At 36.9% G+C, this 71810-nt stretch overlaps 7 protein-coding genes across 9 annotated transcripts; 5 read left to right on the top strand and 2 right to left on the bottom strand.

Annotated features, from left to right (window-relative positions):
- The first annotated feature begins 14929 nt into the window (after positions 1 to 14929).
- Positions 14930 to 27796, top strand: LOC117788759 (tyramine/octopamine receptor). The gene is made up of 3 exons (XM_034627622.1): positions 14930 to 15454; positions 25292 to 26894; positions 27346 to 27796. The coding sequence occupies exons 2-3, from the start codon at positions 25425 to 25427 to the stop codon at positions 27730 to 27732; spliced, it is 1857 nt and encodes a 618-aa protein (XP_034483513.1). The 5' UTR covers positions 14930 to 15454; positions 25292 to 25424; the 3' UTR covers positions 27733 to 27796.
- Positions 27797 to 28905: 1109 nt separating this feature from the next.
- Positions 28906 to 35126, bottom strand: LOC117787295. Of its 3 annotated transcripts, XR_004617682.1 has the most exons (7): positions 34926 to 35126; positions 34034 to 34755; positions 32245 to 33705; positions 31623 to 32173; positions 30041 to 30179; positions 29626 to 29951; positions 28906 to 29525 (listed from the first exon to the last, which is right to left on the bottom strand). XR_004617682.1 is itself a non-coding variant. In XM_034625783.1 (6 exons), exons 2-5 carry the CDS (start codon positions 34718 to 34720, stop codon positions 30041 to 30043), a joined length of 2838 nt encoding a protein of 945 aa, XP_034481674.1. In that variant the 5' UTR covers positions 34721 to 34755; positions 34926 to 35126; the 3' UTR covers positions 28906 to 29951. The 3 variants fall into 3 exon arrangements, 2 of the variants coding, with proteins under 2 accessions (XP_034481674.1, XP_034481675.1); XM_034625783.1 differs by having other exon boundaries at positions 28906 to 29951; XM_034625784.1 differs by lacking the exons at positions 28906 to 29525; positions 29626 to 29951; positions 30041 to 30179 and adding an exon at positions 30707 to 31553 and having other exon boundaries at positions 34926 to 35125.
- LOC117787296 lies at positions 29321 to 30281 on the top strand. The gene is made up of 2 exons (XM_034625785.1): positions 29321 to 29450; positions 29511 to 30281. The coding sequence occupies exons 1-2, from the start codon at positions 29364 to 29366 to the stop codon at positions 30042 to 30044; spliced, it is 621 nt and encodes a 206-aa protein (XP_034481676.1). The 5' UTR covers positions 29321 to 29363; the 3' UTR covers positions 30045 to 30281.
- Positions 35127 to 35416: 290 nt separating the features above from the next.
- Positions 35417 to 37565, top strand: LOC117788316 (DEAD-box helicase Dbp80). The gene is made up of 2 exons (XM_034627051.1): positions 35417 to 36063; positions 36634 to 37565. Exons 1-2 carry the CDS (start codon positions 35499 to 35501, stop codon positions 37464 to 37466), a joined length of 1398 nt encoding a protein of 465 aa, XP_034482942.1. The 5' UTR covers positions 35417 to 35498; the 3' UTR covers positions 37467 to 37565.
- A 5268-nt stretch (positions 37566 to 42833) lies between these two features.
- Positions 42834 to 43491, bottom strand: LOC117788231 (dnaJ protein homolog 1). Its single transcript, XM_034626929.1, has one exon. The coding sequence runs from the start codon at positions 43288 to 43290 to the stop codon at positions 42907 to 42909; it is 384 nt and encodes a 127-aa protein (XP_034482820.1). The 5' UTR covers positions 43291 to 43491; the 3' UTR covers positions 42834 to 42906.
- Positions 43492 to 43941: 450 nt separating this feature from the next.
- Positions 43942 to 45353, top strand: LOC117786882 (60S acidic ribosomal protein P0). Its single transcript, XM_034625301.1, has 3 exons — positions 43942 to 44001; positions 44131 to 44221; positions 44288 to 45353. Exons 2-3 carry the CDS (start codon positions 44168 to 44170, stop codon positions 45188 to 45190), a joined length of 957 nt encoding a protein of 318 aa, XP_034481192.1. The 5' UTR covers positions 43942 to 44001; positions 44131 to 44167; the 3' UTR covers positions 45191 to 45353.
- A 14994-nt stretch (positions 45354 to 60347) lies between these two features.
- On the top strand, positions 60348 to 61037 carry LOC117788040 (C-type lectin 37Db-like). Its single transcript, XM_034626697.1, has 2 exons — positions 60348 to 60458; positions 60515 to 61037. Exons 1-2 carry the CDS (start codon positions 60380 to 60382, stop codon positions 60982 to 60984), a joined length of 549 nt encoding a protein of 182 aa, XP_034482588.1. The 5' UTR covers positions 60348 to 60379; the 3' UTR covers positions 60985 to 61037.
- The last annotated feature ends 10773 nt before the right edge of the window (positions 61038 to 71810 follow it).

Genomic DNA, 71810 nt, shown 5'->3' on the forward strand with positions numbered 1-71810 from the left:
TCGAACCCACTGTACCCACCAGATTGAACCACCAACAGAGAATTCATATGTAGATTCTGGATTGAGAATTGAGCTCAAAAGGACACGTAGCTAATCTACTACAAAGCGGCACCGACTTTTGGCCTATATTATCTAATTGACATATTTTCAGTCCTTTCTCATTCGGGTGCTAATATACATATTGTGAAAAAGGCGATTTCGACCTACTGACAAGGTGATATATGTACGTTTTTTAATATGACAATGCGACAGTTCCTATAATTTTCTCCTGCTTTAAAGTTTGAAAACGTTTGAGAACAACCAACATTTTTATGAAAAAGCCGGGTTTCTGATAAACAAATAGTATGAAGAGCTATAAAAAATCCAAATATGTTTCAAAATTAAAAAATCCTAAGTCTAAAATATAAGCTGATGGATCTTATGGAGATTGAAATAAATAAAAAATAACTAAACCCAGAACGAGTCATAAAAAAGTCGCTCATAAAAAAGTCATTATGTGCTGCTTTCACAAGCTACACTGTGGAAAATAGTTCCTTTAATAAACTAATATGTTCATCATGCAATCGTGATGAAATTTGTATGATATTTGAGTGCATGATATTTGCTTATCATTTTATTTCTAAAACTGGAATTTTTTATTCATATTTACAAATTAAAAAATAGAATCATAAGTATATAACAATAAAGATAAAATACATATAAAAAGAAGAAAATGAATTTTACAGCAACATATGAAAGGTACAGTAGCATAACGAATACCATTTATTAAGCAGAGCAGACAATTGAGTAAGATAAATTGAAGTGAAGACACTGCACGCAAAGCGAATGAATTATCAAATATCAGTAACTCGTGCCAAAAATAAGCAAGGTATAAGTAAATAAATAAAGAAGAAGAGAACATCCCAAATACATATAATTCTAAGTACAACACAGGCAATTAAGCACCTTAGTAAAAACATTGTTGACAGCTTTAAAGTAATTTAAAACTAGCCCCCAACTCTTTACCACTTAACACTGACACTTTTAAAACATCGCTCATTCAGTTGTTCAACCATAGAGGAGAGAGGGAAAAACAACAAAACGATACTTTCGCCATTATTTGCACGCTGCTGACACTTTTAATAACCACAAAAACCATAAATACCGTCACCAAACCGCAAACAACGCCAGCACCGGAGAAAAGAGCCCAGAAGACAAAGTCTGGGCCAAGCTGGTCGACAGCAGCTGAGCAAGCAATTTCCATGGATATCCATCAAGTGAAAAGAAAACAGAAGCAAGAAACAGAAGCCAGAACAGAGCTCAAACCTCAGCAAATCTCGAGACCAGCTAATTTCCGCAATCAGAAAGTCACTTACGGACCAGGGCGTATAAACAATGAACCAAACTACAGACAGGCAACAATAATAACAACAACAACTACAAAAGTCACAACAACATTTAAAGGGAAACCGTGTAACGCTGGCATTATAAGGACCATAGTTATAACTATCATTGCTCATGTCTCTGTGAGGGTCTCTCTGTTCTCCATTCTCTGTTTACTGTCCCAGCTTATACTCCCCGCTCACCACTCTCCGTTCTGGTTCTGATTCTGTTGTGCCATGTGTCATTTAAAAACAACACACACTCAAGTGAAAAGAACAGCACACAGGACAACAGGATACAACACCATGTTCTTATGAAGGTGGTGCTGCCCGGGTTGGGGATTTATGTTGCCCTTTTTTACGATGACGTTGCCAACATGCAAAACAAGTGACACCTTGATGGTTTATACTCGTTGGATATAATGCGACCATGGGACAGTCAACGTGTTGGCCAACATGATGTCTATTTACTAGTATAAACCAAAAGCACATGCTGCCATGTAACTCACATAGCATAATGACACCAGCTGAAAGGGCTAATAAATTTATTGTTGGATTGTCCGTTCAAATTGACAATCACTTGAGTGGTATATTCATTTTATATGTACGTCAAATAAACAATAAGCCTTTTGGTATTTTATAAATTTTTTTTTGGAAGAAATAAGAAAAATATAATAAATTCAAGAGTTACAAGTCCAAAGACTTAAAGTTGATTAAAAACATTTTTAGCTAGTGTCATTGGTAGTTAAACTAAAACGTTCCTACAATGCCTGATTAATGTTTTTATTATTATAATCAACTCAAAGTACACAAATAGAAAAGCCAATACACACCTATGATCAACATTGTTTGTGTGCCAAGTACTGATTTTTAATTGGGTTTTCGTCGCCTTCTGTTGCTTTTGTGTCTGCCCGTGACTGCCGCAGAACAATAATTGTTTGCCAGTTATTGAAGAACAATTTCCCTTTCGATTTCCTAGCATTTTTCTCGTTGCTTGTTTTTACCGGAAATTGTTGCAATTTATGATTTAATTTATGTTCATTTTTAATGTTACCGCCCGTTGGCTTCGAGAGCTGCTGCCACTTCGTGTGCTCGATGTTGCATATAAATGCGCTGATTATCGCGGTACGTTACAAAAGGCTTGGCCACGCCCACTCCGGATTGGTTAAGTGATGGGGCGTGAAAAGGATGCGCGTAGAATGCGCCCAAGATAAAACGACAATCAGTGACTGTCTATTTGTGGCAATCAACGCTTAAGTGGGCCAGAACGAAAGCAAAGGACATCCAATAAATTCTGCATGCCAAGAGAGGAATGAACATGCTTCAATGAAAGCACAAATCAGAGATAACACACGAGAATAAACATCCTACATTCGAATGCGATAGGTTTAATAGTCTTCAATAAATCAAAATAAAAATATTCTCATGACATTTATTATTTTTAAAATACATAAACTTCAAACAAAAAGCATTAAATAAAGTTAAAATTAACTATAACCAGAAGAAGAGACAGCTCATCATCAAATATAAGCGCTCGGTATATCGAATTCAGATTTTTTCTTTGTGTACTACACACCTGATTTATCTCATTTTTTATATTCGAAATATTTCTCAAGTTTCACTTAAATGTAAGCTCAGTCAAGTAATATCCAAAATCTTCTTCTCATTATTAAATAACTACGTATATGAAAGAGCACTCAACATTCCATTCCATTGCAAAGGAAGAAGCTCCATTCACATCCATTTACATTTTCTCATACTTAAGTCTAATGTCTTTACGCTTTAGCAAATTTGACAAAATTAAAATCAAACGTTTGCAAAATGTCACGCACATTTGCAGGGCTTCCTCACCTCCATCCAGAACGATTCGTTCCCTTCATTTTTTTTCGTTGGAGGTAATGCTACCAATGACAGTGATAGAATTCTCCCCAATGGCACACTACTCACTTTGATTGCAGCTTCGTGTGCGACTCATTTTAACGGAGTCATTCACACACCCCACGAGCATTTCTTGCAAATTTTTTATAGCACATTTATATACACTTTTATGAATATACATAATCGTCCGTATATATATTTTTTCTTTACTTTTTTCTCTCGGTAAAGTGACATCATATACGAAAATTGAAAAGCATCATTTTTATGCGACACACATGGAAAGGTTTTGCACTCATGTTTTTATGAGTTCAAAGGGCAAAAGTCAAAAACCAAAAATTGAAGACACCCCCACACGATCCATTCCCAAAAACAGTGCTGTCTGTCAAAATGCAGTCATGCGTGTCTACCTTCCCCCACACTCTACCAGCTTTCGCTTCATTTTCCAACACTTTAAATGCGCTGCCTGCCCAAGCAACTGCCAAATAGCGCGCATATTTGATGTCAACGGTTGGGTGACGCCGTAAAGTATGCAAAGCAATACTTTGCCTCCAAGTTAATTGCGCAAACAAACAAAGTCTTATAGTGGCAAATAGTCGACTCGTTGACTTTCCGGCTTCCTTATAGCACGACTTTCACAAATATTCATTTTATGCATAAATGCTTTTCCATGTACCTTTAAAAAATGTATCTAAATTAAGTCAGCAGCCAAAGGCAAAAAGTATTTTCAAGTGGCAGGAAGTACTTCGTGTAATTGCTAGGCAAACAAACACTCAGAGACTATTCAAGAGCCATTGAAGGAGCCCTTTTACTCGATTATATATATATATTTTGCTTACTTTCTCGTATCTTTACTTTGAGGACAGTTTTTCGTTATCTGTTTGCAAAATAATTAGTTATAAGCAAAAACGTTTTCTCAACAGTTTCGACTTATAAACGGCATGGGAATTAGCTGCAACTTCTAAAAAGATATTTAAATAGATTTATCTAAATATTTTGTGACCTTTAATCCAACTTTAAGTTAGGAAAATTCGACAATCTATAAAATTTGACTAACGCTTGATGAATTTTGGAAAATGATTTTCTGAAATATGCTCATAAGCACTTGCAACTTTTTACAAAGTTGCACAAAAGGAAAACAAAGTTATGAGCTAATGATTTCAGCGGCACATACTAACATATTTTATTTGTCTTTAAAGTTTATGGAAAGAGTGAGAATGAACATGCCTAGGTCTTATCTAAAAATAACAGCTCAGCTGCGAGCGGCAATTTGGAATTTGTAAAAAAGTTTCGCGTTCTCCATGAAAACTTTATCCGTCTACAAAATTTGCAGCGAACACTTTGGCTAACTTGTTTGGTAAGCCTATGACACACACTCACACCTTAGCAAAATTTGACATCATCATGCTTAAGTTGAGGCAATCAATTGTGTCTATATACGATATTCAGGTATATGGTCGCAGAAGGCAACAATTTTTCAAACAACCTGGCGACAGGTGAAGCTACCCAATAAATCACATGCCTTTCAGACATGCCAATTAATCAAAGTGCCTTCAACTAAATCAGCAGTAGGATTATTCCTCTGCCAAAGATTACGATCGCAACCTTAGGTTATACAGAGCCGGAATCCCATCAAACGATTAATAACAAGTAAAAAAAACATTTTATAAAATGTTGATAATTAAGCCATCAAGCTGTTGACAGCCTGACATAACTGAGCATCCAGCAAAACAGACTCTGCTGATGATAATGTTGTATTATATTTTGTACGGAACCGCCAACCCCTCAAACTCGATGAGAACATCAACATGCAGCTTATAAGCTGTCAAGTGGCCAAAAATAATGTTAAAACTCTTGAAAATCGCTTGATGAAGAAATCATTGAGCGGCAGCTGAAAAAAGCGAGTTAATGGATGGTTTATATATAAATATTTTACAACAAGCGAGTTAAAATAACCCAAAAATTCACAATATTCTTTTTAAATAAGCTCAAGCAAGTATACAAGATTATTAAGAGGTTTAATTTAAAAGAATAGCCTCAAATATTTTGATTACATAGCCTTCTAACCTTAAGTTCACAATTTTAACTTGCTTTTAATTCCCATTGTCAGTTTGATAAATGACATAAGCGTAGTGATTGATAGATTTCCCTTAATTGTTGTGTTCATGTCTTATTGCTCATCTGCTAGAATGTATTTATCATCATTAGAATAGAAATAAAATATTAAGATGTATATCAACACAAGCTGTGGGCTAAAGTGCTTTAACTGAATGACTTAAGCAGTGATCCAATCAGCCCAAAAGTTACTTTTCATAAATGCCAAACACACACACAGAGTCCCTTCAGCAACAGAGTCTCAGTGGGATTACTCATACGCCATGTTATAGAGTTTGCGGTTTACACTTGAGTGCTGTTGATGCTAGAGTTGTTTGCTATTTTTGAGTTGGCAAGTGCATAAATTAAATTTAGCAGAACATTTTTGGCATAACAAGTTTTTCGTAGAAAAGCAAAGTACGCATACGTCATGTTGGCCCAGTTGGATTTCTGCAATCCGGTTAGCCGATAAGTTTCTCTTCTGCTGCTGAAGCTGTTGCTTCTTGTTGTTTAGTCGCATAATTTTCAAGTAAATGTAATGAAAAGAAACAGCAAACAGTAAACTAGAAATTGGAACTTGGGATGTGGAAAATTCACTCGACGAATTCTGCTGTTGAAAATATTTAAGTCAACTTGCAGTTGCAGCAACTCAAACAGTTTTCACGCTCACTGAATGGCACACAGCTGACGATTAGCTTTCGAAGAACGTCGAAATGCTTGCAATGGACCCAAAAAACCAAAAAAACAACCCAACGAAAATGGCAGAAAGAAAGCCAAGTTGTTGCCATCTTTCAAACGATAAAAGATTTATGCAAAGTGCAACGGAAATTGAAATTGAAAGGCTGCAAAATGCAGACTGTCTATCAAGCCAGGCCATGATTCCTACCACACTATCTATCTCTTAATGCGAATGCTGTGGAGCCGTTAAAGCAATGCCGAGAGTACGACTCATTGACTCTCGAGTTTCTCGGCCAGCCTGGCTGCCTTTATGTGCGAAAGTTGTCCAACGCTTTTCAATTAAACTCAATTTATTAATTTCAATTATTTGCGCTTCAAGTGACCGCGACCCCGGTCAGCATAGAAAAAAAGGAGGAAAAAAAACTGTCAACTCAGCGCACTGAAGCACCGAAGCAGAAGCAGAAGCCTGTGCCGACTGCTGTGATGTCCAGATGCTGCCCAGCAATACCCTCCTGTGGTTGTTAAGTGCTGTGGAGGCATTTGATTGATGTGCCGCAGAGTGGGGCTTTCTGGAAGAGCAACTGAACAACAACATCAACTACAACAACTAGCGCAACTCTCTGCTGACAGAGCAAACGCGCTTAGACCATTAAACAAAGAAAATGAAATTCGAATAACCAATGAATCGACAATTAAATACTCTATTGAATCTTCTCTTTGAAATTGCTTTATCGATACAAAATTGAACCATCAGCTATGCTCCGGTAATCGCAAACTTTTGAATGTGACTTTATATAAATTTTTAAAATTAAAAAGCAGATTTGCCATCTATGGATATATTAAATAAAATGTGCAAGTTTGTTGCATTTACAAACTATTTAATATATGATTTGATAATTTAAAAAAAAAACAAATTAATTATCACATAAGATAAAAGAGCCTATTAAAGTCATAAATAATTATTAAAGAATTAATTAATGATATAATTGTAATTGCTCTTTTAATTTAGTTTCAGCTTATACACCTTGTTATTAACTATTAAAATTTCCGATCATTTTAGAATATACTTTAAAATTATTTATTGCTCTTTTGGGTTCTGTCATATGCATAAGTCAAACCAACTCGCAAAACAAATAGACCCGCGTCGATTACTTAATGTATTTAGAGCATACCCAAAACCAAAAAAAGGACACGAATATCAAAGCGGATGTGCGAATGTGCCTGGTACAATTAAGGACACCAAACATAAACATTCTCACATGTCAAAATCAACAAAAGCAGATGTTGTTGGTTTTGCTTTTTGTTTTCGACTCGTTTCGCCTCGACTCGACTCCGCTCGACTTTTGTTTAACGACTATTATAAGCGGTTTTTGGTAGCCTACTTTTTCAGCGGTTAAAGTCACCGTATGCCGATTTTTATGACTGACCATAAAAATGCTAGTAAATAAATGGCTAAAGCATCAGAGATCAAGTGCAGCAGAGACGGGAAACATTGAACAAATGGCCCAAAGGACAAGGCCTATTGCCCGGAAGACATAAATCACACATACAATGATGTTAATAGTGTCGTAAAAACATACGACAACGCACCTGGATAGATATCCAGTACACATATACTTGAGCATGGCCATCTATCTATCTATGTGTCTATTTTGCCAGTACCAGAAAAGTGTTATCAGTTCTAGCTGCTGACTGACGTAAATATTGACAGAAAAGACAAGATACAGGATGAACCTAGGACAAAAAGCGGCAACGCACAGACCATAACAAATTGAGATTGTGGTTGGTGGTAAGGAGAGGCGAGATGTTGGTCAAATTAAAACATTTCACCTGTCCTGCCACTCGCCTGCCTGATGTTGACAAATTAGAGGTTTTCGAGGTGTGGAACCACCTTAATGCCATGTCATGCTCCAACCACCCTTGAGAGCATTTGCGGTGCGAAATTTTACAAGCAAGCAAACGCTCCAGCAGATTATCGGTTAAATAAATAGACAAATTGATTTTAATGGAATTGGATACACCAAGGCGAGTTGGGATCTCTTCCACACGCGATGGACACAAGGCATTGACCCAACCCAGTTGGGCAAACATAATTTCGTGTAATTTTGTCTTGGCTTGTTTTCTTCTCCTTTTCTATCTCTCTCTCTCTCTCTCTCTCTCTGCCTGTCTGTCGGTATGTCTCTTTTTTTATGTGTTGGCCCAGTTGCTGTTGTTATCCTTGTTGTGTGTACTTTAAAGCAAATATATTGTGGCTGCCACATTCGGCCCAGACCGAGTCGAACCTGGACAACTTGGCCAACATGATGGCAACTTTTCGACATGGCAAATGACATATTGAAAACGTGTCTTTAGGGACACACTGAAGTTCCTAACAGGCATGTCAGCTCTAAAATCCTTAAGTTCAATGATTAGGGTCAACGGGAAAAGTGTTGACCACTTTTACATGTTCAATATTTTATTAATCTGATCTCGGTCCAACTATGCCTCTTCTGGAAAATAACATACCCTATTTCTGTTGATTAAAGAATACGTTTTTATTTACTTCCTGCTTCATTCTAATGGCTTTAAATGTTTTACATTTTAAACAGACTATTACACACCTAATTAATTCAAATTACATAGTTTAATTTTCTGCATATCGTCAATGTAGATTTCAAAGTCAAATAGTTATCAGATTAATTAAGCTGATGCTCTTTTAAGGCTAGAACTATTGGCCTTAAAACTAGCTGAAAAGAATTTGCTTTAGCATTAGTTGTGTTCAGTTTGCTGAAATTGCAACCGAGCAGACCTTACAGAGGCAAGGTGGCTTAGGGAGGGCTGAGGGGGGATTACTTTTAATGACATGATTTGTATGCGAACGCGTGTTACATGTTAGCCACATTATCAAAGGAGCAAACGACAACTTTCAGAGAGCGAACTAAACACGGCTATATGTACTTACTCGTATGTAACCTCCATCCACCTCATCTGCAGTAGGAATCCCAAACAAGTCGTAGAACATGGCTGCAATGGCAGCTTTTGCAACGTGTCCAAGTTTGGTTCTTGTGCCATCATCTTCAGCTCGTGTCATCCTTGAGCTAATACTTTTCGCTGCTTGGCACATGTTCCTCACAAGCTCACATGTCCTCACATGTCCTCACATCCTTCGAACCTCACACAACTAATACGAATTTCACTTAATTGCACTCGAAAAACTATGCATGTGAATTGCACTCAACTCGACTGACAAGTGTGGTTGGGCCCCCGAACTATAGGATTGAGATTGGGATGAGTTGAGTTTGGGTTTGGGTTTACCCATCAGTTTTCGCTTACAGTGATGCAGACAGTTTTTGACAGAACGTCGGACGCTCCGCAGTAACCAAAAACGACAACTCGAGGGTCTGAGTGGCTTAGAAAAACTTTGCGTTTGCGTTTTCGTTTTCCTATTCGTTTTTGGCTTGGTTTCAGATTAAGCCAACGCCCACAAGATCCAAACGGGGACAGACAGCCACAACTGTCGGGTGCCGTTGAAAGTTGCTCACGCATAAGCAGCACATGCACCCGGCACAATCAGGGAGGAGGGAGGAGGAAGGAGAGAGAGGACAGACATTTCCCAAGCATCCGCATGCTAATGAGTACAACTTTTTTCACCTTCCAAATTCCTTTTAATACCCTGTACCAAGAGTATAATTTCTTTGTGAGTACAGCAAATTTAAAAGGTATGTTAATGTATCCTAAATAAAAATTAAAAGAACTATAGCATACCATTCCAAACATTTAAATATTAAACACAATAGTTGATTTAGAATATTAGATTTCAATTATGCGAAAAAAAAAACTGAGTACAGGGTATTTCGTAGTCAATCACTTAGGACTAGAGCTTTCTTACTTACTTCTTGTCTAGGGTTGAACTTTCAGTGCACTTGTTTGGAGCCTTTTCGTCTGCCAGGTGCATAAAAAGAAGTCTCCGACCTGTGAGAAGCCTAACTAAAGTGAAAACTTCTTTAATGGAACAAAGCTGTATATGCAAAAAGATGCTCTCCGCAAGTAAAACTATTGTCTTTGGAATGCTGTAATAATGCCTAAATTGATTGAGTTCCCTGTTTCAAAAGTTGATAAACAATATTTAAAAAAGTGCGAGGCGGAAAATTAAATTAAATAAAACAGACTTCATGGCCGCAATTTGTATTTTGAATTAAGCTCTTCACAAAGGGAACTATATCTTTGTCTTTCAAATTGAAATTATGCCTTGATGCCAGTTTCATATTTTTTAATGTAATCAAAACTACGCTACATACCTTGTAGAATCTATTTGAAAATGGAATTGAAAGCAGATATGCATACTAAACAATGCCCAAAAAGTGAATAAAAGATTTGACTTTACACTCTCTAGTATTTCTTTTTGTTGATAGACTATTACTCAGTCTTAAATTCTCCATTAAAATAAAAATAGCTTTAAAAAAGGTGATCTCCGACGTATAATACCCCTAAAGAAATCCTACTTAAGCAGTAATCCCTTGTCTGACCTTGAGTAGTACGATAAAAGTGCAAAAGGTCTGTCATAAAATGCTGCACTACTTTTAACATCAAGGAACAAGAGAAAGAAAAAGAAAGCCTTTTTAACTGGCCGAGTTGTATCCTTTCTGCTTGAGCCTTTCACACATTCCACTGAGGACATTTTTGAGGAAAAGGGGCTAGTCAACGGGGCTGCTTTGTGAACTGGCAAAGCTTAATGTTACTTGTCAACATCTGCAAATAAATAAGGAAAAGAGCTAAAGATAAATTGAAATTTATGAAGCTAGCCAGGAAGTCAAACGCCAGCACAACTAACCGACAAAACATTTCAGCACTAAAATTCTACTAAGTAATTTATAAGGCACAAATGTATTGCATTAACCGCACAGATGATATAGCTACGTCTACATAAATATAAGTTTATATTCTGTGCAATGGGTACTTGAGGTTAAATTTAAACAGAATAACAGCAAACTGGGACGTAACGAAGTTTGGATGTACTATTAGCTAAAATCTAACTCTTACTGTAAAGCTATCTTTTTTTATTATTAAATAAAATGGAATTTAAACTTTATTGCGGTATTTTTGTTACTTTTGTTTAATTAATAAAAATATTTTATTTCAATAATTTATTTTTATGTAATTGTATTTATACATTATCATCAGATATAAAAGACACAGAATTAGCAAATACAAACGTTCCTTGTTTAAAAAGGCTCACTGAATCCTTAAAATACCGTCGCTTAAAAAATATTATTTATCCTATAATAACATTAAATTTAAGGCAAATTGCTCTAGGTAGAGGTAGAGATAATCATCCTAGGCACCGTCATAGATAGTAAGAATTTGCTATGCTCTTTTCCAGCCTATAACAGAGTTTACGACAAAGCTATTATGCCCATCTTCAAGGGTATAATAAAATTATATGGCCCAGCTCACCTGTCGAAAACTACAAAACGTGCAACAATGAGAAGCAGGCATGAAGGAAGCTTGTGTGTGTCTGTCTGCCTTGTTCCTGACAATACATATACGTAAACTTATTAAATTATACAAGCTATAGTGGTAGTAAGTAGTAGTAGGACTCGTGGGGGAAGAGTGGAGTTGGTTTTCTAACAACCTTTCTGACTGTCACAGAATGCTAAAATGTAGCATATTTAAGCTAAATATTGCAACTACACCGAAGAGAGTTGCATTTGCCACACAGCCAGAGACAGGAATTTATATACCTACAACTTATATGGCTCTAAATTGCGCCTTTGGCTACTCCTACTGCCAGACATAAGGCTAAAGCTACAACTAGAGCCTGAGTCTGAGCCACTTTCTTTGTATGCGCCGTGTTTCATTTGGTAGCAGCAGGTGATAAGTTAAGTTGGCGTTTGTTAAATTAATTCAAGGCATATAAATTATAGTTCATTGTTCTGTGTATTCACAGTAGTCAACTTTTGGGCTATATATTCTGGCCTTGCCAGCATCCAGGAAAACGACTAAACTAAAGCATTGCGTCTCACACATTTACTATTGCCTTTTCCTTTTCCTCTTTTGCTTTAATCTTATTCTATGGCTTTCAATTTTAATACTTAATATATAAAATTAAATTTAGTTACGGATACCTCATAGTTGGACACTTCAATATAGCGATCTTACGGGTTTTGCATTTGCCTAGTGCCTTTAATTTAATTTCATCGCGTATACGCCCCATTGTGTCCGCGTCAAGGCGTCAAGTACGCCCTGAAAATCAATTGGCAATGCCGCTTTCGCCTCAGTCGCTACTTCTCCCCTTAAGAGGCTTGTACTCATCGGATTTGAATTTTCCCTTTCCCTAATACATATATGCTAAGCTTCAAAATTGGTTGGCGTTTGAATTGTATCATATGCAAGTCAATTGTTGCTCACAATGAGTTGCAAATTAGGCGAAACTAATTTGCTTTGTATGTGTGCCACATCGTGTGTGGCAGATGAAATTCATTTTAAGCTGAAAATTTGGCAACATTCAAGGCTCATTGAGTCTCAAAGAAGCCAAATTAGTCAAGTTGCGGCTTAGAAAAATGAAAAGCTAACTTGTAGGCTCTCTTAAGTATGTGGATGGCAAATGAATGAGCTGAAAAGTTGTTGATTTTATGCTGATGCTGTTAAGAAACCAAGCAAACGAAAAACTTGCCACTTGTGGCTCACAAACACATATAAAGCAAGGTTGAACATGCGTATTCTGAGTATAAAAACGAACTTTGAATAAATGTCAATCTATCAAAGGGTGACATAACTTATCAATGCCAAGTCGTAATAATTAGGAAGCCAAAGGAAGTAGATTTCATAGACTTAATTATAAGGTAGTGATAAAAAGGCTTATAATCTCAAAAGAAACGAGGAATAAGCGGAAGAATTTACGCATTATACGAAGTTCCTTATTGTTGAGAGTATTAAAGATAACTTTTATTTGAACAACCTCAGAAAAAGATAAGAAAAGAAGAAAGTTATAAGACGTCATTAAAAATTACGATAATAATTTGTTTGAATAGAATTATAATGTAAGAAAAACACATGGCAAAAAGTAATACGTCTTGATTGGAAAGAAGAAAATCATCTACAAACGAATTAATTATAGCCTCTTGAGTTGTGGTATACTAAAGGAAGTATTGTCTATAATGAAATACAGTCAAATACGTCTATGGGGTTTAATGTGCTAACATCATTAAAACGGAAAAAAAAAATAGTAGGCAAATCAGGAAGCAACGCTCAAATAGTTGCCATGCTAAAAAAAATAAATATGAGTGTGTATATAAATTAACATATTATATATGTTGGAGCACCCAAAAGCAAAACTCAATATACCTAACACGCCCACACAAACAGCCGTCCCAAAAAAAAATAAATAAAAAAAAACCAGAAAACGAGCTGTTGATGACGCTCATCGTTGTTGGCAACTTTGCCAGTGGAAAGACACGCACAGCAATTGCGCCCGAGGTTGTGATTGTTGTCGCTTACGTTTGGTGTTCTTCCGGCATGTAAATAAATACCAAAGAAAAGCGAAAACGACTATGATTTATTTGGTATTTGGCACGCACATTGTCAATATTTGTGGAATTCATCAAAATAAAATATTCCTGGTAGCTTGATGATTGGGTCCAAGTACTTGAAGCAAAGACCTCACCTTCCCGCCCCCCCTCTCTGTGCACAGAAATGCGCTAATTCAACAACATCGACGGCGCAGTTCATAAAGTTGTCGACACCGTCTCACACTGGTCCAATCTCGAAAACTTATAGCTAAAAATCGAAGTAGTTATTTATGGATTTTTCGTTTCTTTTTCCCATTTAATTTTCTTCATTTCAGTTTTTTGTATTTTTTGAATTGTCGAGAAAAACGCACAGAGCAACAAAAAAAATAAAATAAAAGCAGCCGGCCCATTTAAACAACTGAGACGCAGAGAAAACATTGCGCTAAATATACAGATAGACAGTTGTTTGGGATACACAGATGTACGGTACTATACGCGACTACGCGTACTCGTATCAGCCAAATAGTAGTGCCCCCTTCCATGGTCGACAAACAGAACGGCAAGTGAAAATCACACGAAAAATATTTTTGAACATATTTATGGCTCTGCTGGCGTTCGGGATAGACGCGTGTAGCATTTCTATGAATGGGCCCTGCATCACCTACTCGAAGCAACGGCATTTTAAATGGAGACTTGGAAGACTTCTATACCCTGCATAATTTCATTATTTGTGAATTTTTGCAGTGCGTTTACAGGCCACACAAACATAAGTGCACAAGCAGCACATTTAATGGAACTGCTTGCAAACAGGGATATCTGATCTGTAATCAGAAGGCACAAGAAGACACAATATATTTGCAGAAATTCATAATCAGGGCAAACAGTAGATAATAAACACAAGAAATATGTTGTGTTAATTATCAGCGAAAGCAGCAGAGCAAACTGCTTACATTTGTTTATACCTGAGTGCAAGCAGTGCATTTGTGTATACTTACGAGTACGAGTATCTCTTAGCCGAGCACTCTCGAATTATTTGGTAACAAATTTATGGAAACATCAATTTACACAATTACAAAATTTGTTTACTTTATAGTTAATAACTAGAACAACATAACAGTATATTATTGTTTCAATTTGTTGATTAAAATAAACAAAATTTGTGCTGTCAAGTAAGTTCATATGAGGATATGAAATATATATTTTATTATATCATTGATATTATAATACTGTGTGCTTTTTTAAATTTTTTTTAACTAGACATTACATATTTATTTTTTTTAAATGATATCTCAAATGCGAGAGGTAACTCCATAAATATAAAATTAAACCCAAAAAAAAAAAATAAATTTGTACACACTACAGCTCATTTAAAAGTCGACCATGTCATGCCTATATTTGCTCACACTTGTTTCTCAATTGTTAAAAATCGAAATGTTTTTGGCCTGGTGTGTATTGTGGATTGTCTTAACAGTCTGCTTGGCACAAGCTGAATACGTACTCGTATCCGGACTAGTGCGACAACATAACAGCTGCTCGGTTGAATCAGAATCGTAATCTATACCATGAAAATAACATGCGACCCCAACACACATACAACTCGTAATATACAATACTCAATAATATTATTGCATTTGACATGCAAAGGATGAAGACAATAAACAACAATTGGTGCTGCAATGATTGTGTAATATATTTACTTGATATTTGCATTTGATGCATACAAATTGTTTGGTTTGTGAATGTATCTCGCAGATAACAAAGTATTTCAAGTGATTTGTGAGAGAACTGTAAAGTTTTGGTTCTATATGGATATATGCTAATTTTGCACTGCAGCTGTTTTGCAAAAAAAAAAAAAAAAAAAAAAATCAAAAAGAAAACTGTCATAACTAAACCGAAACCTAAGCAGATACCGTAAACCAAATCAACAATCTCTATACCCCTTTGGACCAAGTGCTAATGGTGAGTAGATGGGGCTGACTGCGCATTTCTCACGCGTCAAGTGGCTGCCAAATATGATTTATATGCCATGATGGCCAGCAAAGTAGAAAATATGGTTGTAAAAATAGTATAGATAAATGCCAGCATCGATTCGGGTGTGAGTACTTTTGCCGAACAGCGAATACGCGTAAAATTCAACGAAAGTGAAATTCTGTGAAAAATTATCTAGAATATGCATGTTTCGAATGAAATGTTCTATCTATGGGTTGACACTGGATTTAGTTTGCCAATGGGGAAATGCTAATTTCAGTTTCGGTTTTAGCACTTAATCAATTGTTAGATAGCATTGACAGGAGTCCAAGCGCAATAACTAAAACTAATACGTTAAAGCAATCAATTGTGACAGCTGTCAGATCCAAAGATATATGAGGAGTGTGACTACCAAACGGATCTGAAGGTCAACCAGACAAATTGGATTGGTTCAATAATCCACTGTAATCATTTAATAAGTAAATTGCTTCACATCATACGAACATGTATAATTAGAATATCCACATGTTTGTTTAAGTCCAAAACATATATTTTCTTCTCCCGGAAACTTATTGCTCATTTGGAAGCCTACACTTTGTAGCAATATCTTTGCCAGCAAAGTTATCTTATTGCCCCAAACTACTTTAGTATTCGTTGTAGTGAGTTATGCCACCAAATTGCAAGTTATAAATGGGAACAAGTAAATTTTCCCAAAGCCAACACAAAAAACCAACAATATTAGGAGACAACACGTAGCAAAGTATCTATTTCAGCTGATACAAAAGCTCCAGTTGCTCAGTTGCTCAGCTCGACTATCGTTTGGGGAATTATGGAGCTGACAAATACGCTCAGTGTCAAAGCTGCAGGCTGCTTCCATCTCCTATATCCCTTCTTCTCTCTGGTCTGTGCAGATGGCTTCTCATATTGATGAGCAACATCAGGCAAAGGACTGCAATGACATGCAATGAATTTAAAACGAATTTGCGCCTCTTGGCTGCATGTACTGCATTTGATTTGGCTACATTGAGTCTGAAGCAGGAAATTGTATCTTAAAAATAAATAGTTGAACGGTTCATGTTGAACGTTAATTTGTTTGGCGTTTAATGCTCGATTTGCTATAATCAAAATAAACATATAATCGACTCAACACATACAATCTAAGAAAGGTCCATAAACAGTTTGACTTTATTGTGCTTTTATTGAAGGGCGTCGTCTGTTTCGCAATTGCAATCCTGACTCACAATACTCAACACTTGGGCGCCAGACTGGCCAACTACTTGCCAATAAGTACTATTGCTGACTCTCTACTGTATTAGACCAAACGGACTGGACTGTACTCGAATTGCCCTTTTAGTTTTTACTACCAGAGTCAGTACTGTAGACGCAAAGCAATGCCTTTTCAATCAAGCTTTCAACACGTACGAATACACGGCTCAGTCACACAATTACTCATCCTGATTCAGGACATCAATTTCTCGAACTTTGGCCATAACAATGCTTATTACATTTCGCAACCAACTGAATCAAGCACAATAGGTTCTTTTTCTCCCATTTTCTTCTAATCTCAAGTGCTTTAACGCATGTCTGGTTCATGGCCCTGACCAAGGATAATTGACCATTGTTTATATAAAAATGTTTAATTAGACTTCAGCCAGTGTGCAATCCAAATGGCCTGAATATAGTTCTATAAGAGCTGAGAGTGGGTCAATAAATTACTTAAAGCAGAAGAGACAAGCTTAATAAGAGCAATTGACAAATTTATCAAGAAATCGATAACTAAACTAAAGGATTGTACTAATTTATTAAAATGTAGTTTCATTTTATATAGAAAACTTTTATATAAACTAATTTAAAAGGTAGTTTAATAAAATCAGTAAATGAATTAAATCTCTTATTATACCAACCACTTCACTAACTGAATTTTAGTTTAATAAATTTCTGTCAAATGTGCCTGAGGTTATAAGTAAAATTAAGTTGAAAATATTTTTAGTTCTGATAACATTCAGTTCTATGGTCATTAATCAAATTTGGCTTTAATTGCTCATCACAGATGTTGATTCATTTTAGTTACTTAAACTGATTGTTTTGCTGCAAAATGGTTATATTTATTATTCAGTTAGTTGCTAAATAGAACCGCACAAAAACTTTTCACGCAATCCTGCAAAGCAATTGAAATTTCGATGACCATTCAGCAAACAATTGCGAATACAGTTGCGTTGTAATTTAAAAACTTTTACATAGACACAAAAATCAGAGAAAACAAACAATCACACACACACACACAGAGAGACTCATGCTCATGACCTTGTCTGACTTTTTTTGCCAAACGTTTTTTGTTTGCGTGGCTGAAACAAAAGAGTCAAAGTGCCAAATGGCCGAGAGATGTGAATGAGGCAGGGGAATGGATAAAATGAACAGAAAAAAAGCAAATCAATCAAATCAAATCAAATCAAATCAATGAAAAGCCAAACAAACAAACAAGCACACATCAAAAATAGTGTTCGAGGCAGTTTTAGTAAAGCTACGAGTAAAAGTTCAATTGCCAAAACAATCAAAAGACCGAGAAATATAGTTGCACATGTTGTCCAGCTCAAATACCAGTGCCAATATCGGGTATTAAGTTGTAGAATTGGCAACTTGGCTTTTAGCAAATTGCGGAAACTCGGAACATACATACGCAACTACTAATTAGTTTCCGACAAATTTATTTACCTCCCCCCCACTGAGAGAGCTCCAACACCATGGGCAGCCAAATAAACAATGTGAAAACTAATAGAATTCATTTGTAAATATCGGGTAATCAGGCAAGTTTAGAGTTCAACTTTTTTAATTAATTATTTGGTATGCAAATAAATTGATTGGGATACAGAAGAAGAACAAAGAAGAAGAAAGCATCAAATTAGCAAAGGCAAATTACGCATACGCCACATTAGCCAGACAACAGCTCATTTTTGCAGCATCAGTGCCACAACTTGATGCAACCACAGAATTTAACAGTATTACAGAAAGCTCGACACCCAACAATTTACACGTTATAGTTGGGTCAACAAAAAAGAAAAAATGAACAAGAAGAAAACTCTGTCCCTGCCAGGATATGCAATTATGTATATTGCGCATACGCAGAGTTGCACACGCGTAAAGACCGTGCATGGAAAGAGAGACTGAATGTGTGCTATGTCGCATAGAAAATTTGCTTATGACGGCATCCGACAACAACAGCAAAATAAATTGATAAGAAATGTGTAGATGATACAGTGGGCCAGGCATCTGAGTGCAATTCCCATAAGAGATTTTCTTGGTGATGATTAAAAAGGGAATAGAAAATCTTTATTGGCAAAAGGATTACACGATATCAATCAATATATGAAATAAAATATGTAACAAGTGTAATTAAAGATATTTTAATACAGACTTAAATTCTCATGGCAATAAAATAATAATAATAATGCCAATATCTTAGTGTTTTATTATATTATTATTAATATTAAAAATAATTTTTTTATTAAATTCTACAAAATATCCTAATAGTAATATATATAAGCTATGTAAGAGGTAACCATCGTCAAATACTCACAATACATTTAAGGCTATCGCATTGAAACTTGACCCAACCAAATTGGATGCCTGCCAACTGCCAACTTTTGACTTTTAAGACAAATATAAACATTCTTGCCAACTGATTTAGCTTGTTGTATGGAACAATGTTCGATATGCTGAGACCAATGTAAAATTCATATCACAATCGCACAAAATGTGCATTCGAGTGCAGTTTTTGACTGACACTTGTGGGCGTGTGTGTGTGCGTGTGTGTATGTAATATGCTGTGTGTTACACACATGTGCATTCCCGTTAGTTGGCAGTTTATATGCCTGGTTTGCCATACCGATGATTTTCATGTTTATCCCTCGTTCGTAGTCATCGTCAATGTGTCAGGTGCGCACGTCTATCTCTTTTCTGAAATGGGGAGCTAACTGTCCATTTGATCTTTCTCTCCCTTTTTCATTTTTTGCTCTCGTTCGTTTCCGACAGACTGACTGACTGCTTGCCTGTCCCTGTTGCGATTGTGAGCAAGAATGCAGCAATTTTTAAAAAGCAGGGCCCGCATTAACGGCCAGTGTTCTAGCCAGGGCTTCGAACGCAATTTGCTGACATATAGAAAATGGCAAAGATATATGATTGGCAGCAGCTAAAAGGGCAAATGTGTCTGCAACTGAGTAGACATTGATTTAAAATTGCCTGTTACACTGCAATTACTTTGAATAATCATGCATTGTAATACGCATTTATGACATATTCTCGGAAATTTTTTTTTTGTGAAATCAAGTAATATAAGTGTGCAGAGCAGGAAGCTGTAAACTATTTATTCATATCCTTTTTATCACAAGTTGTGATTCACAACTATAACTTAAAGTAGTGTTTTTTTTTTTATTTAAACCCGATAAACCAATATAATCTGAAATTATTTGGCTCGAAAATAGTAGGCCAAGTTATATATTCTCTATTCTCTATATATATAGAGAAATTCACTTATACTCGACGTGTTCTGAGCATTTCATTCAACAACAAAAATATACTTTCTTTGCATTTTGAAGAAACTTATTAGAATATCAAGATGTCACTACCGGATAATATCTTTGATGAAGTGGAATTGACAGTGTGCATTTTTGTCTGTGTGGCATTGTATATACTTGGATATAATATTAAACCGTTTTATAATTCTAATTCACCGGATTTCCCGAATACTTTGATAATGGTTTATACATTGCTGAAGCTGAACAAATTGCGGGTCTCTTATCTGCCGCCTGCTCGTCAGTTTTGGATATTTCCAATAGTTATATTTCTCGGGAATGTATTGAGTCAGATTGTACTGTTCGTAATTTGGAATCCTCTTTGGAATTTGGTGGATAAGATGTACGAGTACTTGATGACTTCAAATATTGCAATTCAACTCCTCTACTCAAATCCCCGTATATACGGTTTTATCAAAGAAGATCTATTATATATTATGAAACTCGTAAGTGTTGTTACATTTACGTTTAGTACACTTCAGAACTATATTCTTTCTGAAAAACTCAACGGAATGAATAACTTGGATGGAATGAATTTAAACCGTGTCCGATTTAAGAAGCCTATTCAGGATACATTTATAGTGGACACCCGTAAAGCTCACCGGAATACACGTACACGACGTCAAGTCCGCACATCATAAATTTAAAATATTGTACCATTGCTTGACAACAATCTATAAATTTATTTTTAGCTTGCAGTTTTTTGCTTACAATATTGTAATTTTTTGTTGATATTTACTTATACTATTTGAATTCAATTCAATCCCGTAAGATTACGAAAATACTTTGAACGTTCTTCTTTTTGATATTGAAAACATTTTGGCAATTGGTGCTCTGCTGTCACATTTGTGTCATTGAAAAAAAAAATGCATAGAGAAAATTTTCGATTTGGCCATTCAAAGCACGCTCCAGAACATCAACTTGAAAACCTGATCCAAAGACGAGACACATCGGCAAACAGAAACCTAAGCGAGATGCTTTAAAGCACACACATATGGGTGTAAACATATTTGCAACTGTCTCTCTGTTGTGTATATGTATGTAGATGTATTTTTGTGTGCTTTATAATACATTTAGGTCATATCAGGACACACCAAAATCAAAACTGCACATCTGCAATCTCTATAAAGAGACTTGGGTATGCTCAGGTCATCCGGATTTCAAAGCGCATAACAATTTGTTCTTAATATTTGAAAACAATTGCAATAGAAATGACAATGAGAATGAGAATGGTAGTTGAGATTTGCGTTGTTGCCAAAATTAAAATTGTAACCAAAGCCGCGTAATAAAAGCCTATAAATTGCATGCAATATGAACGTGTCCAATAGCCCACCAACGAATGTGAATTGATGTGAATGGATTTGGCATTCAGAGCTGAAAATGAATATCTGAATGGTTGGCGAGATACATGAACAGAGAATTGTGGAACTGCGGATTGCCTGCGGACTACTGACTGCGAATTGCGAATTGCATGTCTGTATATGTGTAGATACGGTTCAAGCGTTTCGCATTTTCATCTCACTGGACACAGGTCGACTTTCATTTACTAGACCTGCATTGCCATAGTTTTTAATAGGAATCCTGCGATAAACCTGAAATGGCTGCTGTGCTGTGTCAAGCTTACAATGGCGGAACAGAATTAGAACCGTGATTAGAAGCAGGCAGAAAAGGCAGATTCTGGTCCAAACAGAAATGCTGTCAATTGGAGTTCCATCGGAAAGAGCTTTATTTTTAGAATTGCACATATGTAGATTTGCGGCTATTAAACTTTTATGACATTGCACAAAGAAAACGACAGATTAGTCACAGCTGCTCCTAGAAAATGGAAACCCAAGGACTTCAATCCAATACAAATAAAAACAAATCAGATCGCAAAATATTCTTTTTTATTATTTATTATTTTATTTTAGTACACGTACGTATAATACTTTTTAACTAAGTTTAATTTACTTATTCAGTGTTTAATTTAAAGTCGACTATGTCTTAGTGTTACTTAGGACTGCCATCATATTTCATATATTTACATCATTAAATATGCACAAGTTTGTTAGTATCTTCAAGATACAGACGCAAATTAAACCTTTATTTATAGGCCACTTTCGTTGCTAAATATAGGCCACAACAAAGTTGTTTTTCTGGTCTACTAAAATATGCCATACATTTTGTGCATAAGTATTATGTAAATAAATGAAAAGGTAAATAGATTCTACCTCAGGTGTCTTAAAAATTTTTGCTAATTGCCATTGACCATAAAATTTCTTCTCAAAATTATTTTTGGTTGCCAGCTAAAAATATGGTCGATTTTGTTGTTTGTTTGCTTGTAAGTCTGTCGGTTTTTTGCATTTTTTTCGTTATAAATGATGGCAAACAATTTACGGCTTGTTATTCGCTCTGTTAAAGGCATCAAAAAAAATTTGCTGTGTCAATTATAAGGGCATAATGTACAATGTAAATAAACAAAAATAAAAAGACCAACGAAAGAAAAAAGCATTTAAAAGTTTCGCTTTTATTAATAAGCGAGACAGGTTTACGAGTATTTTGGAATTTTTTCATAGTTGCGTTTTAATTGCGTGTAAATTTTTTTGTTTCCACATCAATTGATCTTTTGATTTGCCACAATGCTTAATGGCAGATATACGAGTGCAAATATTTGTGGAATTAATTTAGCATACTTAATTATATTTTTAATAAAACCATACACTTAACCAACATTTTTTAAAAATTGGATGCAAATTAAGATATTTTATTATTTTTGACAGAGTCTAAATTGAATTGTGCTGTCGCTGATTCAAAAGCTTAAAATCTTGCCGCTTTTCAAGCCTAATAATCTTGGTCGAGTCTATAAATTTTGCAAATTTGTTGCATCGTTTTTTTTGGAGCTTTCAACGCTTGACACATTTATCCGCTTAGCCTCTTGCCTCTTTCCTCTTGCCTGAGCCCACTGCAGTTCCAGTTGCTTCGTGCCACACTTGGCTGCTTCACTGGGAGAACATTCATCAAAATAACCCACTCATAAACTGCGCGCACGCCGTCGAAAAAAGCTTCAGGAAAAACATTTTCATTCAGGCCAAAAAATGCTTGTCTCTCCCTTTTTCTAGAATTTTTTTCGGCTTGACTGTAGAGATTTTACTGCTAATGCACCTGAAGCTAGGTTTTGATTTTTGCCGGCGAGTCAAAGCTTTTACTGGAATTGTGGGCTTGGGGGCGTGGTTGAATTTTGGCTGCATTACAAATATGGCAAAAGTTTGGCACTTATCTTTTTTCATGATCTGGTTACCTTTATTTCCAGCAGAAGGTAACTAGTTCACAGTAAATTGTATAACCTGCTAAATAAAGGTGACCGTCTGCTGTTGATAATCTGATTAGCTAAATTTTTTTAGTAAATTAAAAACTTCAGAGTCTGAAAATTTGCAATAAGCCGTATTACAAAGCTTAAAACGCGCACATGTTTACACTGCGCTCAAAAGCAGTCTATAAAAAATTTTTTTGTATGTGTGCGTCTGCAAATGAAGAGCTCTTTAGATAGTTGGCTCGAGTTTTCTTTTGTAAATGTTTTGCGTTTGCCTTTATAGTCTGACTACACTCATATGTATGGGGAAAAGTTTTTCTGAGATGACCTTGTTGCTGTGTATGATATGCCTAACACACATGCACATTCCCACACACATATACATTCAGATGAACATAGTCACACAGATGTTTCAGTTGGTTTTTGGGGTTTGCTGTCATTAGCAAAACTTTGAAAGTCCTTCTCCATTAAAATAAGATTATGTTTTTTTCTGGCAGTTTAATCATTAAAGTAAACCTAAGAGGGGTCTATATATTTTTTTTTCTAAAATGATATGCTAATCTTTCAGGATATTGTTTCAGCTATTGTTTCGATTCGTAAGCCAGGTCAATCTCCGGAATCTATACAGTTTTTAGTCTTATTTAATAAACTTATATTGGTTCAAAAAATTTTTTGTGGTTTTCCATACATTTAAAAAATTTTTAACCTTTAATCAACCAATTTAAAATTATATTCACACTGTACACTCATTAATACTAACGTATTTCAGAATACATTTTAATTATCCTTTCATTGATGAGTTTTACTTCCAAATCATAAAAGTGTTTGCACTACACAAGAATTGCTTGCGCCTCAGAAACGAGATGTCAGGGAGACTATTTTTAATTATAATAATAAATATAAAGTCTGATGGGGGTATAAGAAACTCGGTGTATTATTTTACAGCTGTCATTTAACTTTGTTTGACATTTATAATTAGTTAGCTTCCTTTATTTAAAAGCTAATGCAAAAAATTGCCACCTAAATTTTTAATGGCATTGTGACATGATCCCCCTTGGAGTGTCCATAACACACAATTTTTATCCCTATTGTTGATGCTGTTGCTGTTTCGAACAGAGTCAAATTCTTGACCTTTTGTCCATTGCTGAGTTTTGGGCACTTTGTCAAATGTCTTCTCCATATCATAGGTACTCTGCTACTTATTTGTGTCTCCCTCGAATTCAGCATGTTTACAGACAGCTTATAAATAATTTGTATGTGACATGACTTTGATTGCCATGTTTGACATTTGCAATTGGCTTTGATGGAAAACTTGAGCTTAACTTTCTCTATTGAATTGAAGTTTCCAAATTTGCATACAAACTGCCAACAATCGATACAAATCAAATAAAACAAATACACAAGTAGAAAACATGAAGTTTGCCTCACGAGTAAAAGGTCTTGGCTAAAATTTAACAAATTAAATTAGTACTTATCAGAAGTAAAGCAAAAAACTGTTAATTAAATATTTTTAATAGTCAATAGTCAATTTATTTATAAATTTTAGTATATATGACTTAAAATTACCACAGCTTAATTGTACGTTTTAATTTTTATTTTCATTTTAATTTAAATTAAATTTTTTTATGTTTTTTAATTTGATTTAAATGTATATTTACGTGTCGGCTGCATATAGCCTGACACTAAATAAATTAATAAATAAATCAAAAAATCAATGTTGATTTGTCTATTTATTGTATTTAATGCAAAAAATATAACTTATTTATTATTTTTTTTGGTAATTTCTTATTAAAATAAGGATAATTTCTTGAGTATTTTGAATTAATATACAAATATCCAAGATTTTATTATTTTAGTTTAACGCTAAAATTAATTTTAAAAAAGTAGCAGTTCTCTTACTTATCTCCAAAAATCAGCAATGCCATTAAATTTGATTTTTACCCAAGATATCTTTTCAACTTGTCATTGCAGCTCACACCTTTATTCATTCACACACACAAAATTAAAGATAAAAGGAGAGACATCGAACGCGTTTCAGTTTACATAAAGGACGAACGACGTGTGGAGAGAGAGAGAGAAAGGGAACTGGTAGCAGGATGTCAAAATGCCATCGGCAGATCAAATCTTGTTTATAAATGTCACCACAACGGTGGCCGCGGCAGCGTTGACAGCAGCAGCTGCCGTGAACAACGCGCCTGAAGCAACCACAGCAGCAGCAGCAGCGGCAAAGGTAGCAACAGTCAACGGACGCAGTGCAGCCGCCGTGGAGACAGCAGCAGCATCGACAACAACAACAGCAGCAGCAACACTGGCGGCCAATTTATCGGGCTCGTTGGTGGACAGCCTAACAACAGCAACAGCAACTGCGACGACAGCAACAATTGTCGAGTCAACGCAGGAATGTGGTGCTGTGGCCGTGGAGGAGCTGCATGGCAGCTTTCTGGGAGTAGAGCTGGCAGTGCCGGAATGGGAGGCACTGCTCACAGCACTGGTGCTATCCATCATCATAGTGCTGACCATAATTGGTAACATTCTGGTGATATTGAGTGTATTCACCTACAAACCACTGCGAATTGTTCAGAACTTTTTCATCGTTTCCCTGGCGGTGGCAGATTTGACGGTAGCCCTGTTAGTGTTGCCCTTTAATGTGGCATACTCTATATTGGGTCGCTGGGAGTTTGGCATACATCTGTGCAAGCTGTGGCTCACCTGTGACGTACTCTGCTGCACTTCATCCATACTGAATCTGTGCGCCATTGCTCTGGATCGCTACTGGGCCATCACAGATCCCATTAACTATGCCCAGAAGCGGACAGTGGGTCGTGTTCTTCTTCTGATCTCGGGAGTGTGGTTGCTATCGCTGATCATCAGCAGCCCACCTTTGATTGGCTGGAATGATTGGCCAGATGAGTTTACCAGTGCCACGCCCTGTGAGCTAACCTCACAGCGGGGCTATGTCATCTACTCCTCGCTGGGATCATTCTTTATACCACTGATCATCATGACCATTGTGTACATTGAAATATTTGTGGCCACGCGGCGACGTTTGCGGGAACGTGCCAAGGCCAACAAAATGAACACGATTGCCCTCAAGTCCACGGAAATCGAAACCATCAATGCCAGCAATATTCCCGCTGGCGGCAGCTCAACCAGCTCCAAGGCACGGGCCTTAAGCAGCTTCTGTGCCACCTGGCTATGCTGTGGCCGTGATCGGGCCAACTTTGCCACGCCCATGATACAGAACGACCAGGAGAGCATCAGCAGTGAGACACATGCCCAACAGGAGCCCATCAACGAGCAGCAGCAGCAGCAGCAACAGCAGCAGCAGCAACCGCAGTCACAGCAGCAACATGTTGTTGTGCTGGTGAAGAAATCACGTCGAGCCAAAATTAAGGATTCCATTAAGCATGGCAAGGCACGCTCTGGTCGCAGATCTCAGTCCTCCTCATCGACCTGTGAGCCGCATGGTGAGCAACAGTTGCTGCCACAAGGCAACAGCAGCAACAACACTGCCGGCAAATCCGATGCTGAAATAAGCACTGAGAGTGGCAGTGATCCCAAAGGTTGCATACAGGTGGGTACACTTCATTCTACATTTTCAAAAGAATTTAATATTTAACTGATCTGATTAGTATTAACTGGAATTAAATACTCATTGTAATCTTCTTAATTTATTAATTTTAAATTTTTATTTGGTCACGATTATTCAAGCTCTTTATGAAAGATTTTATATAACAAATATTACATTTTTTTGGAAATTAACGTATACTGCTCAAGTTGAGAAGCAGGCATTGCTAAGCTAAAATTTTAGATATTAAAGTAGAAAACGATTTGAATTCTACTAATTTTGCCTATTTTGTTGGCACTCTAAGTTCTTAAGTCTGTTATTTTATAATAATAGCTAGTCTGAATTTTAGCAAATTTCATCACATTGTGTGATTTTTACAAAATTCTATCATCTACAACATTGCACATTTTGATAAACCTTTTTTAACAATTGTTTACAATTTAATCATATTTTTCAGGTTTGTATTACTCAAGCTGAGGAGCAGACCTCGCTAAAACTAACACCTCCACAGTCATCGTCTGGCGCAACTGCTGCCACATCGTTGCAGAAGAAACCAAGCACCGTTAATCAGTTCATTGAGGAGAAACAGAAGATCTCATTGTCCAAGGAACGTAGAGCTGCTCGCACACTGGGCATCATTATGGGCGTCTTTGTCATCTGCTGGTTGCCCTTTTTCCTGATGTATGTGATTTTGCCGTTTTGCCAGAGCTGCTGTCCGACCAACAAGTTTAAGAACTTTATCACCTGGTTAGGTTATATTAATTCCGGCTTGAATCCAGTCATCTACACGATATTCAATTTGGATTATAGACGGGCATTCAAAAGACTATTGGGCATGAAGTGATATGATGAATTAAGAGTTCAGCGTAGAAGTGAAAGAGAGAGCCTTACTCAAAGTTTGTGCCAAAGATATGAATGAAGTATTTGTTGAAACACCTAAGAAAAGTAATGCTGCATACTATTATTTTAAGTTGCCTTTCAAGCTGACAAACATAAACATATGGTTTCACTCATTTGTAAAAAGATCTCGAACTTTCATTACAAATACTATATAAATAAATGTATATTTTAATTAAATAGAAAGCGAGCAATTTTTAATAAAATATATTAAATCTAGTTAATTTGCCGGTCGGTTTAGATGTTAAAACATCATCAGTTTTTCACTTTTATTGGGTGTTTCACAATGTTCACAAAGATCTAATCGATCTGGGCCACTTTGGCAAATGTAAGCTGTTAAATATATACTCATAAAAAGCGTAAGACAGATGAAAACGGGCACTTTTCTCAAAAAAGGAAAAATAAACAAAAACAAAATTAAGAAAAAACAAACCAAAAATTACAAAACAAAACTTTAAATATATATGTAATAACGTATAAATTAAATGGGAAACCCGTTTGAATTTAAATAAATGTTTAGGCACAAGATTGATGCAGACTTTCATGTTTCACTCTTCAAAGCATAAACTAAGCATATATATATACAAGAATATATTATTAAATAATAGATAAATGTGTGCGCTCAACAAAGTGAATAACTTCCAAAAACTGTTTTCTTATAGGAATTACTTTAAATAATTGTATTTAAATTTAGGTAAAATGCAAATTATAAGGTATAACGAAACCCTAATGTATATGTATGTATTATATGTATGTATACTTTCAGATACGCTTTAAATATTTGTTAAATAATTTAATTATATATATTAATTGTTTTTATGACATAGCAACAAATGTGTTGAGTGTGAAAAAGCGCAGCTAAAAGCTTAAATACTTAATAATACGAAAAGAAAATAAAATAATTTAATGTTTATTGCATTATGCAAAGTGCATTATAAATAGTTGCAAAATATATAAGCTATAAATCGATGTGTGAAACAACATAAAAGAGATCAAACTCTAATAGTACATACGGCAATTTATGAATTTCAATGGTGTACGATAATTTCACTAATTAAATTGTTTAATTAGCAAATGCAAAACGAAACCAAACAAATAAACAAAAAGACAGATTCGAATAAAAGTTACGAAAAATAATTTATTGAAATTACATTGTTTGATTTATTACAGTGGGGTAATACATTTTGAATGGGCTAATGAAAAAAGGCAGATTCAACATGAAAAATCAGAGCTTGATGTAAAAATCATTTTTAAAGCAAACAGATAAAATTCAAATCAATTTAGTGCTGTATAACTTTGTACAGTATTTTGCAGTATATTTGCTTGATGCGATATGGTCACCCTGTCGTTGACTCGAATTTCCAGTTATCGATAGCGTTTCGATAAATAACAATATATAATTTGTTTACCAGCCGACCGGTGCGGCAATAATTCCAAAACGTGCTCGTTTATTGCGTTTTCCTACCTGCATTACCAAATTTCCGCGAATCACGCGACAGCAGAGACCCAAAGGAGGCAGAGGGCGAGCAGGCAGGCAGCCCAATAATTCAAAGGCTGCGATTTTTGCTCATATTTGTAATGCTTGACGATATCTCGGCATTGCATATAAGTACAGCACGCGGGACGCACAACATGGACACAACATCGGATGCGATTGCTGATGCGGTAAATACTTTAAAGATGTGCAGCATTGAGCTACAGCTTAACAGCTCCTTTCGCCTGCAGTGCTCGCTGTCGTCGCTGGAGAGTGAAAGTGACTTATCATTGGCCCTCGAACGGGAACTGGGCGAACCGGCGGACTGTGATGAGCTGCCCGCATTTGAGATACGCGCCTACTCACCTCATGGTCGCACACCGTCTCCCATCGATGACTTGAATGTCTCGGATATTGAAACCCCAAAGCAGGAGGCACCACAACAACGCAGTCCCGGTCGTCAAAACAATCCAGATTTCGTTCCCTTGCATGAGATCAATGCACAAATCAGTGCACCCAAGGACAATGCAGATGAATCAATAGCTGGCATCAGTCGGGCCAACAGCTTGGAAACCATATTTGAAGGCGTATTTCTGCATACGCCGCCAAGGGAGACTCTCAACAAAAGCGCCAATTCCGGCTCGAATCCCAACTCCGCATCTCGCAGTACGCCCAAACGGAGTCGCGTCAATCTAATGGAATTGGTGGCCATGAATCGCCTGCACGGCGGCAGCGGCAAGGAGAATCAATCGCCATGCCAGGAGCGACAGGATGAACTTACCTAGTTTCCATATTCCGGCCAATCCTGGCCCCAACAACAAACGCCATATATGACACGTTCGTTCTGACTGCCCTCGATTTTTGTAGGCTTAAGTTTTAGATATGTAGAATAAGCATGCACTTTTGTACACATTGTGTATCTGAAAGAATAGAAAGTATCATTTTTATATATTTGTATGTTACCAATACTGAATTTATATATGATGGTAAAACATTTGTCTTTCCATGTTTCAAACATTAAACGTTGTGTTTTATTTTTATGATGGGACTTTCAATATTTTCCTCTTTCCAGGTACAAACAGTGATGGGATCATATAAAATATTTCAGATATAGCAATGTGGCTACCTGAATTAAATTCGGAACCAACTAGAATCCGCATTATAATCCAAGCAGGTGCATATCCTTCTATCTATATATTTATAGAGGGACTACAAGATGTGAACATCTGTCGTTTGACAACAAAGCTAATAAAGATCATAGTTTAATCCATTTTGTCCGAGGTACCAACTTTGACAACTTTCCCTTTACTTTATTTTCAAGATTGTCTTCATGTATATAAAACCACATTGCAAGAAATAAAATGTAATGTAATGTAATAATCATTGAATGATTAATTTTTGAAATTAGCAACATACCATTCAAATTCAGCATTTACTGAATCTGTTAAATTAAAAGGCAGTTATATTTTCACTTACTGAGCTATTTTAATAATAATTTTTGGCTTACTCATGTAATTACAGGCTTACAAATACAAGTACTTAAAAATCTTATGTTTCATATGAATATCGTATATCTTGTACATTATACAAATTCGATATACTTACATTACCTTAAAAATATCATTGGAAGTTCTTTGACTTTGTTAAAAAGAGCACCCAATAGAACTTAATTAATTGAAAACAGAGATTTCTTAATTCTAAATATATATCTCTTAATAAAAAGAGGACAAATTAAATGATCAATGCTGATAATTCTTTTGGAAAGACACTTTTGATATAGTCTTCTTAAATCGAATCTCATTGAACTTAATTAATTCAGGGGATACTTATAAGAAATATAAAACAAAATGATAGGAGGGTTTTTTCTAAAATCCACTCTCAGTTTAGCTTAATTGTAAAATGTTTCGTACAAAAATATTAAAAATAAAGAACAAAATGATACGGGGGTGCTTAGTAAAAAGTGCGGGGGAATGTTTTTTATATCTTGATGAACACACAAAATAATACGAATGTAAGTATTAATAAACTGTTAATTTTGTAAGAAATGATATACAAAAAAAAAATAAACAAGGATTTGAAATGAGGTAGCACAACAACATTTATTCTAAAAATTTGTTGTGCCTGTGTTGTTGTATGTCTTTCATATGTATATCCTAATATAGGTAAAACCCGTAACAGTCTAGATGTGATTCGGCCCTGTATTGGCACTAAGTGCGAATGATCAAAAATTTTTGGAGTGACGGGATGCCGAAAAGACTTTGACACGAAGCAAACCGGGATTAACCTCCAGCCAGCTGAAAAAGCACATGTGTTTTGCATTTAAAACGTGTTGATCTAAGTAAAATAAATAAACATTAACTTACCGTAATCGTCGTTCAGCCAGTCTGGCCTTCACCCTCTTCTTAATGGTGGATACACCATTGGCGCTATGCAGTCCTCGGCCTGTTATAATATACAAATGCTTATAGACGCGAGTGCAATTGCGCAGTACGGTGATATGGCGATCAAGGAACAAGTCCAGACAGCTAACCGCCTCCATGGTATGCAGATAGTGCAGATCTAAAAGATCTGGGTTGTTTTGCGTGTGCTTGTGCACCTCCATGATGCAATTGGCGGCACGATGATTGAACACATCATTCTTCTTCTTGTGCAGCTGTGCAATCTCCGAATAGTAGAGAGCAACGCTGCCATTTCCCTGCTGTATCGCCTGCTTGGCCTTCAGATAACACTCGGCCCTCAATTGCGAGTGATGGGCGGCCAGATTGCGTGTCTCTTCAAAGTCCCGCAATGCCGCACTCTTTGCTTCCTCATGCAACTGAGGCGACTGTGATTTGGCGATGCTCGTGGAGCGCGGACTGGATAACTTGCCGGAAGGTTGCTGCTGCTGTTCCTCCTGTTTCTCCTCTTCATTGAGCTGTAAGGAAACCAAGTTATAAATTGAAGTTATGCACATTTAAATGATTATCCATCAATTTATAAATATACCTTTTCTTTTTCGCGTAGTGCCTGCTCATAGAGCTCGGCAACGGTTAGCTCGCTTTTCAAATCAGTGCCCAGTATCTCCACGGTCTTGATGTAGTTGTTTTCTGTGGCTTCAAAGATCTCCAGCACAGTATCGTTGGGTACATCTGGGAATTTCTCGCACAGTTTCATCTTGGTCAAGTGTGTGGCAATGTCGTTGGGCTTTTCTCGCAATGCTTGCGATGCTGCCTGCTTTTCACTATTGTAAATGCTCCAAGCCAGCTCCATGTCAAGCAGTTCATTCACGTTGTCTGGCGATTCTCTATAGTCGGCGTATTTGGGATTCTTGAGCAGACGCGCAAATTGCTCATCGTCACGCAATGTTTGCTGACGTTGTTCCTCCAATTGATTGTGCTCGGCCTCCACATAGACCATGTAGAGTTGCTTGGCAAGCTGGCGCGGCACAAACACTTTGGTGGGTGAGAGCTTTGACTCGTTGGTCAACATTTCTCCCTCCCATTGAAAATTGCTGCGCAGCTGACTAATCAAACCTACGTCCAATTCCATTTCCAGCAGGGCATTATCCTCGGAATCATCGTCATCCTCATCGGCAGTGACCACTGGTGGTGGCTCAACTGGCAGCGCAGGTTGATCCAAGACTCCATTTCGTATATCACGTATTTTCCGCGTATGCTCTGAGTATTGATCATCGCCCAGGACAAAGCAGTTCTCAACATGCATCTGCAACTCCTTGTTCAAATGGCTGCCACCTGAGCTGGCTGCAACATTGCGTCTGGCACGTGGTTGTCTCTGCGGTTTAGCAGAGCATTTGCTACCGATGGGTGGAGACAAGGCGGATGGGGCTGCCGTTTCCAGGCGTAAGTTGCTTCTGTTGCAAGAGCATTGAAACTGTTCGCTCTCCTGCAGCAACAAAGCCTCATCAGCATAATCCGCAGCATCGCCATTGAGCTCGTCTTCTTTCAGCAATATATCCACTGCCCAGTCCACATCGCCGTTGCACTTAACATATAAATCCCAGAGGCCAGGCAGCTGTTTATTGGGATACATTTGACGGAGCAGCACAAAGCCATCCGCCTCGTTGGGGCAGTTGACGCTGTGTCGCTGCAAGGGCTCGCAGGTGGCATCTACGGATGATGCCGAGGCAGCCGTAGACGTCTGCTCATCACGCAGCAAATCCACCAGCGTAATCTTCCCTTGGCTAGCAGCGCTCGTTGCTGGTGTCTGAATGTTCGGTTCGATCAATTGTGCCCAGTAATTGGGCGCATTTTGCTCATAGGGTACCCAATTTTGTGCATTAGCATTCAGCTTAAAGCCATCCGCATTGGTCGACTCCCGAGCATCCACTTGGACATCCACTTGGGCATTCGTATTAACACATTCCGGTTGTATTGGTTCCAATGCTGGCAGCGGCGGCTGCAATCGCAGCTGTGGTAACGGAACTGTGTATTTGGTTTCCTTCAGAAGCTGTAAATTAAAAAACGTAGATTTAGTTTATTTAATCAATAATATAGTATATATATATTTTTTTTTAATACATGTTACGAAATACAAGTTATTATTGATTTATTAGTAACTGTTCGTGACAACAAATAATGTGTATTTATTATAGCCAAAGGTCTTAGGAAGCCAGAGCTATACACAAACTAGATTACATATTTATCTTCAATCTTGTTATATAATAAATTATAAATAAATAGTTATTTTTTCGTTTCATTTTCTTGTTCAATAATGTCTGAATGTTTTGCGTATTTAGATAGTTTAATAAATATTTGAATATAGCAAATAACAATACCTTTAACAGCATGGCAACACTGGCCTTTTCGTAGCGATCTAGCATCCGTTGAATACTCTCCTTGGGCACCTGATGTGTATTCCTTTGCGCCAATTTTCCGGCTGACTTGCACCAGTTCGTTTGAGGCTCCAACAGCTCCAGAATATATCCATGTTGTACGGCTATCTGTACATAGGGAAGCATTTCCCAGATCATCATATTTGTGTTGTCCACAATGATGGGACTCCAACCGGAGACAGCCTTTTGATTCACCCGCCGCTTGTTCCACTCGTGGGCGTCTGGCAGCAAGGTGGGATTGAACTCGTATCCACGCCGAGTTAAAAAGTAATCATCGCTGCTAAAAACAAAGTCCTGATGCGTGTACTGATCGAGAAGTCGAGATTGTTGTAGTAGTGATTTGGCCAATGTTGATTTGCCGCTACCAGGAGCGCCTCGCATGATGATCATGACTTTTTGGCCAGCTAGCACTTTTTTGCAGATTTCATTGAATTCTTTATTGTTATTGTTTACGCTGGTGGGACACATCTTTGGAGAGGCCGTTGTGGCTGGCGCAATATATTTGTTAGTGCTACTCATGTTATTATTGCTGTTATTGTTCTTTTTCCCCTCCTCTTTCAGTGATAGCTTCTCGTTAAACCAAAGCGTCATATTTTCTGATTGCTCAGCAACATTTGCCGCCGCTGACATTGTTGTTGTTGTTGCTTCGTTTGCTTTGGTTTGCCCTGTCATCAAAGTAGAAGGACATGAGCATGTAGATCATATATGTATATCAGACATTATGTATGTAATAACATATATACTATAAACAACTGCGCAGTAATCTCTTAAGTTATACACGCAAATATCGCGCCTATACAAGATCCTCACACACATGTACACAACGAATACAAACCTTAATTTAATGCATCCACCTCCAAATTGTGTCCCAAATCTTAGTTTAAATTTTGTGAAAGTCAGCCACTTGTAGACTAAGTTACTTGTAAATTACTGCTATATTGCTAATTTTGGGCGCTGAATGTTTAATAATCACTTTACTTTTCCAAAACATTGTACAATGCACACTACATAATATCGACACGTCCGATTATATTATCGATACGTCAACTTTCAGCATAGCATCAGCCGTAAAGGCTAGTATGCTGATCACACAAAGTGTAAGCATGTTTAAATAAACATTCACGCCAAATTGAAGCAAATCAAATTAAATAAATGATAATACTAAATTAGTTTCTTGATTTTGAATATGAAAATATTATTCTCGATGAAGCTTTTAAATACAAATTTTGCTTAACTCACCAGCATACTAGTATTTTTCATAAGAGCCTCGTGCAATGTGCAACACAACTATCGATATATGTATATTTCTTGTGAAGCTTTATCGATTAAGAAAAAACAGCTGCATTCGGCATTACTATACACATTCGTATAATAAAAGTTTCATTTCTTAAAAGGAAATAATTGCAAAATGACGGATTGGGTTAAAATAGCCGAGGATCAGGAGGTGCCCAAAATAAAGGTGAATCCTAATTCGGATGTACCGGCTGTGGCCACAACAGCCAGCAAGGATAACGAACCGGATGTCGTGGACCCAGCGGAAACGAGTCTTCTGATAAAGATATTGGGAAAAGGATTGGTTAACACAAAACTATCATTGGATGTTCAGCAAAAGAACCCAAATTCGCCATTGCATTCAGTGAAAACGTTCGAGGCGTTGCATCTGAAGCCGGAACTTCTCAAGGGAATTTACGCGATGGGTTTCAATACGCCATCTAAAATTCAAGAGACCGCGTTGCCAACTCTCCTTGCAGATCCGCCGCAAAATATGATTGCACAAAGTCAATCGGGAACTGGCAAAACAGCTGCGTTTGTCTTAGCCATGCTGAGTCGCGTAAATACTGCACTGGACCATCCCCAAGTTCTCTGTTTGTCGCCGACTTATGAGCTCGCAATTCAAACCGGCGAAGTTGCTGCTCGCATGGGACAATTTTGTCCTGATATCAAGCTCAGATTTGCCGTTCGGGGTGAAGAAGGTAAGTTGGAAAGCTAGTAGCCAAGGGACAATCTTACTATCAAATGTGCCGAGTCGAATGTCTGCTTATATATTTATGTATGTATCTAACTGCAGTCACGTTGTATACAAAAGTATTGGCAATTTCACGATAACTCCCTTTATGTTGTCAATGTATAAAGTTTCTTTTTCTCTTATATATGTAGCTATAAGTTCAATAAATTCAATTTACTGGAGAAATAGTACCAAATTACATTTTACTACATTTTTAAAATCAAAAAAGACGCTTTTGAAATGTATATCTACTTAAAAAAGGCAAAAATAGTTTCATAATAGACAGGTCTGATATGGACAAAACGATTTAACGAAGGGAAGCTTATAAACTACTCCCCGAAAAATTTTTAGCTTCTAATAGATTGCGATTTCATTCAAATAACTGAAAATATCAAATTACAATAAAATTTTAACTTGCAAAGTTTGGCGATATAAGACTGCTTATTATTGTAGATCAGAATACATACATAATTCAGTAACATTATTGCACTCATTGGTTATTATGTTTGTTTTTATAAAATATTTATTAAACTTGCAGTTGATCGAAACTCAAAGATTACCGAGCACATTTTGATTGGAACACCTGGAAAGATGCTGGACTGGGGTCTTAAGATGCGTCTGTTCGATATGAAAAAGGTTCGAGTTTTCGTATTAGACGAGGCAGACGTTATGATTGCAACGCAAGGACATCATGATCAATGCATTCGTATTCATAAAATGCTTAATTCACAATGCCAGATGTTATTCTTCTCGGCAACATACGACAAAGAGGTTATGGACTTTGCACGATTGATTGTATCGGAGCCAACAATAATTAGATTGATGCGCGAAGAAGAATCTCTTGATAATATTAAGCAATATTATGTTAATTGCAAAAACGAAGATGGCAAATACAATGCAATCCAGAATATTTACGGTTGCATTAGCATCGGCCAGGCAATTATATTTTGTCATACGCGCAAAACTGCTGCTTGGTTGGCAGCCAAAATGACAGCCGATGGTCATTCCGTAGCTGTACTATCTGGAGACTTGACCGTTGAGCAAAGACTTGCTGTATTGGATCGATTTAGGTCCGGCCAGGAGAAGGTTCTCATTACAACCAATGTATTGTCTCGCGGCATTGATATCGAACAGGTTACAATTGTTGTTAATTTCGATCTGCCTGTCGATCTCCGTGGCAACGCTGATTGTGAGACATATTTACATCGTATTGGACGTACTGGCCGTTTTGGAAAATCTGGCATTGCTATAAATCTAATCGATGGTGAGAAAAGTATGACTGTCTGTCGTGCTATAGAGAAGCACTTTCAAAAGGATATCATTTATTTGAATACCGACAATGCGGATGATATTGAAAAGATTGGCAACTGAACTATTATAATCATTCCCTTGTCTAGCATTAATAAGCAACAAAACATTTGTGAAATTTCTCTTGAAATAAAAAGTCTTTCAGAATTATGCATTCATACATAAAAACTGTTTTATTATTCACACCAAATAAATTATTTGTGTGTACATAATGTTGGCATCTTTTTCACAAATTACAAAATATTAGGATTCATAGTATTTATCAGCTAGTCCTTATCAAAATTAAAATAGTTTTCGAATCATTTTTAAAAATATTAATTAAAAGTAAGAATATCTATCGCAAAACATAACACATTTGCTATAGATTGTATCCCAAACTTTAAACCCTTTAATAACGGCCGTACAGAAGCATTTATAACTCGCGCAAGTGTAAACAGCAGTGGTGGTAAAATATGAAGGGTGATACGTACCACGCTATACAGTATGAAAACAGTTAATTTTAATACTTTATAAGCTAAGCTAATTGCTCGCCCCAGGAAAAGCAGCAGTGGTGGTAAAATATGAAGGGTGTAGCATGCCACACTATACAGTATGAAAACTGTTGTTTTTAAAATTGTAAAAATTAAGTACCAGAGTCCCACGCATGTTAGAAATACACCTTTCAGAAGTGTCCGAATGGGAACCGACCAAATGTATATTATAAAAATTGCAAATCCGAAAAACAAATACACAGCTATTTTCTGGTAGCTGCGATCCTTTTGGTAATAGATATAGTCCTGCTTTGGATGTTGAAAACTGCTATGGTTGCAATATTCCTGATCCTTTTGTTGATGGCTGTAGTCCTGATTTTGATGTTGATAACTGTTATGGTCGTAATATTTCTGATCCTTTTGTTGATGGCTGTAGTCCTGATTTTGATGTTGATAACTGTTATGGTCGTAATTTTTCTGATTTTTTTGGTGATGGTCGTAGTTCTGATATTGATGTTGGTTGTAATATTTCTGATCTTTTTGTTGATGGCTATAGTCCTGATTTTGATGTTGATAACTGTTATTGTCGTTATTTTTCTGATCCCGGTTGCTGCCATACTTTTCGTGATGCCTGTAGTCCTGGTTTGAATGCTTATAGCTGTTGTGGTTGTAATTGTTTTCTTGATTGAATGGTTTCTTTTTTTTTTCTTTTGGTCCGCTTTTAGTGCCTGGGCTCTGCTTATTGGTATTATTATAATTATTTTTGTAACTTTTGTTGTTATTATGATTTGACGACTGCCTAAATGGTTTCCTCTGTTGACTTTGGTTGGCTTTATAACTCTTATCATTCTGAAGGCGCAGTGTTGGGTCGGATAGCACTCCATACGATTGGTTTAACAGCTTACAAAATTCCATATCCTCCTTACTTTGGCTTGGGTTTTTATCTGGATGATATTTTAACACAAGCTTACGATATGCTTTTTTGATATCTAGGATTTCTGCATTTTGGTGAATGCCCAAAACATTATAGTGATCAACAAAACTGTTGCTCATTTTTATTTATTTATAGCGTTATTTCTTTTATGCGTAGAGATTTTAATATGAGAAGGTTATATACTATTTAAAGAACTATTTAGTGGATCGGTACAGACTTTAAAAATACTATAGTTCTTAAATTCAGTCAGCTCAGTGGCGAACGTGCCAGAAGATTTGATAAGATACGACATTTTTTATGTTATTCCCCACAATAAAAATGTACAAGCACGGTTGCATCTGCGATAACAGGTCCAAAATATAATCGATTAAGAACATAATACAAATATAAAAGTGCTTATGTATTTAAAACTTATAAATTTGATTCTGCTTTTATTAAATATATGGAAAAGATACAAAATTGAACTTAAAATAACTAAAAATTACACAGATCGCCTTTTTATGACATTGCTATCTTTAATATTTTATCGGCACAGTAGCCTATAAATGAAATAGTGCACAAGATTAACGAGGCCTTTATTAAAGGTGGCACAATTACACAAATTATTTTTACCGGTAGCATTAGACACTTAAGGAAAATCCTGACAATAAATTTGCCAATATAAAACAATATCTGGATACCATAACCGCATAGGACATAGGCACCGTAAACCAAGCACCGCTCACTGACCCCCTTAAACAGCGTCCAAGTGGAGGAGCTGTCATTGTATATTATATATCTTACACATTCGCAGCCCAGGCATATTCCACCAAAATATGTAAAATATTTCATAAAATTATTTTCCTTATCAGAATTGTAATCATCAGGTTTTCGAACATTTGGGATCAAGAAGCGATCACTATAATAGCTGTTTTTATAGCGGCGACGGTAATAGTTCCTGATCCTCTCCTGATAACTTGAAGAATTGTTTTTGATAGGTCCGCGATCATTTTTGGATTTGGCCTTTTCCTTCTGACCGTTGCTGCTTCCCTGTGATTGATTGTAGGAGCTTTTTTGTTGATTTTTATTCTCCTGATCGGTTCTCCCTTGCTCCTTGTATTTTGATTCAGTGCTACCTTTTTGCTGACGACTTGATTGGCTGTCAAGTCTTCTACGTAGGTAATCTCGATCGTACTGGGTACGCTGCGGGGAATCCGATAACACTTCGTACGCTTTAATTATCGCCTTACAATATTCCAGCTGCTGTTTACTTTGCCTTGGGCTTCTGTCCGGATGGTAGATTCTCATCAGCTCCCGATAAGATTTTTTAATTTCAGCATTGGAAGCTTTTTGATTAACACCGAGAACAGCATAATAATCGACAAAGGGCTTATTCATAGTGAATAATATGATAAGATTCAAACTGGCAATTAAAAACTTAACACAACCACTCGGTTGTGAGTGTGATTTCCCAAATTATGTTGTGTTGAACTTTATATGTATGGAATTATGTACCTATTGATATGACAAATATATATCGATAAGAAACATAGCTGAGTAAACAATCGGTTGGACCACGGTGGAATTAATACAAGGTAACGTATTTCGATAAGTGCCGCATCAATTTTTAAAACGATACATTCATAGATAGTTATAAGTTTTAACATTAATTTAACCAGGGGGAACTTATTAACAGGATGGCGTATCCTATTTTTTTTAAATTATATTTTTACCACATTGAAAGAAATTTAGTAAGTCTTACAGTTTGAACTTCTTCACTTCACGAGAACTGACAAAAATAAAATGCCATGTGTAACAATTTAACCATGTGCTGCACGACCAGTTATTAATAATGTTGCAAACAAGTAGCAACATGAATCAAAAAAAAAAAGAAGTTGAGTATATATTTTAATATATTTATTAATAAACTTTGTATGACGAATATAACAATTTCTTAAATATTTAGCCTTGGCCTGTTGCCCATTTCCAGATTTTCGCCAGAGCACCTACTGATGTGGAGACGGCAGACGAAGTAGAATCTCCGCTTTGTGTTGAAATCTTGCCTGTTGTCCATTGCCAGGCTTTCGAAATTGCACCCAGTGACGATTTGGAAATAGTGCTAATAGTCGATGATGATGTTGAATCTGCAGCTGAGGATCCAGTAGCCCACTTCCAAGCTTTTGACAATCCACTAACAGAGGAGGCGACCACAGAACCTACTGATGATGAATCCGACGACTCTGCGGCTTGTGATGACCATTTACCTACGGTCCACTGCCAAGCTGATCCCGCTGACCATTTCAGGGCTTTTGAACAGGCCCCCAGAGTGGAGCTTGAAACTGAGCTGACGGTTGAAGAAATCGATGTGGAAGATTGTCCATCTCCGTTCTGTGAAGATATCTTTCCCAAGGTCCAGTTCCAAGCTGCTCCTGCTGATCCCGCTGTCCATTTTAGGGCTTTTGAACAGGCTCCAAGGGTGGAGCTTGAAACTGAGCTGATGGTTGAAGAAATCGATGTGGAAGGTTGTCCATCTGCGTTTGATGAAGATATCATTCCCAAGGTCCAGTTCCAAGCTGCTCCTGCTGATCCCGCTGTCCATTTCAGGGCTTTTGAACAGGCCCCCAGAGTGGAGCTTGAAACTGACCTGACGGTTGAAGAAATCGATGTGGAAGATTGTCCATCTGCGTTTGATGAAGATATTATTCCCAAGGTCCAGTTCCAAGCTGCTCCTGCTGATTCCGCTGTCCATTTCAGGGCTTTTGAACAGGCTCCAAGGGTGGAGCTTGAAACTGAGCTGACGGTCGAAGAAATCGATGTGAAAGATTGTCCATCTGCGTTTGATGAAGATATCATTCCCAAGGTCCAGTTCCAAGCTGCTCCTGCTGATCCCGCTGTCCATTTCAGGGCTTTTGAACAGGCCCCCAGAGTGGAGCTTGAAACTGAGCTTACGATTGAAGAAATCGATGTGGAAGATTGTCCACCTGCGTTTGATGAAGATATCTTTCCCAAGGTCCAGTTCCAAGCTGCTCCTGCTGATCCCGCTGTCCATTTCAAAGCTTTTGAGCAGGATCCCATCGTAGAGCTTGTAAGTGAACTGACGGTTGAAGAAATTGATGTAGAAGATTCTCCATTTCCGGCTTCTGATGAAAACTTGTCTACGGTCGAATGCAACGCTGCTCTTGTGGATCCTGATGTCCACTTCCAGGCGTTTGTCAGAAAGCTAAAATCTAACGTATTAATTGGGCTTCCAGTGGGATCAACAGACGGCGTCTCTACAGTCGATGGCATACCAACAGTCTTAACTAGTTGAAATGTTTTGTATGCCGCGAAACCCAGTAAAAGGGATCCTCCAACGAAATAGACGATTCTTAAGCGGTCTGATCGAATCCATCTGGTACAATTGGTGGTGATGAGTGTGGTGTCTGATGGCTCTGCTGGCAGTTGCTCCGGATTATCCTTTCCCATACCACATATGGATAAATACGCTCCAACAATTTGCGTGAATTGCTTTTCATTTTTAAGATAGCAATCTGCCAGAAGTTCACGGTAAGCGTCGGTGATTTCATCTTTAGAGGCATTTCTCTGAACGCCAAGAATATCGTACGGGTTGTGACTGACCATGGTCAGGGCAGGTATTCCTATTTAATGTGATGTACACAATTTGAAGCCGGTTGGCGAAGAACATTTTACCGACAGCTGTTATTGTATCGAAAGGTTGAATTTAGGAAACATATCGATACTCTTTTTTTTCTTGGTATTATGCTTTGGTAACGTAACGTTTTGTGACTAACTTATTCTTAAATTTTTACGCTACTTATCTTGGGTTTTGCAATATTAAAAATTATTTTTGCAACATTTAGCAATTTGGTGTGTGCGGTAGAAATATCGACTTAATGCGATATTGATAACAACCAAGTCACCAGTTTTGCATATCAGAAGTGTGGGTACGCCGATAAGTATCGATAAGAAAGCTGTGAAAATTGAAGACGTGCCACAACAACAAAACCTTTCTTTTAATATTGAACAAAAAATAAACAAACAAATAAATTCTTTTTTAAATTTAACAATTTATTAACTTACAACATTAAAAGCGTCAAAATTCGATAAAAATTGATTATAATTAATCTGAAGACGAATCATCTTCGAGTTCCGCATCCTTTTTCTTGGTAAAGAATTGGAACGTCTTGAATGCAGCAAATGCGAATAAAACGGTTCCACCAACGGCCACCATAAACGGCATCATATCGGACGAGGCTTGCGAGTAACTCGTCTGCTCGCTTCCGTACTTGAGACCCTCCTCACCGTAGTTGTCGTAAATCTCGCGTTTCTCCTTGTTCGATAGTATCTCGAAGGCAGCGACTATCTCCTGGAAATGCTCCGCTGCTTGGGGATGGTCGTTCTTGTCTGGATGGTACTTGAGGGCCATTCGCTTATAGGCTTTTTTGATTTCCTCATCATTTGCTGTCCTGCTTAGGCCAAGGATCTGATAATAGTTCTTGCCCATTGTTAAAAATTCACGGGGTATCAATTGAATCGATTGAAATGCTGGACTATTATTATATTGCAATGTGTGGATTTATATTCGATATACCAGTCAGGTAACTAGGTACTACTTATTTATTGCACAATTAATTCGATTCGAGTTTAAGCATAGCTTATGAATTTCTCCAAATCAGATGTTTTTATAATCAATTTATTAAATCTACAACTAGGGCTACGTAACTATCGATGGCGTTATCGATGAATTGAATAATCGCGACTTGCACGGTTATAGAATTTAATTTATAATTAAAGTTGAGTAATAAATTTTTGCATAAATAAAACGAGTTTAAATTGTATGTAAATGGAGTGGTCATGTTTGTTTATAACTAAAATATCGATAGTATCGAATAGCAACAGCTGCGCATCAACAGCGCTGCCACTATGTAATAGAGTAATATTTTACAGCACTGGCACAAGATTGCTTTTCAGTAGTAATCGATATATTAAGATTTTATTATAAATTTATTAATTTTTAATATTTAAATGTATTATTTGAAAATAAAAAATAAATTAGTCCCTTTAAAAATATTAACGACCTGCAAATTGTTTTTTTACTTTGCAAAAATAGTAATCGATAATTTGTGCGACTACTAGTGTATATCGATATCGACATCGATAAAAGCTGAACTCGGTCATTTGGTCCAAGTCACCACCGCGTATAGTTTGTGTTTTGGTAAGCATACGAATTATAAATCTTGAAAAATATATGCCATCATAGCAATTTTTGCATGAAAAACAAGAAATTTGCAGAAAACCAATTGCAATGTACACAGTATTAATGAAATTAATAAATGTTTTGCAGTTCTTAAATTCAATCGAGTCCCTAAATCAACAACAAAATGGTTAGGGAGAACAAAGCAGCATGGAAGGCTCAGTACTTCATCAAAGTAGTGGTAAGTAGTCTGTTATTTGTTATACGTATCTGTTATATGTAACTAATTGAATGCGGTGTATTTCAGGAACTGTTCGACGAGTTCCCAAAGTGCTTCATTGTGGGCGCTGACAATGTGGGCTCCAAGCAGATGCAAAACATCCGCACAAGTCTGCGTGGATTGGCCGTCGTCTTGATGGGCAAGAACACGATGATGCGCAAGGCCATTCGTGGTCATTTGGAGAACAACCCGCAGCTGGAGAAGCTGTTGCCCCACATCAAGGGCAATGTTGGCTTCGTGTTCACCAAGGGAGATTTGGCTGAGGTTCGCGATAAGCTGCTGGAATCGAAGGTGCGTGCTCCTGCACGTCCCGGAGCAATTGCTCCCTTGCCCGTCATCATCCCGGCCCAGAACACCGGTCTGGGTCCAGAGAAGACCAGTTTCTTCCAGGCTCTGTCCATCCCAACCAAGATTTCCAAGGGTACAATTGAAATCATCAACGATGTGCCCATCTTGAAGCCCGGCGATAAAGTCGGTGCCTCCGAGGCCACTTTGCTCAACATGTTGAACATTTCGCCCTTCTCGTACGGTCTGCTCGTCAGCCAGGTGTACGATTCGGGTTCGATCTTCTCGCCCGAGATTCTGGACATCAAGCCCGAGGATCTGCGCGCCAAGTTCCAACAGGGCGTGGCCAACTTGGCTGCCGTCTGTTTGTCCGTGGGTTACCCAACCATTGCCTCGGCTCCTCACAGCATTGCCAATGGCTTCAAGAACCTGCTGGCCATTGCTGCCACCACAGAGGTGGAGTTCAAGGAGGCGACCACCATCAAGGAGTACATCAAGGATCCCAGCAAGTTCGCTGCTGCTGCTGCCGCTTCGGCTCCAGCTGGCGGCGCTGGTGGAGCTGCCGAGAAGAAGGAGGAGGCCAAGAAGGTCGAGTCCGAGGAAGAGGAGGAGGACGATGACATGGGCTTTGGCCTGTTCGATTAAGCGCCACAATTTCCCAAAATCTGCGCACTTTAACATTTTCAATGTTTACATCGATTTCAGTTCGGCGGACAATGCAAATTATTGTCGTGGTTTGACAAACCCAATGGCAAGTTGCATTTACGCTCAACATTCAATAACAACAATAAACATTATGTAAACTTGATATGTGCATTTGTATATTTAATTTACTATTTAGTACAGTTTCAGAAATGTTTAGCATGTGTTCAAATTAGATCTTGGCAGACAATTCAAAGTATGCATGTGTAGTTGTGTGTCTCACCTGTATCCGTCGTTGCTGGCAACATTTGCTTAGCAACATTGTTGCGATGTAATCATGTACCATCAAAATCGAATTTTTGTCGAAAATAATTAAATTTTCTAAATGAACAAAAATTGAATACAGAATGAATTAAGAGGCCAAATAATGATTAAAATGACATTTCGCTTAAAAATCGGTTCAGTTTTGATGAAGTTATCACAGTTTGAAGTTGGTCAGACGTCGGATTTAACCACTTTACAAGTCAAAATTTTTATACAATTTGTCATGATTTTTTACACAAAAATGAAAGGTCCCAGAATCAAGTTTAATGTGTTGTTTTATACTAATTACGATATAAGGAGTTGATTAAAAGTGAAAACTTGAGATTTAAAATTTTAAATTTTCAAAATTTCAAAGGGGGGACCCTTACCATTCAAATCGAATTTTGGTCGAAAATAATTAAATTTTCTAAATGAACAAAAATTGAATATAGAATGAATTTAGAGGCCAAATCATGATCAAAATGACATTCCGTTTGAAAATCTATTCAGTTTTGATCAAGTTATGACAGTTGGAAGTTGGTCAGCTCTTTGACCTAGCAACTTTACCATAACCGTACCGGTACAAACGTCTCGATATTCGGTTCTTGACAGAGAATTTTCATTCGATTACGGTTTCAGTTCCGGTACTAAAAATGAAACGGTTAGTTTCCGGTACCGGTTCCGCTATTATTGCCTGAATTGTTCCTCAAAGTTTAACAGTCAATAGCTTATTGTTGTAACTGTTGCTGATCCTTAATTGTAGCTGATCATCGTTAAAACTTTGTAATTACAATATTTTCAAAAATTTGATCGCCTTTGCTTTGCAAGTTGGTATAAAATAAAAAGCTTTAAATGCAATTTTCTCGAATTGTCTTTTTTAATTTAGACAGTCCTGCAGAAAATAAGCTATATGCGCTTGCGGAAAAGAGAAATAATATATTTAATGAGTGAATGCTTATGATATAGAAAGCATAATAAATAGCATTACTAATCGATAAATTATTTTAGGATTTCCCCGAACTGTACGCAGAGTATTTTGTAGTCGGAAACAGTCGAATAAAGTGTACTTGTTACTTGTTTCAAGTTAAATATCTTGTTGCATGTTGCAAGTCTTTAAGTTTTTTATACGCTGCCAGCCATTTTATTGCCCTCTTGAAATGGCCAAAAGGCTGCTTGCTGCGTGTGCAATTCACGTAACGCCGCGACGTCTGCTGCATTGTCTGCCACCCCATATATTTACAAAGTAATTACTTGTGATAAAATGAATTTCACAAGATGAGAAAAGTTTAAAGTTTTCGCTGGTTCTGTTGCTGCTGCCACTGTTGCTGCTGCTGCTGCTGCGTCGCTCTTTGCGATTCCTTTGCAACAAGAACGTCGACGACGACGTCGACGACGCTCATAAAAATTCAATTTGTCTTGACAAAATACGCAAGAAATTAAGAATGTGCCAAGTGGCAGCAAAAGAAACTTTATTTCCCTTTTATTTATTTTTTTTCTGTTTGCTTGCACTTTTCTCTCATTCGTCTGGGGCGAAAATGAGTTACGCGGCTGGCGCGTTTAAATGAAAATGCCACGCCCCCTCATCTAGCAAAAGGCTCTGGGCCAAGTTAAACACTGCATAAATAGCCGAGACCCAGGGCCCAGATTGTCCATACATATATACATGCAAACATCTATAGAAATCCATCTACTATCTAACATACAGAGGAGAGCGTGAGTTAGTATCGGTTAATTTTTATTGAATATATTTAAAAAGTTCTAATCAAAATATAAGATTAGGATTCCAATAAATTTTAAATTAATGCATCTTAATCATTAATTTTTTTTTAAATATAACAAAAATTTAGATATATCGCTAATATACTTTAAAACTGTCAAATCGCATTAGATATAAAAAGGTTAAAAAAAATTTCCTTTGACTCCAATATGATAAGTATACAAGATATGAATTTGAAACAATATAGAACAGGACCTAGGAATATTTCTGCATCATAAACTCAAAATTCGTGTTTTTAAGCTTTTTTTTTAAATCAAAGACTAGTCTCTATTTAGTATTGAATATTGTGAACGATATATATTTATGACACGATCATCTCTAGCACAATATACCAATTGGTTTGCCATAAATTAATAAAGGCATTGCATAATTTCGAGCGCCGTTGGCGGCAAATACACAAAAATTAACATAAATTGCGGATGGGTGGGTTGGCTGCTCTGGGTGGTTGGATGGCTAGATGGTTGGACCTCCTTTCTCAGTGACCCATCTAATAACAGCACTGTCACTGACATTCGAAATCAAAATGCGATTGGCAAAATGATTTGCTTCAATTTTTGTGATGCGCATAACAAATGAAGTTTGGACATTTGGACAATTGATTGGGACGCCACGAACGGACAAACAAACAGCATCCAGATTTCCGAGTCAGAGACCCATATATAGACAATGTTCGATAGCACACACACACACACACACACACACACACACACACACACACACTCACACACAAATAGTCGCACATAGTCACACACAATGTTTGTCATTCACAACAAATTGCGGAACAGTCGTCAGATTTGAGTTTTGGACTCCCAGTCTCCACAAAACACAACTCCACTTCACTCCACTCTACTCAACTCAACTCATATCGACTCATATCGACTGATATCGACTCTGTTCGGTTCGATTCGGTCTAGTTTCGTTTTGGCTATCAATACGCATAGATGGATTTGTATGCATATTTTTGCTTTGGCATTTCGTTTGTGTGCTAAACATGTGAATGCCATCGATATAACGATGATGCTGCTGTTATGCATGTTTGTCTCCCTTCGATCTCCCCTCACTAACAAATTATTTGCGCTCAGCTGAGATTTGTTTGGTCTAAAGACTGGGACAACTCCGCCTCTTACCCCCAGGGACAATTCCAATAAAAATTTTCAGTTTCTAATGACTTTACTTGTTTAAAAAGGCAAACGACTTATGAAAAAATATATTTCTTGAATAAAATCTTCGTAAAATTCTGGCAACGAATATCAATGTAAGAGAACGACCGCTCAGACATAAAATCTTGATATTAATACGCGTTTTTAAAAAAAATTTAAGCTAAATTAAAACAAAAGATTGTTAAATTATTACATTTGGCAAAAAATCATCTGAAAAGTTGTTTAATTTTAAAAGTCTTGATTAAACTTATTTAAAGTCACTTATCTTAATTTTAAATTACTAGGTTTTCTTCATATGCTTATTAAAATTAATAGGTCGAGTCTTGTATCATTTTAATCACATAAATATATTACTTATATGTTTATTTCTATGGTATAAACAAGATCTTAGCTACAGAGCAATGTCGTATGGTCCACAAAATGTTACACATAACCCCAATGGCGGAATCCATTCTAATCCCGTTCTTATAATAGGCACGTGTAAATAAATTGACGGCAATTGCTTTTTGGATTTTTACGTGATGTGCGAGGGCGAAAACTGCCGTTACATGAAAGGGGTGTGTGTGTCGATGTGTGTGCTTGTGCTTGTGTGTGTAAGCTTGAGGATGTGCGGATGTGACTGGCTGAGGAGGGGTTTGTGATTTATGTGGACTCTCTCCTGTTGTCGCCCGCCTGTTGGCTGCTCAAAACATATGCATAGATAAATTATACGCGGTAAGCGCCCACAAGCGTCCAAATGACAACAGCAACAACATCAACAGTCTAGATGGAATAGCAAATATTTTGATGTGACAAAACTAAATTGGGCGTGGCAAGGTGAGCACGAGCATCACATGCTCAGCAATGCAACATAAATTGCTTACCATATTTTTATATATACTTTTTTTTTGCTTGCCCCCTTCGACATTCAAATATATTGGATGTCAGTCAGTTAGAAAATAGATTTTCAGTTATCATCGAATGATGCTGCAGCTGCTAACAAAAATTTCAAACCCCTACTTCTACTTCCCTTTGGCATTCAGCATTCAGCTGGCCAACAACTTCAGTTCCATCAATTGTTACTCTCTCTTTCATTATATCGCTCCCTCTTTCTCTCTGACTGAAGTAGAGCTTTTGTTTTGCATTTCGCAAGTTTTATTTTCTAATGCACAGCTCTTGTCTGCCATTTCAGAATGACAGGGGCGGTCCGGAGGCGTGGTCGAATGCAATGAAATTCAGAATAAACAACTTTCAGATACTGTATTAGAGTTTAATGAAAGTTTTACTCCAGTTTCGTATGCAAATGCACATTTTTTTGAGAGCCAATACAAAGTTAATTAATAAATACCAAGAACAAATTTCAAACCTTTTTTTTTCATTTTAATTATTTTCTCAATTGATATGGGCAGTCGATGGTGAAATTGAAACTTAACTATTATCATAGACCAATTTGCCAGTTTTAGTAACAAATTATTCTAATTCTTTTTATAAGGTTTTTTTTATATTACTTTATATTGGAATTTTTCAGCTTACTATGTTATTAGTTGATAAAAATATTGGCTTAAAAAGTATTTCATATATTTATTGGAAATTTCTTTTCTACCTACAGTCATGGACAAAAGTCTTGGCATTTTTATGATCTCGCAAATTATTTCTGATTTTTTTTAATGTTGTAAATGATATTAGGATACTTGAGTATATATTTTTGTACATTTTTATAAATGTAAAATTGAATTCAATCTTAATCAATTCACATCTAAACGAATGAACAAGTTGCTTAATATTTATCTATATTTTAATCTGACTGTTTGTCCAGAATTCCCAGCAGGATTGACTAGAGTCTTTGCTAATTCCATTAAAATCGCATCGTTTTAATTAGAGATGAAAGTCTTGGCCATATTTCCTTGGCTCACAACGTGTCTGGTAAGGGGGAAAGAAGATGGAAAGTATGTGTGTGTAGGAGAGAGATAGAGACAGTGCCGTGGAGCAGCCGTAACAATAAACGACAACATTTACGGCGTACGATGATTGCAAGGCAAACGAGCAATTAAAAAGCCGTGCTCCAGCTGCCGAGCAATGGAGAACCATGGATGGTTGTAGGTAAGGTTGTAGCGACCCCAGAAGCGACCTCAGGCCAAGGTTGTGACAAGGTAAGCCTTAACCCACACGTACGAGACATAACCTTTGCAGCTCGCATTTGCCAGCTGTATCCTTGAGGCATTTTTACAGCTTTCTTTCGCAGCGAGAGAGAGAATTTACGTTGGGTATTTGAAATATGCACGTAATATTGCAAAATTTTAAGCATATATCTTTGCATAATTAACTGAGAAAATACTTAGCGCGCACACACACACACACACACACACATGCACAGACATAGAGAAACAGGGACACAGACATAGCAGCACTGAGGCAAGGTCCTTGCCTCGCAGGCATTTTTACCGCAGCCACAGCAGCATTTCGCATGCAGCAGAAAAAGAAGAATGAATAGCGAACAAAACTTTGCAATGATACTTTTGGGCCCAACCCAAACCCAAGCCCGATCCCAACCCAAGCTGTACCAAGCCGAACCGAACCGAACCGAACCCTTACCATCGCCCACTCTCAGGTTGTGTGGAATTTTTAATCTGCTACAACGGCAACCAAACAACCACCGCAGCAGCATCAGCAGCAGCAGCAGCAGCAGCAGCAGCAGCAGCAGGAGCAGGAGCAGAAGCAAACCACCTCAACCCATTGTGGCACCTTTGCTTTGGGTTCCTCCTGGCCATGTATCTTTCTTTACTGCAGGGCTTTGCATCTTTACGCTTTGCTTAAATATTTTAATTTTTATTGGTTGAAGTTTGCCAACTGTCGCCTCTGTTGCCAGTTGCCAGTTCCCAGTTACCAGTTAGGCTGCCATTTGATAAAGCTCTTAAAAATGTATTTATTTTGGTGCTAAGGCTTGCGGCTACAATGCCACCCACCGACTACGGCAATCAGTAAAAGCTAGTGATAAGCGCATTTGTGGCACAGCAAAAGGAGCAAAGTTAACTGCTAAGATACAATGAGACAGAGACGGAAATCAAGTGAGATAGAGAGAGAGAGAGAGAGAGAGAGAGAGAGAGAGAGTGATATAGTTTTATATTTGAATAGATGCATTAATCATTGAGCTTACTTGGTGATCAGATTTGGAAATTAACTTCATTGAGAAGAGCAAAAACATAATGAAAAAAAACAACCTATTTCTCAATTAAAATGTCAGATCTATCAGGGTTATATTTTATAATAATTATATAATATGAATTAAGTGGGAATTCTGTAAATTTTATTTACTGGTACGGTATATTTATTATGTAACAGACAGATAAAGATATGGCCAGATCAACTAGAGAGATTATATTTTGTTATGAAAGTTCTTACATGTAAAATCTTTTAATTAATAAAAAAATAAATAAAAATTCGGGATAAATAGCTTTCATACACATAAACTATACTCTGTATCTACACTGAAAACTTTACTATGATCATATTATAAACACAGCAAGGGAGTAAATTAAAAAACTTGTTAAAATTTGAAAAAAAATCTATTGTAACTTTCTCAAAAGACTGAATAAAATTATAAATATTCATAAATACTTTATTACTGAACAACTTCTTGTTAAACTATCCGAAAGCTAAGAGAATGGCAATGAAATCTAACTAAAACCAAGTAATTTTGCAATGCTTAACTCGAACTAAGCTGCAATCCAAGCCACAGAAGCTGGCTAATATGGATTTCTTAATGTTGCCAAGGTAATCCACTGGCCAACCAAGAACAAAACACCATAACCCCACTTGACCACAGACGGTGGCGAGGAGGCAAATTGCCGGCCATAAAACCCCAACCCCACCCATGAACTGCGAACTGTAGGTCGGACTAAGCTCAGCTAACTCGCACTAATAGCCATAATCATAAGCCATAATGACTGCTACCTAGACCATAGCTCACATTGCACTGGCACTGGCAATGGCAAAAAGGATAGAGAGCCAGTACCACTGTGCGTATGCGTAATATGCAGAGCCAGAGTGGAAACTTTGTGAATGACACCGATACGGAGACTGAAAATAAATATGTGTGTGTGTGTGTGTGTGTTGGTGTTTGCAGTGTCATTTGCATAAAAGTAAAGTTCACCCACTCGACAGCAGCGGAAAATTTGAATGCAACCTGCAAACTTTTGCCAAATTTAAATTATAAATAAGCTGCCTGCCTCACTGCATCGACTTTGGCATGGCGGGTTGGACGGGATGGAAGGAAGACTAGGTCGTCTCTAAACAAAACCTCATATGCATCGAAACGTAACGGCAGAAAGGATTTTAAGTGAAGTTGAAGTTGACTACACGACCGCATACCACGATATACCCCCTTCTCTCTCACTCTCCCTGTCTCGCTCTCTGCCTCTGGAGACCACTTACATTGCAGCAGCAAAGTTTCGACTTTGGTTCCGGGTCTCCTCCGAGGGGACAAGGGATCGGGGATTCACGAAGACCACCAAAAAACTAACATCGAGAAAATAAGCACAAAGTGAAAACTGCACGCGCATATTCCAATTCCGCCTCACCAGACAAAGTGCAAAGCGTTGTGCGTGTGTCTTTTGGTGGTTGTTTAAACCACCAGACAGCACCACCAAGGCACCAGGGAGGGGGAGGGAAGACAGAGGCAAGGAGAACCAACCGAATGCAGTGTCAAAGGGCACGCGTGTGTCGGGCACCGCAGCGCAAGTTTAAATGTCATGTAAAATGTTTCCACTTACACAAATTAATGTGTAGAATTTAATTTTGTCGCAGCAATAAGACAACCTAACAAAAACACATGCTGGAGGTTGAGAGAATAAACTGGAAAACAGAAACTACACATTCTACTTTGGCCATAACTATTTTAACACTACACGCATAAACAAATAATAAATTTGGTGTGACTGAGACGGATGCGCTTTAGGGGTTAGTTTAGATGAACATAAGTCGGAGTTTTGTTTACAGCATCAAATTTATATAATGAAAATGATAAATAAAGCTCAACTGACAAAACGCTTTTAAAGCACACTCAAACATTTATTTTCATTTCAATTTTAAAACAATAGAATGTCAAAATTAATTGTGTAATGCTTTAGTGGATTTTAGCTTAATATTATATATTTTCTCATTCCGATGTGATTAAAAAATAGATTTTGAACGTACAATATTTTCAATTTTGGTGATTTCTATAACATAAATTTAATTTACAATTAAATACTTTTAAACTTCTTCAATTTTACATTTTATTTAAACTTTGCTTAAATGAAAATATAATTTAAATTTATAATTCTATAAATATATAGACTATTTTTTAAATGGTGTACATTTGGCACACAAAGATTTAATATTATATTCTGACGGTTTCAACAATATTGTTTAATCAATGCAGAAAATATTTATTATAAATTTGTATGATATGTTATTAGTTATTGTTGCTTTTGAATAATCACATTTATTTATTTAAGTTTTACAAGGCTTGAAATATAAATTTGTAAATGCATACTAAGCTTAACAGATGCTTAAGTAACCAAGTGATAAATGTATATAGGAAGCGTATCTAGGCAGCTTTAATATGAAGTAATAAAGAACAAGAAAACAAGCAAGACTCATCACATGCAGAACAAGTGCTGAAATTCATCACATTAGACAGGAGAACAGCTTCAGTTACCAGAACTTCAACCTAGAAGATACCATTCCACCCCGGGCTTGAAATGTGTTTGAATTTGCTACAAATTTTTGGCTAAATGAAGCGAACTCTTTCCTGTTATTTGTTATTTGGAAAAAAGGGTTTGATGGTGGGAGGTGCGAGTGTTGGGTGGAGTGAGAGCAACGGGACTAACTCTATGTGTGATACGCTTGAGAGACTTTTAGCTTCATTGCTTGATTTGTTTAAATGTCTTTGCTGTGTTTGGTTTATGGTTGTGTCATTGAGCATTGGTTTCAGTTCCTATTCCTATTGGATGGGTATGGGTGGAGGGAGGGGGAGGGGGTGTCAGGGGTTAAAGGGATTGCGGGTTTTGGGTGCAGGTTGTGGGGCTTAGTGCTTAACTTGTCTAAAAATCTTGTTTGTCTGCTTGTGCATGTGTTAAATGAAAAGTTTTTGGCATCACTGGCTGCTGCATTTGTTGATGGCCCCCATAGATACAAAAGTTATTTGCCCAAGCTAAACCAACTAAAAGCATGAAAATGTGTCTTCCCCTCTAGCCCCTTGCCACAATCAACCCCTAAGTCTATTTCTGTATTCGTATATATGTGTGTAAATGTCAGCATATGCATATAATAATAAAAACAAATATGGCCAAAACCCTCTGACAGCTTGACTCAGCACATTTGCTACTGCTCTTTGACACTGTGTTTTTAGATACATTTGGATATCTAAATATCTGGCACATGCATAATACATAATACCTATATATATATATAAATAGCTGAAATTAATTAATTGCCTACCAAGTAATAACATGATTAGCTTGATGATTATATAAGAGCCAGATGATCTGCTCCTTTGCCATCCCATCCACAAAATCCTTGGCCCGAATTCAAGCAATTAACCCTTGAAATGAATTTCATGTATAAGTTGCTTGCTGAGCTAAAAGTATCTGAAAGTTTGACGAACTGTTTGCGTTCACTCTATATATTTACTTAAAGGGGCATAGCACGTTTATCATCAAGTTCGAGACATATTCAGAAAATATCAAGATTTGTTTCTATACATAAAATCGTTTGAGTTTTGGAGTTATAATTCGAAATTGTTAATAAATATATTAAAAGCTTACTACTATATATATTTTCTATACCATATAGATATTTAAACATATATGTAATAGAGTGTACTTGAAGTTTTTAAGAAATCAAAAGTAGGGAAAAATTCTTCTTATTTTTGATTTGGTTTGTTTGTTTACTCATAGAAATCTGTGCGCGTTTCAGTTCATATTTTTCACAGGCAAATTACAAGCGCAGCGAAAACAAGAAGAGCTTAGCCTTGGCTAAAAAGGAGTTGCAAAACAGTTGCTAGAGCAGGGGAAACGAGATGAGAAGAGTAAGATTTGAGAGGTTGCAGTTTTTGGGTTGAGTTGTGAAATGCTTACGAAACTTGTAACAAATACAAAAGTCAATGGCGCTGCAAAAGAAGTTTTTGCCTGGCAGCGCACACGGTAAATCTTGCAAGCTAAAACTTTCGACTTAAATAAACTCAGCACACTCACACACTCAGATGCACACACACACACACACACACACATGCAGATAGACAGACACACGTTGAGATACAGATACTCAAATGCAAAGCTATAAGCTGCTTTTCTCATGCACATACAACATGACGAGTCCACTAAAAACTCCTACACCGACTCTGTCTCTGACTGTAGCCTAGTATGATCCTGATTGTCCTGCCCTCCTATTCGCATTTTCAGCAATTTGATTACGCAGCACAGTGGGTCTAGATGCCTTCATAAAGTCTCAATTGCCGAAAGAACATTTCGATCTATCAAAAAAAAATTGATAGTGTTTTGGCATTATAATTTTAGGCTTAAGACTTGAGATAAATCAGTTGGGAATAGAACTAAGTAATTGGGAAACTAAAATTTAAATCAAATTTAATTTTAAAACATATAAGCCCCAGATAAAAGACTAAAAAAATTAGATTTTTATGATCATAATTTTTTTTTATGAAAATTTTTAAAACCTGTTCTTTTTTCTTGATTGTTTTTACCATATGAGCTTGCATTTTTGACCATTATTCGACAATGTTGGAATGGATTAAAAAAACCTTACGCTTATACATCTAATTAAAATTTAATGAAGCAAGTTTGCTTCCTTTTTCCAAATTTTGTAAGTAATTTTAGCTAACTGAATTTGGAGCATACTGAAGCCACAGTGCAGCTTGGTTTGCCACGTTTGTTGCGCCTTTGCCAGCGACCTTGGCAACAACAAGAGCAGCAAATACAACACCAGCAAAAATACGAACAATGATGGCAAACAACTAGCCAAAATCAAACCAAAGCAAACCAAAACCGAACCGAACCAAGCCAAACTGAAATGAAAAAGCCAAAAGAGTTGCTGCATGCTCAGCATTTTCAGTTCGTCTTCGTTTCTTCCTCATGTCGAGTTGGAGTTCGAGCTCAAGTTACTTCCGTACTTGGAGGATATTTGTCTGCTGAATTAATTGGAATTAGTCGCGACATGCTTATCCCAAAGTCTAAAATAAACAATAAAATGGATACCTATTCAAATAGGGCGCGCAAACACAAACAAACAAAGCAACCAGGCGAGCGATAAAGATATATGGAGAGACAGTGAGACAGTGAGAGAGAGAGAGATTTTGGAGTTAGCCAAGTCAGCACGTCATGCAAAAGGACACGAGGCAGAGTCGACGTTTTGAGGGAAACAATGCAAAGTTTTAATGAATTTTGGTTTAAGTTTTCAGCGAGTGCTGCGCCCTTTGCGATTTCCTGTAAAATGTATTTTAAACGAGTAACGGAAATTGCATTATTTCAATTACAAATTCGTTAGTCGGCGCTGTCTTCAACTTGAGAGATAGAAAGAGAGAGAGAGAGTCGACAGAGATTCAAGCAGACAGCAAACGCCACAGGCAATTAGTTGTGTCAAAGCTTTCATTATTGTTTTGTCATATTTGCTTTGTGAGTAGTATGTGTGTCTGTGCATCTGTGTGTGTATACTGTGTGTGTCAGACACACTCAAAACTCTTAATTAATGTATAAATATGTACTTGTATACACACCATGCTATATATAGGAAAACAGAATAGATTTTATATTTAATTAGTGCAAACTGTGCAAAACTTGGCCTGACACGACGTCTCCAATTGTTGTGGCAACAAAGGCAAACAAATGAACTGGAAGTGGAAGTGGAACTTTTGCCTCAACCGACTCTAGTTGAGTCGACACCAACAACAACAGCAACAACAGCAACAGGAACAGCTGTGAGCACCGCGGGGCGACATGACATAAACGCCTTAAGGCAACCATCAAGGGAGCGAAACTGGACCGAGTCCCAACTATTATACTATATACAATACTTACATATACATATATAACAATTGCGATTCAGTTGCTCAAAAGTCCCACTGAGTGCTTTTCTGGAGTGCCAAAAGTTTGACAGCTGAATTCTGGAATGCCCCAAGGCAGCACTAAAAGTATTCTTCGATTGTCCAATGGATATTAGTTGAGAATTATGCCATAAGGTGGAAATGATTCTCACTGATTTTCAATGAGTTGCACACAGGGTAATTACATAATTTCAATACATTTTCAAATGTTGAAAGCACTTCATCACATATACTTATATTTGAATATTACCAGTAATTCACCAAATGTATAAATTAAACCAGTTCAGTTTTATTTTATTTTGTTTTATTTTTTCTTATAGTTATGAATATAAGAAGTTTTTAAATGCAATGTTAAAAGAGTATCAGATTAACTTAAATGAGGTCAAATCTTTTGTCAAACCTTTTGCCATTTTGTCTTAAAAAAAAACAACAAAAAATATCTAGTTGACGTCTGTTTTGCTAGTACGAGTATTTAAAAAAAAAAAAGGTTCTTACAAAAATACAGAATTAGAATTCCAAAATCATACAAAAATGGTACTTGTAAGCAATCTATCTTAATGATTATACGGCATTAGAGCTGTAATTTATTCAATTTACGTCACAAATGCTACTCAGTTATGAAAACTTTCTATTACACTACTTATAAATTAATCGAGCTCAGTTTCTGCTCAAGAAACTTTCCAGCACTGCAATCAAAAATCATCAGAAATCAGTCACCCCATATAAGCGAGCTTGTCATAATTATAGTTTGCGGGGAATTCAATAACACCCACTGTCCATTATGAGGGCATCAATAAAATAACATAAATTGTTTTGAAAACCTTATATGATTACGATTACTCGCACACATCATCTTCATGAATTTCCATAAATTGTGTGGCAATAATTAAACGATAACATTTCCTCATGTCAACCTTCATTAAATGTCGTCCTACACTGACTGTACCTAATTACCGCTACTTTAGTAAACTTTTCCCACACACAAATACATTCACATTTCCATTGACACATCAATTGGCATGTAGCCTATAAAAAATTGAATGTACTCGAAGAAATAATTTCCACTTAATACTAATTAGAGCGTTCGCTGATGATGGCCACACATTGGCACTGCAATCAGTGGGGGAAGGAACTAGAGATCTCGGTGGGGGGGAGGGAGGTGTAAGGCGGAAAGAGGGCAGAGGAAAGCGGTGGCTTAGAATCAAATTCGTGTAAGTAAGTCAGTGCAGTTAGTGGGTTTTATGGCATAGGCTTGCTTCATTAGACATCGTTTCAGGCCAGTCAGCAGCAGACTGGGAAAATTCATTATTCTCTCACCAATACACACACACACACACACACACACATTATGCACTACATCAATGTACATGCGTGTGTATGTGTGTAAATGGCACTTGACTTGTTCGACATAAACATGAAAATGATGATGTCACATTTGCACAATTGTGCGTACAGCAGAAACAACAGCAACAACAACATTTAAGTCAAACTGCAGCACGATGAATATTTATGCTGTCCGTTACGGCATACCCTGTACTCAGATTTTTAAACTTCATTAAATAATTCGATTGACAACCTTAAATATTTTTATTCAATTAATATTGTAAAGATGTTCAGCTGTGGCTGGAAAAAATGAAATTTACTATACTCATTTAAAAAAATAGCTTAGTTACCTCTATTGAAGGTCGGAAAATTTGTACGGGTATTATAAGTCACATTTATTTTGTTTTTACATGTAAAGTAATAAACGATACAAATTATAAAGAAAATTTCCATAACAAGACTTTTAATTCAATTTAGTACATCCAATTATGTTTCCCGTACAGGGTATAATAGAAACAGTAATTGTTATTGTTGTGCTAGCTTTGGTGAATTTATTTACCATGCTCTCCTGCTCCAGTTATACCCCATTTTCTCCCATATTCGTGCACTGCACTTAATGTGTGTAGTAGAACGTGCAAGCGTGAATCTGGTGATATGGCGATTAAAAATCGCAATACCCAATGAGAAAAAAAAAAATGAAAATGACAATGCCCGGAACGCATCGCATCGCATCGCATTCGGATTCAGAATACGGAGAGTTTTTCTGTTTTTGGCATCGACAGACTCCGTGCGATAAAACAAAAGCCGATTTTCAGTTGAAAAGTTTAATTGAACAATGATAATGTATAACAACACTCACAACAGTAGCATCAACAAAATGTCAAGCCATAAAAACGAACAAAGGAATTTATATTGATAAGTAAAATGGCGAAAATTGGCACGTAGTGTAATAATTGCAAAAAATGTTACCTTTGGTACATCGAAAAAAATATATAAATATAAAAAGTAATATTTCAATGCAACATTAAGTAATAGATGTACTAAATGCTCGTACATTAAATTTACATACATTACATTTAGATCGGAACCAAATTTTGTGCCCCAAAAGTAACAAAAAAACAACATTAAAATACACTTTTAAGTGACCATGGGTTTTTCTATTTTGTAAATAAGTATGGGGTTTTCTATTTTGTGAATAGTAAATACAATGTTACCCAAATCTATATTATTCTTGGAAATAATTACAATCGTAGAGATAATGATTATCAATGCTTGTTTTGCATTGTAAATATGTCAATCGTTAAGTATAAAAGGCAATACATATTCATTTTGTGCCCCAAAATGAAGACATTTATTTATAAACAAAAACCAACATTAAAATACACTTTAAAGTGATAATGGGTTTTTCTATTTTGTAAATAAATAGAGATTATGATTATCAATGCTTGTTTTGCTTTGTAAATATAATATGTCAATCGTTTAGTATAAAAGGCAGTACATATTCACGGCTTAAGTATTGTAAATTTGATTCTCAGTGACACAATCTCGTGAAGATGAATTCTACAGTTCTATTGCTTTTAACTTGCTGTGTATTACTTGATGCGGTTTTCTCATCGGTAACAAAGTTGGAAGGTAAAGCCCAATTAAATTACTGTATTGAATTCTTTTTAACAATTTTATTTCAACAGGCACTAATACGCACATAAACCAAATAAATGGTATTCCCAATGATTTTAAAGCGAACACAGAACCTTTTCAGAAAATTGGAGCAAAGTTATACTATATTGAGAAATTGGAGCGAGTGAATTGGTTCACAGCTTTGATCAAGTGCCATCAAATGGGTGGAAATCTCGTCAATTTGCGAAGCTTGGACGAAATACAAGGCCTGGGAGATAAATTGAAATTGAATGAGCGCTATTGGGTGGACTTGTCTAATTTTTCCGATGGCAGATTCCGTTCGCTGATTACTGGAGAATTAAAGGGCCAATATCCATTGTGGAACGAAGGCGAACCAAATAATGCTCGGCAGAATGAACATTGCGCTCATGCGCACGTCAACAATAGAGGTGTTCATCTATTCGACGATTCGTGCAGCCTTGAATATCCATTTATTTGTGAGTCCAAAACTCCGACCACAATAACAATTGTATCATGGTAAATTCATTGTGTTTGTCAATAAATTTGGTTCAAATATCAAGCAGATCACTATAACTATATAGTTTACTCTCAACTTTACAAAATAGATTGATTCTTGAAAGGTTTTTTACTTTACTCGAGAAATAAGTATTTCTGCTCTTTGTTGAAATTCAATATTGTCTCAAAGGTACCCAATTTATATAACTTTTGGGCTTAATTTCAACGCTTGATTGCACTTTCATCTATTTCTAGAATGGCCAGCCAATTAAAGAAGCTTTTCCTCAGTTCGGTTTTAAAAATACACTCCGCACCATAAAACTGCAGCTGTTCATTTTCTTTGGTGTCATAAAAACAAATATTAAAATTGCAGCAATACCACAGCGTACCACAATCTTTGAGGCAAAAAAAAATCCAGCTCCACTCCAACCGAAAGAGAGAGAAAAAAAAACGAAACGCCGACGCCAATGTTGACGACCATTAAACAATTTATGTTTGTGCCAGCGCTTAAGTCTACCAATTGCTGCCAATTTCAACAAAACTCACGCAACAATGCACCACCAAAAAAAGAGAGAGAGAGAGAGAGAGAGACAAAACGGTAGAGTGCGATGGCGATAGAGATAGCAGGAGACACCCACACAGCCCGAAATACGCTTACATTTATTGTTTTTACGAGTCTCAACCCGACACGGTTAATTGAAAAATACTTTGTTGTGCAATTTTATCGCATCCACAACCCAAATACTGAGTGCACGGCCCACTTAGAATTGATCCTGCGCTTCGTACGGATTGGGTATGCCCAATTGGCACAGTTTTTTGGGCCAGTTTCGAATTCACTTTCCATACAAATTGGCAGCGCGTCGATGGCGCTAATGAAAATTAACATAAAATGCTGCTGACAGCAGCCAATTGAGCGCACAGGAGCCAAACTACTCGGAGGGTGCTGCGTCCCTAAGTGAGGCCCATTCCCAGTACCAGTCCCATTCCCAACCCGAAATTGCAGTCAGTGAAGATGCACCAACTGATTTTAATGCGATTCAACAGCTCTGCACGCGATGCCAAGCCAGAAAACGTTTTCCTAGTTTCCAAACTGGCCCTACGAGCTACAATACCATCTAGCTGCCTTCAACATTTTTGGCCAATGCTTCGGGCCAAGAACTGAGCCGCACGGCATGGCGCGGCGTTGCATTTTGATGATGCCAGAGTCCTGCGCTCCTCTTCTTCTGTCCCCCCTTGCAGACAGGCTGCCTGTGTCTGTTGGTCGTGCCATGGTAGCGCCATTGTTAAGTTTAACCAAGGTAATCTCTGTGCTTCCATCGCCTATCGTGACAAACTGACATAAATGCCCGGCGGCAGGCACAGAGAGTCCAATCAACGCCAGCTACTTGCAGGGATTCGACTGTTGCCCCAATGACACTAGCTAAAAATAGCAAATAATATTTAGGATTATCTTGATAGGATTGTTTCTTTCAAGTTATCCCATGTAATATATTTATATATATTGCAGTGTATGTAACAGCGAATGAATGGCATCTGCAGGCCTATAATAATATATATTCTTGATCACTACAAAACTCAAGTACAGCGTTAATTCTTAATTGATAGATAATACAGTTAAGATACATTCTTAAATATTTTTTTTTAAAGCATAATTTCGCTTAAATCTATTAGAATTAGTTAGCTTTCTTTGATAGCTCTGGAAATCTATATACATAAAACTCTTTCTTCTAACTTACTGACTGACTCATTTTTTTTATGAATTTACAGAAATGGCTTTCTTTGATAGCTCTGGAAATCTATACATATAAAACTCATTCTTCTTACTTACTGACTGACCTTTTTTTCTTATGAATTTACGGAAATGATCAAACAAAATTTGATGGTTTCCACATAAATTAAAAGCTGTATATTTGTTTATATAATGTAATCAATGAACTTAATCCCTTCGAAAATCGTTGACTTATTTACTTAACTTTATTAATTATATTATATTATTTCAATTGATGCTCTGACAAAGCTTAATCAGATGACTAACGTATTACAGTGCACGTATTCTGTTATCTATTTAAACATCCACTGTGCACATTCGGCCAGTGTCATTGGAATAATAGAGCTGAAGCTTTTGGCGTGAGTGGGCCACACTCTACCTTCCATCGTGACGCCTGACAGTCTGTGCCCTGCGGTTGCCCTACTAACTATTATTATAGTAGTTCAAAAATGTTCGTTGCTGTTGGTGTTTCTGGTCGTGCACTTGGCAAAACGCCGCCATTTTAGCCGCCATTGCCTCGCTGCAATTGACGGAAGTTCATTGGTTAGCAAATGGCAGTTTTTGTACGCTCATTAGCATTATTTGTCAGTCTGCGGTTGATATTTCGGGTAAAGTGATTCAAGTGGATGCACCGTCCAGATATATGTATGTGTGTGTGTAAATGCAGAGCAATGTTTGTGTCTGGTTGAGATATGGATAAGCTTAGCAGTTGACAGATGTGAACTGAATCCTACTTGATAGCTTGATTTAGAGTTTGAATTTAGGGTTTGCATTTATAATGCCAGACTTTTGATGCACATTATTCGATTTACTTTGAAAGATACCTTTCAAATATAAGAGTATATTCTTTAAGAAGAATGAATTGTCTAAAAATAATAAATAGGAATATGCAAAGTTTATAAATATTTTATCTTGTACAAAACCTAATAAATAATGATTTAAATTTCTTAAAGCTAAGCAAATTATTTTTTTGAATATGGGGAGCTTCATCTCCATTAAGTGAAGGTATTGACAGAGAAGTTCTTTAAAATGTGTACATATAATTGTTTATTTTATTAAATGGAATTATTATTTCGAGACAATAAAAAATGCATAACATATGTATATACAAAAATAAGTAGCTGAAATTTGTTTCAGCTTAATGAGCTAAGGTCTTCTTACCAAATATAATATTTCAGGTGGATGATTACAAGGACGATCACGTTAAAAAAATATATACTTAAAAAAGACTACCCGTCAAAGAATATTCTAGGGTATATTCAAACATATTTAATATAATATTTTCGTTAAAAATTAATTATGGTAGTGTAAAATGATGTTGAGACTTAACATGGACGTAAGAGAATCTTTGAAGTACTAAGAGTAACTTGTCAAGCTTCTTAACTTACTGGACATTTCTTACAAGGATTCTTTGAATACCTGACACGACACGCACATTGCAAGTGGCGGGGATTTGGATGAGATGTCAGCTGCTCAGGTGGCTGGTGGGCAGCTAAGCTATTCAAATGGCTGCTCGTTAGAGCTCAAGTGATTCAACAGAATGCTTAACATGCCTAATGTCATTTGGCACAGTGCTCAAACTAATAGCCGTCACTTTTCACCTGACCAACCCCTCGCAATTGTAAGAAACAGTTCCACAGACCCCAAACAATTCAAGGCTCTTTCAAGCACTCAAACTTTTTATACGCATTTCTGGGCGAGATGAAAACGTAACATTCCTGGCGATTGCTCTTGGCTAATCCGTGGCACAACAGCCAAAAGGGGGGGGAAAAAAAAAATAATATTTAACTCAAGTGGCGCGCGCGTTTATATCAGCAGCCTCGACTGGAATTCACATAATAAATGGGGCAGGCGGTACCAGGACGGAGCTGCTCTCTGATTTTTATGCGTTTTTCTCGAGACGTAGCTATATGGCATTGTGCTGCTTCTTGGCAATAAAATGCCACTGCGAATGCGATTGCGAATACGAATACGAAATGTAAGCAAGTTGTTGGGGATATCTGCCACACATACTACTCGTATACGAGCAACGAGTGGAGTGGAGTGTGGCAAGTGGGTAGGCAACAAAAGCGCTGCCCATTATGACTAATGGTTGACATTTAACTTAATCTGCTTAAGATGATTATTGAAAATGAGTGCCACTTATGCCAAATGTTGCGTCATAAATATTCATGCACTCGCAACCAGAGAGTCAGAGAGAGAGAGTGAGAGAGAGAGTGAGAGGGGGTGCTCCCTCTCACTGCCGAACAATAAAAATCTGTGGCAAGAAGAGCCTACAAAATATGGGAACCGAATTTCGTATAGGGGAACAACAGCAGCCGCCTCTGCTAATAGAAAGTCTTTTTGGCGACCGGCAAAGGCATAAAAACTTGCCAACATGATTTATACATAAATGTATATGGTATTTATGCTGTGCATAAGCACACACATCCATCCATTCGTAATGCATATGTCTGTATATTTTTATGTTCTCACCGAAACTCATTTCGAGTGCGTTGTTTGTGTATGTGCATGTGTATCAGTGTGAGTGTTAGTGTGTGTGTGTGTGTGTGTATATGTGTGTGCGAGATTTGATTTATCGGAATTTGCCGTATATTTTACAATTTAGCGGCTATAATTCATTTTGTCGGTTTTGGCCATGCGCTTACCTCGAGTGGGGTATTAAGATATACACAGATACTTTGTCATATGCCAACGAAGCTTAAATATGAAGATTTGTATCTTAAAGATGCCCAGAAAATCAGCTGAGATCGGATCCCAGCATATACATTTTTGTACAAAAATGAAAATTTATATCTTATATAATAAGCGCTAATGTGATCGATATCAAAATAGAGTAAATGTAAGTTTAATTTTGGGGAATAAATTATTAAAATTATTAAAATGGAAACGGGAAATGGAAATTGTATATACAATTATTTTAATTAATATCGAAATAAATTTTTTATTTAACAATTACATTTTTTAAACAATATTAAATTAAAAAGCATTTTAATTGATATAATGATTTTCTGAAATTTACAAAATAATGGAACATATCTGTAATAATTAAAAAAAAAAAAAAAAAAAAATTATAAATGGAAAAGGTAAAAATAGTTATTTAAATTAATTAAGAAATTACATATTTTTATACATCTTACATAAGTATACATCTTAAATAGTTAGTTACATTTTAAGGAAGAACAGTAAGTGAGATCAAGTCTACCGTTATGCGAAATCAATGTTCAATTGAAACAAGAATTGAATAAACTAGAAAGCCGTTCTTATTTTAAATAACAGTTTTAATAGAAACTGTTGCACAATCTTTTGTTGCATGTGGCAATCTGGCGTGCGGCATGCCAAACCGTGACACCCTTACGCTAAGTGCAGTGGCCTGAACCCGCCAGCTGTTTGTTTGGGGGCTGTCCACATTGTGTTGTCAGGGGGAAGGGAGGAAGGTGGGGTGCTGCTATTGGGCGCATGGGCATGGCCTGCGGTTATGTTAATGAGCTTGCACACAATTAGCAGCTGCTGCCGTCATTGCCAGGCAGCCCCAGCTCTGACTATGGCCATAGCTATAGCTATAGCTATTGCTCTCGTTCTGGGTCGGACTTGGGCTTGGGCTGCGTTCACGGCCTATTCCATCGTCATGTAGTGGCATTTGCGCTTGTCACTTCAATTATGGTAAATATTTAATGCATGGAAACTGAGCAGTAGGCGTGGCAATGTAATAATCAACGCTAAAATCAGTTGTGCGTTCTAATAAATAAATAAATAAATAACCCGAGTGTTTGCTTTAATTACAAAACGCAAAATTAAATTGAAAATAAAATGTTTGCCACAGTCTGTGGGTGGAACTTTTATATCAATACGGTTGCAAATAAATTGCATTGCAATTTTGTAATTTACATTTGATGCGCTGAAAAGTGGAAAGTGGAAACGAGTAATGGGTAACTATTTGCTAGTAACTGGTAACTACTAACTGGTAAATGGTAAATGGAAGGAAGGACTGGGAAGTAAGCCCAATAAGCCAGTCAGCCATGGTCTGGCATCATTTGAGTTATCGAACTGAAAAATTTCCTTTTAAATTACAAAATTGCAAATTAAATGGCTGCCAATAAACTGCAGCGACAGTAACCAACTGAATTGGCCACCCACCCCCTACTAACTACCCTAAACTCTCAGCACCACCCGCTGTGAATGTCCCTTAGAAGACACTTGGCGCATAATTCAATTCCAGACGAAATGTATGCAATTTCTTTTGGGTCTCAGACTCTCTGACTCTGACTCCAACTCCAGCTTTGGCTCAGGGCGACCAGGCGAGATATATATAAAGTAAAACATAATTGAATTCAAATTTGTGCAATCGTAAGTAACTAAGATACAATTATGTACGTGGCTGGCTCTCTGGCATGTACTCTTCCTCTCTTTCACCCCCCCTCCCCCCATCTTTTTCTCTTTATCTTCGCCTATATATGTATCTATTTGATATATCTGTTCAGTATGCGACTGTCAAGTCTCGTCACGACTACATTTTGACACACAATTGAAAGGCACGCACACACACATACACACATACACCCATCTTCCACCTCCTCCTCCCTTTTGATACTAGTACTTACTTACATACTCAGACCCCGTATTCTATACCCCTAACCTCAGAGTCAGAACCGGAGCCAAAGCCGGAGCCAGAGACCGGGGCAGACAATGAAACGTAATCACACTAATGGCACCGAGAGCAATGAAGCGCACGTAATTGGTAAAGAGCTCGACAGTGTAGTGTGTGTAGTGTAGTGTGCTGTAGTGTGCGATGCGGTGCGGTGCGCGCTGCCTCTGCCGCTGCCTCTGCCGCTGCCGCTGCCTCTGCCATCTAGTGCAATGAAGTGAAATGTAAAACAGTGAATCATCGTGAATCATCGCAATAGATTTCGAAATCTCGCTCACTCATTGCTCAACTTTACAGCTATTTTAATTACTTAGTTGGCAAATTTCTTAAGTCCCTCCCATAAACAGTGTTGGGTTATACCTAAAGATTTTCTAATTTCGTTTCACTTGAATACAAACTGTTGTAAAGCTAATTGTCATACCAAAAAAATTAATTAACTGATAAACTGTTATATGGTCAACTGTTATACCTACATCTGTTATACATACATACAAACAATTAAATGTTTATTCACTTGTAAATGAGAGGTTTTATAAACTGTTATATAGTCAACTGTTATACAACGACATGCACATTTTATGCTGTTATACTATATATTTTTATGATGGATAGCTGCAATATCATTTAGAATTTTCAATTGAACTGTTATACAAATTTTAAAATAGTACAATTTAATCTATTTTAATTTTATCTACATGCTGTCAACGCTTTTCTGCGCTGATAAACTTACAACCTTTTGATTGATAGTATGTGTCTGAAACACAGTTATTTTTAGTGTTAATTAATGAGTTCGCCGTGACATGTCGAAAATACACTGTGATTTTTGGCCCATCCCTAAATGACGGGTGCTCATTGTGTTGTAGTTGTATCGGTTAGCTTTGGTGGTTGAGTCGGTTGTCTTCGTCGTGCATTGCAATGCATTTCATAGCATAGTTTTTGGGGCGTAAGCAAAAGTCGTTGACGCAACCGTTAGCATTACCATTACCGTTACTGTTACCGTTATAGCTCGTATGACATGTGATGTGAAGAAACCGGCTCTCTAAAGAAATGCAATTACACGTAACCGTTGCTCGCTCTACATATGTATATGTATCTCTCTATATTTGGGTGAGCATATGTGTAAATCTGTGTGTGTGTGTGTGTTTTATTAATGAGTTGCTGGGGAGTTCGTCAACTGAGAGTTGTGATAGAGTTACGAGCATGTTGCCGGCATGTTGCCGGCATGTTGCAAGTTCTGCAACAGCATATTGAAAAATGATGAAAGTTTTCGAGTTTTAATGCGAAAATGAGCGACTGTCAACTGAATAGATGGATAGACACACAGACTCACATTTGCCAGCGTGCAACTGATGAGAGTAATGAAAACTTGAGGTAGAGCACAACTACGAGTGAGAAGGAGTAAGTAAATATCTTATGGAATGCTTGCGGTAAATTAAAAATCAATAACCCATTTGCCAAAAGCCGTCAAGCAAGCACAACATAGTAACAAAAGTTGTCACAACCAATCATAATGATGATGGGAAAGTCTTAAGGTGTAGACTTTTGTAATTTGCGGAAGTTGCAATAGGGAGTATGGGAGCATGTTAAGAATGAGTTCATTGTTGTTTGATATGGCATTAATAATATCAAGTGGGGTTTAATATTTTCAAAGGATGTCAGCATTCAAATGTCGCAATAATGCTGAGGAATGTTTCATTAAGCTATTAAATACTTTATTATGTATTGTAAATTCCTATGTTGTGTAAGGAACAACAAATCTGTTTAATATAATAAAAGAATAAAAAATAAAAAAATAATAATAAAATGACAAATTTATATATTTTCATATTTTATATAAGTTTAAAACATACAATCTGATAGATTGGTGGAGATAATTCTAAAAACAGTAAGTCTATATAACTAACACATATAATAATGTACTTAATTGCAGGACTGTTTCGAAATAAAGAAGAAAATACAATTACGTAAAGCTATGTTTTCAAATAAACCATCTTAAAAAGTTTCCACTTAATTTTCTCCGTTTATCTGAATGTTTTTTTTTATCTCTCGTAAGCCAACCGTTTAATAGAACTGTCGTGTTCTGTAAATCATACTTCCTTCTTCCCTTCTTTTGTTGTCAATCTAAACTTTTCATTTGTTTTTGCTTGTAGATTGTCTTCGGCAAAAAGCCATTTGCATATCCAATAGTTTGTCACATCGTTTCGCAACAAAAACATGTTTTTTTTTCCCCTTCATACCTATACCTTTACATAAAGCTATCGTGGCCACAATGGGATGATGCACTAACGAATATCCTGGTCTAAGCCTTTTATCAAGTGCTGCTCAATATTCAACTTTTGGTTCGCTTCGCTCGCCTGCAGGCAGCAACTTCTTTTGCTCCTTGCGGTTTGGTTTTGGTTATCACAACTCTCAGCTTCTGGCCTGGCAGCTACGCATCAATTCATTGCCTAATCTATTTGCTGCTGTGTGCTACCTGGTGTCTGTTTTACCATCCTTTCCGCCCCCTTTCGCCCTTCTGTGTCACATTTTCTCTGGCTTTCTATCTGGTTTTTGCCAAGTTGCTGTGTGTAATTTAAAACCCTTAGACGCTGACAGCGGAGCGTCTGTGCGTGCTGGCTTATCTAAAGTCCCATGGTCCCAGTTGGCCACGTCTTCGACTGCAATTCGAATGCATTTGTTTTAACAAGGAGCAGAGGTCAAGGAGTAAGACGTAAGGAGCTGGATGCCAGCAGGAGGCAGGTTACACGCATACACATCAATCAGACAGGGGGCAGTGAGAGAGATTTGCCTGTTTGGCTATGCAAACCACAGCGCTGACCGCCTGACCCAACAAATTACTCAATTTCATTGTGCTTGCCATATCCATATCCTGGTCTTGGCCCTGGTCCTGGTCAGCTGGGGATATGCGCAAAAAAAAGAAGTTGAAGCGCCAGAAGGCAGTCATCAACAATCAACTTGATGACGAGCACAATAAAAATGAAAACCGAAACCGCCGCCCACCGCACACCTCCCACCACCCACCTAACTCAACTAAGCACTTGAGGCTGAAGCTATCGCAATCAGTTTGCCTCCCTTTCACGCTCGCTATCACAATCTGTCTGTCTGTCTCTGTTACTCTTAAGTTATTTGCTAACTTTTATTAATGTCGAAACGTACGGCAACGATTTACAACGACAATAAAACGCGCGTCCTGCTATCATATCGCCATATCGTACAATGTCGCTCATAGTCATCGTCATGCCACTTGCCTCGCTATCTAACCAAGCTAAAGCAAACCAAGCCCAGACCCAAACCCCAACCCAGACCCAAACCCAAGCCCAGACCAAGCCAAGGAATTGGTATAAGGCAAGTCAAGGCATCCTAGCAATGGCTCGTCCTGACAATGCCAAAGAAGGTGCGGATTTCGATTTATGTGCACTGCACGCAGCACCAGCAAAAAGTCCTTTGAATGAAAGCAGATGCTTTATATTGTAATACTTTATGCTACCCTGTTATTTACAGTATTCTAATTATAAGATATTTAATATATGATATAATATATTTAATAATGATATAAGTATAAATATAAAATTAAGCGTTTAAAAAAAGGGTTAAGTATGTACATAGATCTAAAGTTTAGTTGAGATCTAGTAGAAACTTAAATGCAAATAATGCTTATGAAAAACTTTAGTTTGAAAATTTTTAACCAGTTGAACGAATTATACGAAATTCCCTCTGCAAAGTTATAATAATTAATTGGAAAATATCATCTCATACCAGTGCTTTCCTTGTTCAACTTATTTCAAGATTTGTAATTTTTTTTTACAAATATTTATTCAGCTATTTTATTTAAAATAAATTTTTTATGAATTTACTTTTGAGATTTTCTTGTGTTCACATATATATAGCTTTTAATACTTGCTGTAAAAGGAACTTTTTTAAGCCTTTCATTATTTTTTTTAAAACTTTGGCAAGTGATTAAGTCGGATTTTCTTTTTTATTGTTATTATGCAACATTATTATATATTATATTGTATATTAAAATATATATAAATATTAAAATAAATTTAATAAATTTAGGTTTTAAAAGACAAAGAATTTTATTAACTTATCTGTGCAAAATTTTAATAAAAAGTAAATAAAATTGTTGGTATTTTACAGATATAATGACAAATTTAATTTTAATTAATTACTAAGAGCTTATCAATAATATCAATCATCATAATCTGTCCAACCATTGACTAGTTTTGTCTACGAACAAATGGAGCCTAATTCAAAATGAGGCTTACAGGGTATATGGAAAAAAATGACTCGGCTCTGTCGCTTGTCTCCGGCAGACACAATGCATGGAATGTGAAAATCTTAAAGACTTTTGAATTGCTCGCCATAAATGCGCATTTATTTCTATGCTCAAGTTACAGGCTGTGGTGTGGCATGGCATGGCATAGAGTGGATAGAG

Source organism: Drosophila innubila (assembly GCF_004354385.1).
Source record: "Drosophila innubila isolate TH190305 chromosome 3L unlocalized genomic scaffold, UK_Dinn_1.0 0_D_3L, whole genome shotgun sequence".
Classification (NCBI taxonomy): domain Eukaryota; kingdom Metazoa; phylum Arthropoda; class Insecta; order Diptera; family Drosophilidae; genus Drosophila; species Drosophila innubila.

What these genes read in the sequence shown, in the direction of transcription:
- LOC117787295 (XM_034625783.1), bottom strand. Translation starts at nt 34,720, where the DNA reads ATGTCAGCGGCGGCAAATGTTGCTGAGCAATCAGAAAATATGACGCTT. An exon ending in GTGTTGCCATGCTGTTAAAG is followed by an intron (nt 33,706 to 34,033) that starts GTATTGTTATTT and finishes TTTAATTTACAG; the next exon opens with CTTCTGAAGGAAACCAAATA. An exon ending in CACTACGCGAAAAAGAAAAG is followed by an intron (nt 32,174 to 32,244) that starts GTATATTTATAA and finishes GTTTCCTTACAG; the next exon opens with CTCAATGAAGAGGAGAAACA.
- LOC117788040 (XM_034626697.1), top strand. Translation starts at nt 60,380, where the DNA reads ATGAATTCTACAGTTCTATTGCTTTTAACTTGCTGTGTATTACTTGAT. An exon ending in ATCGGTAACAAAGTTGGAAG is followed by an intron (nt 60,459 to 60,514) that starts GTAAAGCCCAAT and finishes TTATTTCAACAG; the next exon opens with GCACTAATACGCACATAAAC.
- LOC117788231 (XM_034626929.1), bottom strand. Translation starts at nt 43,290, where the DNA reads ATGGGCAAGAACTATTATCAGATCCTTGGCCTAAGCAGGACAGCAAAT.
- LOC117787296 (XM_034625785.1), top strand. Translation starts at nt 29,364, where the DNA reads ATGCTTGACGATATCTCGGCATTGCATATAAGTACAGCACGCGGGACG. An exon ending in CGGATGCGATTGCTGATGCG is followed by an intron (nt 29,451 to 29,510) that starts GTAAATACTTTA and finishes TTTCGCCTGCAG; the next exon opens with TGCTCGCTGTCGTCGCTGGA.
- LOC117788316 (XM_034627051.1), top strand. Translation starts at nt 35,499, where the DNA reads ATGACGGATTGGGTTAAAATAGCCGAGGATCAGGAGGTGCCCAAAATA. An exon ending in TGCCGTTCGGGGTGAAGAAG is followed by an intron (nt 36,064 to 36,633) that starts GTAAGTTGGAAA and finishes TTAAACTTGCAG; the next exon opens with TTGATCGAAACTCAAAGATT.
- LOC117786882 (XM_034625301.1), top strand. Translation starts at nt 44,168, where the DNA reads ATGGTTAGGGAGAACAAAGCAGCATGGAAGGCTCAGTACTTCATCAAA. An exon ending in AGTACTTCATCAAAGTAGTG is followed by an intron (nt 44,222 to 44,287) that starts GTAAGTAGTCTG and finishes GGTGTATTTCAG; the next exon opens with GAACTGTTCGACGAGTTCCC.
- LOC117788759 (XM_034627622.1), top strand. Translation starts at nt 25,425, where the DNA reads ATGCCATCGGCAGATCAAATCTTGTTTATAAATGTCACCACAACGGTG. An exon ending in ATCCCAAAGGTTGCATACAG is followed by an intron (nt 26,895 to 27,345) that starts GTGGGTACACTT and finishes CATATTTTTCAG; the next exon opens with GTTTGTATTACTCAAGCTGA.